The sequence below is a fragment of the Tauraco erythrolophus genome, chromosome 3 (assembly GCF_009769465.1).
Source record: "Tauraco erythrolophus isolate bTauEry1 chromosome 3, bTauEry1.pri, whole genome shotgun sequence".
Lineage (NCBI taxonomy): Eukaryota > Metazoa > Chordata > Aves > Musophagiformes > Musophagidae > Tauraco > Tauraco erythrolophus.
The window spans coordinates 65,945,577-66,017,665 of NC_141467.1; positions in this window are offsets into that span (position 1 = coordinate 65,945,577).

The window sequence follows — 72,089 nt, forward strand, 5'->3', positions numbered from 1 at the left end:
GTTACTGGGCACATTCACACATCAGTTGGCTGGAGTAGTAGCTATGTTGCCATAACAAAGCCAACAGTTAAAGATTGTCAAAATCTATAAGATTCCAACACGATTATCAAATATTATCATTAGCCAATAATGACAGCTGATACGGAGTAGACCCTGACACTCAAAAATATTGTGATTTCCAAATGCAATCCATAAGTAGTACGCACCGAGGATAAGTCACCAAACTGAGCAACTTGCCATGCCTTCCTGGTATCTGCCTACACGGATGACTGATTTTCAGACTTGTAGCAGTCTTGAAGGTCACCGTCTTACAGGGGTAGATTACGTCTCAAAATTTCTTGTCTTGTCTTAATTTCTTGGTTTTCATCTGTGTCATAAACAAGCATTTACAACCCAAAATACTACATACACATAATCTCCACAAAAATGTCCCTTGTTTCAAGAATATACAAGCTTAAATTTTAACAGCTCAATAAGGGGATACTTGCACTGCTTTAATACAGAAAGGAAAGCAATTTTGTATTTTTCGTGTCTTTGAAAGTTTTGATTGTCCAAGGCACTCACATATTTGATTCAATTTGTGATTCAAAACAATTGAATGCCAGACATTTGCCATTTAGCACCCAATGGGCAAAAAAGAATCTTAAAGAGGAGACTGCTGCAAACAAAAAGTCCAAGAACAATCAAAAAAATGACATGTATATTAGCTCATATTTATGGATCATGTCTAACTATGAAAGTTGAAGAAGATTTTGACCTAACCTTGCATTTATACTCAAAGAACAAACCACATGTGACAGAATCTGCTCATGTTATTTAATGCTTTAGGGGAAAACTCAGATACTGTGGCACTGGGTGTGGTAAAGAACCTGAACGGACTACAGCAGCTTTGAAAGACATTCGAATTGCTTCTATCAGAATCCCTAACCACAGATTTTTATGTAGTAGCAGCTCTAGCATATCCTAATCACCCTGTGAATGTGAGCATTACCAAAAAAAAAACTCCAAAAGACGATCAGGACACAGCGGAGATCTGTTTGCTTTACCACAGTAGAAATGCATATATCTTTCTTGCGTTCTCCTCCTGGGATTTTGACATGGTTTGTTATGAGGAGGTCAGATGCATGAAATTCTCAGTTAGGATTTTCTCTTGTCATTACGGCATTTTCTGAAATATGCAATACTTTTCTCATTATAAAATACTAGTACAGAGAATGGCAACTCCTTGCATAGTAACCCATACTCAGCTCATCAGGTTTATCCCTTTACATCCTACATTTTTAAAGAATAATGAAAGAATTCAGCATCACTTGTGGAGGAAAACGTGATGAAAAATCTGTCAGCAAATTTTTCTTTTTGCCCAGAAACTGAATGAACTCTCTTATTCCTTCTTACATTACAGAATACTGTTTCAAGGGCGATCACATTAGGCTGTTTCTTTCTCTCCTTAATTACTGTTCCGTATAGTTATAAATAGCAGACAGAAGGTGAGCGGAAAATGACAAAACAAGTTTATTCTAAAGTCTAACATAAAACACTACAGGCTAAATATGTACAGGGAATTACACAAACAAGTGTTGAACTATATACACATGTTATAACAGAAGGAAAGACATTTCATATATGCAAGGAAAATCTTCCCAAAATAACTTCGGCAAAAACGCCTACTTATCCTTATCTAAACTAATGATCTAAGAGACCTCAGCAGTAGCTTTCTCTGGAGACTAACATCTTCCTGAAGCTAGTCTTTTGGTGGCTTCCCAGGCTCTAGAGGGTTTCCAGCAAGCTTCTTTTCTAATCTATCCTCTCAGTCCTTTTAGCAGCCCTACAGTACTCAGGTATCGGTACCCAGCTAAGGCTGTCTTATCTCTAGACATGCAGGCACTATATATAAGTTTGCCAAGCTGCACTGGATTCTGCCTGAGAGCAACCAGTTGTACTAGCTGGTCTCTTCAGGCACCTTTCAGGCCCATGTTTCAGTTGTTCTGTTGTCCCTTGTAGAAGATTATCCAAACTCATTTCGACTCAGTGAGTCACAGCAATCAACCAACTTCTTAGGCTGGATTCCTGGTACAAAATAAACGTTACAAGACTTGGACTATCAGATACAATGATGCATTGAATCTGCCACCCTCAGTTTCCATAGAGATGCCATATGGATGTCTCCTCAGGTTCGCCAGTCCCCAGCTAGAGCGGCATTCACATCACAGAAAGAAAATTGTATTAAATCTGTGCCTTGTCTACACATACAAAGCAAAGTTGGTAGGATCATTTAATATTTGCTTTCTTTTGTTCAGGAGTGGAAGATCTTCACAGAGTTTTGACTATAGTCCAAAATACTTTTTAAAAAATCATAGAATCATAGAATCATAGAATCATAGAAAATAGTCATAAACTAACAGTACTAAGGTGCATCATTCAAAAAGCAAATGCAGAAAACCCATCAATTCATTATACTCAAACTACTAAGCTTGGGAAATATCATCTCTAAGGCACAAAGTAAAATTACAGAAGATTGCTTAAAGAGGAATCAGTTACTGATTCTATAGGCTTAGACAGCCTTTGCAATGACTTATGCGGACTCAGTTCCTACATTTGAATCCTATCTCCAGATGTGATTCTGCTAGATGGTTGGAATAGGACCCAGGTCTGGATTAGACACACCCAATATCTTACTTGATAAAGTTTTCAGAAAAAGGACTCCAAAAGAGTTTCAGAAAATGGAGCGGAGTATTTTGCAGTGAGCTATGTGGGAATATATTATTTTAAGGAAAGTTTATTTTTAAACTCCATCAGATTTGGAGCTAGAGCTAGTTTATGCCTTAAAGCATGAGAGTTTTAGTTCTCAAAACAAGTGCTTACATACTTAATATAACTATGACTGTTCACATCTATAAACATGAATCATCTAAAATCCTATATACTTACACTTACTTAGATCCTGCATTTTCATAATATCCTGAGCATAAACTAGCTGTGAGTGATGCAGAGAAGTCCCTTATGCCACATTCAAATGCATCACTTTTCAGATTTGTTAAATGTCTATTTGCTATTATGAAGGAAAAAAAATGTGATTGTCTGGTTCATCGTTTCTTAACCATTCATGACTTACAGATATCTACCATTTTTGCTTCCATTCACCTTCTCTGAACAATTCAAGGCTTCCCTTATCTTGTCAGATAGAAGTTTGACATACATCAAATCATTTTCCTCATTTATCCCAAGACCTTGTATTTGTCTCTTAGATCTTTTTCTAGCAAGTTTTATCCACTAACTTTGTGGTAAGGTGCATCAAGGGATATGCGGTTTCACAATGTTTATCCTTCTTGTCTCTTACAATTATTTACGTGTGCCACCATTTTCTTTTGCTATAGTAGTACATCAATATCACACATCAAAGAGAAATTTTCATTAATCTGTCACAATTTGAGTCTGGATGTGCATTTCTAATTCTTATTATTCTTTGCAGTATAGAAAGCTTCACATTTATCAACACCTAGTTCTATTAGTTTAAAATCAGAATTTTTCATAACTCTTCTCAGATTAATCTAGACTTGATTACTTAATCCAAATACCATCATGTCACTTACCAACCATGCCACTTACTCTCCAAATCTTGCCACAGGACTGCAAGTAGATCTGACCTAGGCATAGGATGAAGCCCAATGGAAAAAAAGCAATTAATGTAATAAAAGATGGCATATTAATGCCTGCCCTTGAACGTACCACAGCTTGCCAGACAGCTTTAATTCTGACATTCAAAATTCTACTTTGAAATGTTAATAAAATACTTCTAACCCAGGGGGATTTTTTTTGAACACTTCCAGGCAAATCCCCCCAAAATATATGAAGCAAACGCCATGATGTGCTTTCATACTGACTGCCAGACGGATCCGAAGAACAGTTGCAGTCTCCAGACCAGTGTACAGACCTCCATCTCACCAGCTAACAGTGGACATGAGAACAACAAAATCCTTTCTCAAGTGCACAAACACAGGGATGACACATTGACAGAGGACCCGACACTTTCCCTGCTAATGCCTCAGATTTTTCCTTGTAACACATGCATGATGACACTCAGGAACTTTGCTCCAAACTCAGTCAGGGAACTCTAATGGGAGCTGCCTCTTTCAATCTTCTTTTTTTTTTTTATATGTTGATTCACCATTTGGCAACCATTAGATGCAAATAAATATGCTCTAAAGGAGCTTTTACAATAAATGTGGAATTTATTTTCAGAACAATATACTATACACGATGAAAGCAATTATACTGTTTAATGTACATGTATTCTCCTTATTTTTATTTTATTATGAAACACCATGCTAAACCACCTTTCCTATTTACTAGATGCTGTCTTTACTTCTCATTTGTGCCAGACTGTTTTTGGGTGGATTTCAAAATTCAATTAACAATACAGAACGTTAACATTGCAGATTCATATTAGTTAAATAAAATTATTTCAAATCTACTGGAAAAAATATGAATACTATCTTGCATTCCAAAATGAAGAGATGTTTTTCAAAGGCTTGACAATCTGTAGTTAGAAAGTCCTTCAAGATAAGAAATGTAACCATTCTTAGGCTCTGAAGTCTATTTTTTAAATTCATATAAAAAAGGTGTAAAACATAACATTTCCTAAAATTACTTTTATTAAATTTTCAGCTCCCAAATAGTTTCTTTGTTTCCATTCAATTATTTAAGAACTTAAAAAAATCCTTAACTACACTGAAGTCAAATTAGTACAGTGTCCAAACAAGGGTACAGCTCTCCAATGTAGGCATTTTTTTCCACTTTCTTTTCAGACACCAAACTAATGACTTCTCCTGGTTTAGCAATCTGACTTACTTTAAAGAAGTACTGTTTAAGTTTCACTCATCATAAGTTATTTAAATAGATTACTGGAAGTTATGTCTAAACATATGCTGCCATAGTTTCAAGTTTAAGTTTTAGTATGTTTACATTTAAAAGGAGAGATGTATGCAAAAGACAGTCAAGTTGCAGTAAAACATATCTTAAATAAACGATTAATTATTCTGCGTCATTGTCAGTAGTTATGACATAGACTTGCAATCAATAGTGTGTGCAAAGTAAAGCATGGAGAGACCTGTACCAGGACACATTGTGTAGGATGACCTCAGTCACGTATCACCTTCGCTAATGAAAATCTAGACACTAAAAATACTCTAGCTAACATACTCAGCTTAAGAGGATATCTAGTTTACAGATCAGCTCCATTAGTTCAGTAAAAGATTAGTTATTTGTCCAGGTTTCACTTCAAGATCAAAGAGAATTATTTTAAAAAAAAGCCAGTTTGCCAGCTTTTTAAGAGGTCCTGGAAACTATTGTCCGAGAAATTGTTACTAATACTGCCAGCTCCTAAATTTAATGATTTTATATCTCTGTTTCAGGACAGAGTAGTTACTTTCTCCAAAACTTAAGCATAATATGGACTTCTTACTTAGAACTTTGCTTTGATGTACAAAAGCACTCAGAAAGCAAATACCAAGACTGAAAAGAAACTAGGACAGAAACACTGAAAAAATATCATTTGTTTTACCAGTAGGTGATTTGTCCTCATTTATTCTCTTCCAAGCCCACAATACTATGAAGAAACAGCAGAAATCAAATGTGTCCTAAGAAAGGCAATTTGAAGGACAAGTAGCAAGGTGTGGCTTATGTTGGAATGAAAAATTATTTTATTATTTGCAATGAAGGATAATCACATTATAAAAGTACAATAGATAAAGTTGTCAGAACTAAATAATCAGATTTAGAAAACAAAACCTTAACCTGCGGAAGTGTGTTCCCTGGTTGCTCGGTACCAGATATCCCACCGTACAGTACAGATGATTTAGCTCATAAAACCACAGCAGAAAGAGAGTTGCAAAATTCAGACACAAGAACTTTCTTTACTGCAATGGCAAGTACCACGTCTGTGTCATCCTTCGGGCCAAGCATGCTAAAAGCAAATCTCAATCATGGTCTCATAAGACTTCTCAGTAGCTGTTGAAATCAGAAATTTCAGCCATTAACAAAACGCCGTAACGGCATAGGGCAGAGTGTCCTTGGAGACACCAAGTGACATGAATGCAGGAAATCAAAATTTTACTTTTCCACTTCTTCCAAAATGTGGTTCCTCAGCAGCTGCACAGGTCATTTTGATATCATGCAGTTGAATTAATTTGGTGTCTACAATCACAGCAAGGGAAGTGCAAGTGAATCTGCAGCCCAAAACCTGCCTGCTGCAAAACAGGAGGGGAGAGGGTAGAGAGTCAATGCACTTTACTCTCCTTTAAGAATTGCAATGGTCTGAATTTGAAACAGAAACTTACCTCTCCCTACCAAACGGTCTATTAACATATCTGTTAGCAAATAATTGTCAATATTTGGCAAATAATTGTCCAACCATTAAGGCAGTGAATGCTCAGCTTGTACAATGGAATCCCTTTTCTGTTTGGGCACGTAGGAAAATCAAGGTGATTTGAACTATTTCATTCCCTCAGGTGAGATTGAAGGTAAGAAGTCCTCGCCTCATTATCACAGGACTTTTCTACCTGACCAAGAACCAGGTGATGGTAACCTTACCCATGAAAAACAAAGTGCATTTCTCTCCAAGGATGCTGCATGACATGGCCCAGAGGACCCATTCTAAACATTCCTGCAGGACCCCTTGGAGGCTGGGCCATCTAACACAGAGCACACCAGCGTGGGGATGGGATGCTCAAGACTGGATGTCTGCTCTGGCAGACCAAAACTGGCCAGCCCTGCCTAGATATTGCCTGGCTAATCCCTTTGGCAGGTGTTCAGGGGCTGGGTATAGAACCACATGGACATAACCGAGCTGTTCCCACTGGTGTACATGTTGTCAGCACAGGCACTTCTCTACCTTCTCAGGCTGGACATTCAAGTAGCTGAAACCAGACTGACATGTTTACTGAGGGAAAATAGATGTACCGTCATGTCCTGTGTGGTCTTTATCCAGAAAATGATGGTGCCACTTCAGAAGAAGTGTTGACATAGAGAGCATAAGAAAGGTTTGTGGTCACTGGAAAGGAAGACACTGAAGGGATACTGAGTAACGCTAAGCAGGAGAGGCAACAAAAGCTTAACTTTTGCTGTCCTGAAAGCTAATAAGCATCATTTCTAGTTCCCGATGGAATTGTTTTCTCATGCCTTGCATTCAACATATGGCCCAGAGAGACACTGTGCACCCGCGTTGCACATGGAGATAAGGAGAGCCCTGGGTGCTCAGCAACACTTAGCACCCAGCTCACTGCAGCTCACATGTTGAGGTCCTGCCAAGCTGAGAAAAATCTTGAGAGAAAGCTGTGATCCTAGAATAACAAAAGCAGCATCTTCTAGGACATTTCTATACCATGGAAAAAGGAATGGCACAGATATCTCTCACCCTGCAAAAGCCCAACAAGTAAGCCCATATGACATAGCAGAGGTAGGCAAATGTATCAGCCTGTGTCCAACAGAAATCTAGTTATGTTTGTGCAGCTCTGCCCCCAGACCATGAAGCCCTGCCTCCCAGCATGACCAGATGGCTGAGAGCAGTCCACAACCACCAAAGCCTTTACACACACTTCTTTTAATCATGCTGATGAGATAAGTTCTCCTCAGATTTTAAAGAGCTTCAAATTTGTCTATATTTCCTGTATCTGCCACTTATCTTTTCACAAGACTATTCCCCCATGCCCTCCAAGGGCTAAATCCATTAAAATATGCAGATGGATTGAACTGATTCTCTGATATTTTATTTTCAAGGAGACTGCAATCCCAGGTCACCCTGTAGCCATGGATATTCTAGGTTACTGGTGAGCACAGTTTTATGTGATAATGAAGATACCTCTGTTTGTCCAGAGACGCTCTCAAATAATGGAAATCAACACAGATCCTCATTCAATAAAATAGAAATTGTCACCATTTTGCTGTGCTTCCGCCAGAGCAACATATGGTAGCACAGCTGACAAATATAATCTTTTCCTTTTTTTTTTTTCCATTTCACATGCACATTTCATTTTGCAGAATAGTAAGACTTTACATAAATTGTCTGTTAACCCCTTGCAGTCACAGCATTCACTGCTTGGGCTGCCTTGAGCTCTTGAATACTTGAAAGCTGGAGTTAAAATGCAGTGGAATAGTCAGGGAACAGTTTAGGCCTTCAGCATACAGCCTACTTGCGCCTTTCACAAGGAAAATCTGCCAGTTTTTAACTTCTCCCCTGCCCAAACTTGCTTTTTAAGGTGAAACAGTCTACTCTAGCTATAGGAAAGCTTACTGATATAGTAAATTGGTACTTCATTAACTTGCTGCTTCTTTAGGTGTTTTCCAATGCCATAAGCCAGGTCACACACACCCAGGGACTTTACACTGATGTGATTCATTTACACTGGTTGTATCAGTTTAATTGTGTAATTATACATATACTTTATTTGTTAATCATTATATCTACATACAGATCAGCTTCTCCTCATTCTGGGCAGACAGTCCCCGGTGCAATAACCTTCTTGGTGCTTGGTGGCCTTTTCAGCAGCAGGATGCCTGCAAGGAGTCCTGCACCTGGAGAAATCTCATGAACTTTCCTGACTCTTCATCAGAGCTGATTCGTTTTACTCACACCGATTTTCAGTCCTTGTCCAGCCACCCAGGTGATAAACAATGAAAGCTCCGCTCATAATTCTCAGGGATACAAGTTAAGATTCACTTCAGTTTGAAAAAGGGCAGAGAGGTGTCTCTGCATTTTCACAGGGCTTTTTGGCACCCAGTAATAAGACTGAGGGCTGCAGAGGGCACACAGAAGAGGAATTCACACTGTCTCACTGGAAGTAGTAACTTGGTTGGGTGAATTAGCCAAAGCTAATTTACTCCCAACTCTGGATCACCCTCTGGAAGATTCTTTGTCTCTCTGCTCAACGTATAGGGAACCCAGAGAAACTAGTCCCTAATGTCTGTATTGTACAAGCAATCTAAAGCTGAGCAAAACGGATGTCGTCTAACAAGGATGACTCCGTTTAGGAACAGCAGTTGTGTACAGAGTACGACTTAAGAGGACTCTGAAATGGGCTGGCATGACCGCAAAGCAAAGAAGCTCACTGTAAGCTGAGGCTGCTTGTGATTATTTACAAAGAAAAAAGCTTCTCATTTGCTTGGTTTAAAACCAAATTGGTTCCGATTGCGATTGGCTTCCTTGGTATATCTTTGCATACATACCTAAGGTAATGTCTTGACACAGATAAGGCATAAATCATAGCTCTGACCACTTCTCAAACACATTTGCCTCCAATTTGTGAGCATAAAAGAAAAAACTGCTTTTCACAAATGTCATTTGCATCCTGACAGTTTGCAAAAGCATACTCCAACAAACAGTTGCTTTTAAAGACTGAGAGCACCTGCACAAGCTAAAAGGAAAGAGTGGAGGTTAAATCACAAACTTCTGACATGCATGTTAAGTATTCCACAATTAAGAGCTAACATCTCACACTTCAAGGCTGCTAATCTGAAGTGCAACAAAGAACTATGAAGGAAAGTCTACATGGGCTAAACCCAAGAGGCAAATATGACTTAACCACTTTTCTAGATTAAGACATTCTTTCTCCAAATGTTTCGTATTAGCCAACAGCATCACCAGCACATCAAACTAGATGGGGACCTTCGCGCTGACTAAGTGTGTATGTTCTTGAGAAGTGTTGATACTTTGGGATACCTGAAAACCTGAGTTCTCTGTTCATTACCTGGATTTTCAGATGAGTGGAAGTAAGTTTTGCCTAGAGTAGGAAGGCCTCTGTCACAGTAAAACATAGTCTCGCTAATGGCAATCAACATCAAAACATTAGACGCTGTCTGAAGAGGCTGATTTTTAAGGGAAATAAAATTGTTACTGAAGCCTTTGATTTTCACTTGAATGCGTGTTTTGGAACTTACCGTTTTGTTAGCTGACGCATCTTGAACATTTGCTTACTTTTTATGTTGTTCATTTCACAGACTGATACTTCCATATTATATCTAAACAAATTATCAGATTCCATCTCCATGAAAAAACGTATCATATTTTATTACATACTGTAAACAAAACCTTTAGGGAAAAGAGGCACATTATGTCTTTTACAAATCACTGCATTTTTCCGGATGTACGGTATGTTAGAAAACTGACACAAAAGATGTGAATTGAGTTAACGAGCCCTGCTGTATTTTCACCAAAATGGGCTGTTGGTTCATTTGAATAAGTTTGACCTTTTTTGTTTATTGCCTTTCTAAAAAAAAAAAAAAAAAAAACCCTAAACCAAACCAAACAAACAAAAAAAACCCACAAAAACCCAAACAACACAACCAAAAGCCAAAAAAACCCCACAAAAAAAACCACAAAAAAATCCATAGCCAATCATTATAATGACCACAAGTCTACTCAGGCACCTTGACAGCTGAATCACCATCTCACATCAAGAGATTTAGCCTTGGGCATCTGGCTGAGCTGACACACATTAGTTGGTCCTCTTTACACATTAAATGTCTTTACAGTTTTCATATTTCTTCTGTTTTTACACTCTCTAGCTCTGCTTTGTTGTAGAAGAAGTTAAGATACATACTGCACAATGAACACCATTTACACTTTGCAATTCTTTGTTGTCTTTAAGATAAAACTAGACATGAGGGGGATGTTTAGATTAAAAAAAAAAAACAACAACCCTGTATGTTCCATATATTAGGCAACAATAGAACAAAAATAACAAACTGATAAAAGCCTAGAATTATAAAGTTCACCAGAGAATTTCCTTTTTAGTCACACTACAGGAAGGAAAAATGAGTGAAAGACAAGAGGGAAAAGCTAGAAGGACGTTATGTCCCCTCGTACTTTGAATTCCCAGGCTTTTGTTGCCTGGTACTCTAGAAGAACATTTTTTTCTAATGAGATGGGAAAAATACCTTTGGGAGACAAAAAAATTCACACACGGGCCTGATTCAGCAACCTGACTCACTTCACATGGGAATAGTCCCAACCGGTTTCATCTTCTAATTATGAGTTCAGTGATAGCCACTTTAGCTGGTTTACTCATGCAAACAAACATTATTCCAAGTGAGCAGAGACTGTGGACTGGAAATGTCTCCCTCTGAGCTATGGCCAAATGGAAGAGAAAATGGAGGGAGGCTGAAATGTGAGCACTGAAAGGTATTTTTCAAGGCAAAGCTCAAGGGAATTTCTCAATATAGTCAGAAATTTATTTAGCAGTCTCTTTGCATTTTAAAATCTCTGGAAGGAAAATGTCATTTTGCTTAGATTCTAACTCCTTGCCAAGATTTGTGTATCAGGAATAAGAAAGAAGAAAACATAGCAGACAGAAATGAATGAAAACCCTAATACACCAACTTGATCAGGCCACATTTCCTGACTGTAACCATTCAGGTTCTTCTGACATTTGAAAAGCTTTTGGACTAAAACCCACACCAAATCTTCCCTTTTTCTTCAGCTCTACGGTTTTCCCATCCATAGTCATGTCTTTCCAGTCAAAGCTGGGGACTACAAGCTGCAAAATGCATTGTGTTTTTGATTAACTGAATTAATTAACAAATATAAATACCAGGCATAAGGCTGGTAAATCTGTTTACCTGTGTTTTTTAATTTAGACAGCAGGCAAACTCCATTCTTCTTCTTGAGAGTTAATATTTCCCATTCAACAAGTACGGCATGGTTGCATCTCGGACTCTCTTTAGTACTGAGTATGTATGAGTCAGGCAGTATATACTTTTACACCCACACATGGATATATCTGACAGGAGCAGGAGGCAGAAGGCCAATTTAGGTATTTTGGGCCTTTAGAGTGTCATGAACTTTCCAAGCCAGTCCTGAGGCTGTAGGATAATTGTCTCGGGTGTATCGCACCCGGGCAGTGGACTTTGTCTGAGGAACCACTGGCTTTTCTGCTGAGCAAAAGGAGGGTCCGAGGAGCAGAAATCCTACGCCTGTTTGTGACTTTTTAGCCTACAGTGGTATCTCAAGTTTTCCTTGAAATGAAGAGAAGGAAAATACACGATACTGATTTTTCCATTATCATTGGAGAAAACAGTTGCAGAACTGAAAACGAGAGAGAGGAGGCAAAGAAAAATGAAATTAGCCACATGAACCTTATTGCACCAACATGTCAGCCCAGGATAAGTGGATTTGGTCTCACATGTTCTCCTTGCAAAATGTTGCTGATTGTTTTAAGATTGCCATTCAAAAAGTCAGAAATTGCCTTGATTCCAGAGAACTCTCCATGTTGATCCCCACTTCCCACTGGAAAAAAAAAAAAATCAACAGGGATGAGGAAGACAAAATCTGTGAGGCTGCACCAGAGAACTATGAGAGCTTGAATAAAAAGTAGCAGCACGTCTATGTTAGGGCAGGAGAGACAGGAGTCCTCCATGTACTCTCTCATAATCCTCCTGAGTCATATAGGTTTAAAGCTGAAAAATTTCCCCCTGAAAAAAAAATAGGAAACTCAGTTTTAAGAAAGTTTTGGATCCATATATCTTCATTTTTCAAAGTATCTTCAAGTACCGTTTCTGGAGACTTCACAGACTCCTAACTCTGTGCATCAGGACACTAATCTCAGCAGACCATAACCCTAACTGTGACTCTGAATAAGAGGGTCCAGAAAGCTGTTCTGGGCCACACAATTCAAATGAGGATTTATTGCATCTCTCTGTACTACCATCTAATTAACATGTTCTTTGCACACCCAGTGTCTCCTACCAATCATCTCAAAGGACTTCACAGATCACTGTTCAACATAATCCATCAGTAGATGAACAAATCCTAAACAGAGCTCCTCAGAATTTTCTGACTTTTAGTATTTCGATCCCACTTTTTAAATTGATATTCCTATTTTCAGTGAAAGATGTGGATTATAGGAAAACAAACCTTCACAAATTCTCAGAATCAAAGTTCAGCCTGTTCTAGTTTTAACTGTTCCTCTTAGATAAACAGAAAATACTTACCTAATACAGCATTTCTCAAAACCAACAGTATATTTTGCTTGACAGCATGATCACAAAATTACAAGATATTCAGTCCAGAGCAGGGAGAAACTCTCTTATTTTCCTAGTAAATACTACTGCTATTTTCCAACTTGGTATGATTGCCAGAGAGAGCTTAGGCAAAATAAATATATATAGTGCAAAATAAGCTGTACAGACAGCAGGGGAGAATTTTTCAGACACCGCTGGAATCTTATTAAAATGTTTAAAGTGAGAAGGCTCGAATTATCAGCCAAATCCAACTGTAGGAAATATGTGAGACTTTATTAACAGCTGCGATTGAATGTTTGTAATAACTTTCATCCGTTTCATGTATATCCAGGTAGTTTCTTCCCCCCATTTATCACCTCTGCAACACTAAAAAGTCAAGTAACACCCATAGGTGAAAGCTCTGTGAGCACGGCCGCTGCCTCCTTTCTGCTTTAGCCTCAGCAGGAGAAGCTTCCCGGCCCGGCGCTGCAGGGACCACCACTGAGGGCAATCGAATTTCCATGCCTATTCAGCCCCGGGTCCAGCGCTGACACCGCCAGCCGCCAAATCCCGTTTGGCTCTGCGGAGCGCTCACCACTGCGGCACCGAGGGCTGCTACCGAGGGACGACGGGGCGGCTCTCCCATGGGTAGTGTGTCGAGGACTAAGTAGCTTAACCGAGATTGCAGATTAACCAACGCATTGCAGAAAAACTCTGCTAGACATCGTATGAACGATCATGGGCCGTTATTGACTTCAGCTCAGTTTAAGCCTAAAGGATACGTTTGAGGGACTATACATTTATTTATTGGTTTCTGTGAGGCACGCACTGCTTTCTGTGTCAGTTGTCCCTGTGCACACACACCCTCCCCCCCCGTTAGATTTTATTTTCTGTTTTCATTAACCTTCTGAAAGATTGTCCAGAAAACTAAAAGAGCTCTGTCATCAGGAGAGGTGAGTGATTCACATTCGACTGAGATGTTTAAAGTTTAGCCTGGCAAATACATACTGTAACTGCTAAGGAAAAACACTCAGTGCAGATGAAAAGGGACATCTTTCTTCCCCCTTATCATCATGCCTAAATATCCTCTTTTTGTAAAACAGTGGAGCTGTTAAGTTCTATGCTAAGGCACGTACACACTTTGGAAAGGTAATTTGAAAGCGAGTTGAGCCATGACAAATAGGGACAGCTGGCCTAATTGAATCATTTGATCTAAGACAGCTCAACTTGGTTATCCTCACTGCAGCCCACATTGATATTAGCGAGTGAATCATTAGCCATGAAATCATGTCGACTTTCCCGATGCAGCGTTCTTGACATGACAGGGAACGCAGTCTGCCTTTCATTACAGCACCAATGAGTTCTTCAGTCTGTCATGAAGGGAGGAAAAAAAAAAAAGAAAAAAAAAGTGTCTTGAAAACTTTTAGACTCGGCAACAGAAAGTAATTTGCTCCTACGTACGTCATAGAGCTGCTGAAGGAGGACAGAGCCTTTTGGCGGGTCTCAGGCTACCTGTCAGCCTCGGCAGAGAGCTGGCTGCCCCAGCCTCGCTCAGCCTCCTGCGGCAGGCACAGTCTGCTGGTGTGATGCCACCTCACTGGTTAATAACTATTTCCCTTTTTCCTAGGATTTATTTCCTTTTCTTCTGCTTGTGCGGACAAGTCAGTCTGCAGTGTCATATGCATCTGTATAGACTATTTCTAGGAGTAGCTTCTTACATCATATTTCTTTTGCATATTAATTAATAGCAGGCTAGAGCTGCATCTTTGGCATTTGGACCACAATTTTTGGCTGTTCTAAAATGCTAACTGGACTATTCCTAATCTGACTCGCTTTTCATCTATCCTAGCACAAAAATAATCACCAGAGCTACTTCTTAAATATCTTGGAGTTACTTAGGAAGAGCTATAACTCTTTAAAGTTCTTCCTTGATTTGCAAACTAGTGGGCTCATCCAGCTGTCATTGAATGGAATGGAAATTTTCTGTGGGAACAGAGCCAAAGCCAGATCTAGCTCTTTTAACAGGCATAGGTGGACAAAATTACCTGATGGTTTAGATCAGATTATCGGTGGCAGGACCAGACAAACATAATTTGGGCAAAACTAGAAGCCTGATGAAGTTTGGATACTGTCCAATTAAGGAAGAGAGACAGAAGTAGATAATTTTTTTTTTTTTTTTTTGCAAGTCAGAGAGACATGTCAGCACTGAATGGGGACAAGATTCAGACCTTGGAAAAGAGACCTACCATATCTTATCTTTCCAATAGTGGTCTAAATAGTGTCTTTGTAATCTATCAGGGAAAGCAGGAGGAAAAAGAAATAAGCACAAGGGCAGGAGTATTTATAAATCAAAACCAAGTGATCCTAAAGACAAAGCTAAACAAATTGCAAGCCTGACGAGATATCAGGGAGTCTGAAAATAGCCCAAAAATCTTATTTTCTTGGAGGAGGGGGGTGCTTAATAGAGGGATTTCTTCCCCTTAAAATATGAAAGATAGGTGCAAAGATTTAGTTTAAAATCTGTTACCCTGTAAGAAGTAGCTATCAGTTTGGGCAGGAGGGCTCTTTCCATCCCAAATGTGGAGTTACATTTTATGTCATGAAGGTTGGGAAGTGATCATTATTTACCAGAAGGGGAAAACCTTGCCAGCTTGCCTTCTGGAGAGATGGAAATATAACAGTAGCAAACGGGTAGGAGTTAATCAACATAGAAATTAGACGTACGGAAAGGGCACAGACAGACTTTTTTTCAAAGAAATAAAATAGTGAGAAATTTTCAAGTCATGACACCAGTGTTTTTCTCAATTTTTGCATTAAAAAAAAAAACTTTATAAGGAAGGCTACTTGGGTTCATGGCAGAATTTCTGCTCGGTACAAATCACTGTAGAGGACCCAATGCTTAGGAAATTCATCTGACTGAGTTAGTGTCCTAACTGCTTGGTTGTAATAGAGTAGTAATCCTTAATTGAGCTATTTTGTGTGAATAACTATATAAATCATAGAGAAGGCAGCTATTTGTCTATTCTGATGATTAGACTAATCGCCTGGGATGTGGGAAACCTGTGTTCAGCTCTCCCCTGTGCCTGATAAACCATGTTTACACTTCAAATACCACTAGTATACCCCTGTGGTGTTTCAGAGTGTGCGTGGGGGGCGGGCGCATCGGCCCAGGAAGCGTTCCCGGTGCTGGACCTGAATTCATAAGTCCTGCACAGGCGCTGCGCTGCAATTGGCAATCCTGGACTGCACTTGGCAGATCTCCAGCCAGCTCAGTCCGAGCAGGGATGCCAGAGCTCAGATATCTCCATGCCGTGCCATGCCATGCCCTGCCACATGTGTAAAAGCAAGTTCAGGCATATGGGAAAAGCACTTCTAAGAGGCGTGTGTCTTGAAAACCTCCAGAAACAGAGCTACTATGTTTCCCATACCTAAGCTGTCCCATGCTTTTCCGTTCCTCTCATTAGAAAGATTTATTCACTCCACAGCATGAATCTCAGCTGCGTAACAGCTTGAAGACTGTTGTTATATTTCCCCTCAGTCTTTCATATCAAGATGAAGACATCCCTTATTTTCCTAGCTACTTGGAAAAGATAAGGCTGAGGTAAGTTTGTAACTGAGTTATGTATTTTTAAAATAGTTTGTTGTTCCAAGGTACAAGAAAACCAACACATATAAGCTAAGTTTTTGGAAAGGGATTACTTCTTCACCCTTTGCAAGCCAGGGGTCCAGTGAGATATACTTAACAGTTTCTTGCCATTTCTCCTGCTTTCTACCAACTGATTAGCTGATGTGACATATTTGTTTAGGATGTTAGTTTATCTGCAAGATAGGCACAACGATTATATCTAGGTCAGCCCAAATGTGTGTCAATGAAACTTTCATAGCATCATTGTCTTGCATTCAGTATGTGTCAACATGCCACAGAAAAGCTGGTTCAGAAAGATTTTATTAGTTCTGAAGTCTTTCATTAGCAGTGTATACGTGCATGTCTGTAAACTATGTCAGATTCTCACATTTCCTAGGGAGAGTTAAACATATATATTTCAGAAATTTCTAGAACGCTCTCAAATGCCTTCTTTAAAACATCAGGAAAGTGACAGTCTCTCTCCTGAGCTATCCCAAAGCAACATATGCGTAAGCCTTTCACATTTGGAAAGTAGATTTCCTGCCTTTCTAAAGCATAGAGCAAGACCATATTTTCACTTTGGACTGTTCAGATGGTAGTAGACCTTAAATCCATCAAAAACACCCATGACTGTTTCCCACTCTGAGCTGTAATATAGTTTTTCAGTGTGTGCAGCCAACTGCAAGGAAAAACATTTCTCTGACAACCCTTTCAGACTGGCTGCTGAAGGAATTGGAATTTGGGTAATAAATGGTGAATGAGATGTCTAGCCTGCATGGATCATGTCACTATCATCGTTCACATTAAAGATTTTACAGGTGCATGAACACATATGTGCAGCTTCATAGTGCAGATGTATCTCCCATTGTTGCCAATTCCAAGCATTCAAGCCCCAGTCACAAGACTGGCTAAAGATTAATAAATTTTATGTATGTAAAATGTGGCCAGCAGGTCAAGGGAGGTGATTCTACCCCTCCACTCTGCTCTCATGAGACCCCACCTGGAATACTGCATTCAGCTCTGGAGTCCCCAACGTAAGAAGGACATGGACCTGTCGGAGCAAGCCCAGAGGAGGGCCACGAAGACGATCAAAGGGCCCTCTCCTATGAAGACAGGCTGAGAGAGTTGGGGTTGTTCAGCCCAGAGAAGAAAAGGCTCTGGGGAGATCTTATAGCAGCCTATGGGTGAAAGAAAGCTGGAGAGAGACTTTTTACAAGGGCATGTAGTGATAGGACAAGGGGCAATGGCTTTAAACTGAAACAGGGGAGATTTCAACTAGATATAAGGAAGAAATTTCTAATGTTGGGGTGGTGAGGCACTGGAACAGGTTGCCCAGAGGAGTTTCGGATGCCCCATCCCTGGAAGTGTTCAAGGCCAGTCTGGATGAGACTTTGAGCAACCTGATGTAGTGGAGGGTGTCCCTGCCCATGGCAGGGGGGTTGGAACTAGATGATCTTTAAGGTCCCTTCCTCCAACCCAAACCATTCTATGACTCTATAATTCTATGATTCTATATCTAAATATATATTTAACTATATTAAGGAAAGGTGCTGAACTTTCAGATGAATTAAATTGGTTAATTTCCATTGCCTTTTTGCAAATCTGGTCTTTGGAGAGCAACTCCATCGTTTCAGCTCAGCCAGCTAAGCTCCTGTTGATTTTTCACCGGTTCAGAATTGGAAAATATGCAATGGTAGAGTAAGATATTCCCTTCAAATATATGCTGCACAACTTTCCTGGTTTCATATTTCTAATGTTTGATAAGATTCAATATTTTTTTTGTTTTTTCCACAAAAAAATACTTGGAAAATATCGGGCATTGCACCTTTTTGCCCTCCTTTTCTACCAACTTTCTGACTGTTTAAAAAGCTAATTAAAGAATGTCCTCAACAAACATCATTTTCACAATGTTTTCTCAAAAAATACATGTGGCCTCACTTCCTTTATGCTAACAATCAGCCATAAAACTCTTTGAATTTTAGAGATCTTCTTTAAAAACCTCATGCCTTTTAAAATTACAGAGATAACATTGGCCCTGATTTCTTCATCCGTCCAATTTCCTCTAACCTAAAGATGCAAGGTTTATTTAGTACTTAAGAAAAGTGAATGGTCGCTGTCTTGGAAGAGTCTGATTTAGTAGCTTGTTTCAGCATGAACCACAGTAATGTAATGCTTTTATTCACTGATGAATTTGAGCAGTGCAGCGTTAATCACTCTCACTACCGTATGTCACCTGAATAATCAACAAACCCCAATGATACATGTTCCTAGATCCTGTAGAGTGCCATTTATCACCAACGCAGAGCCTGTTTATTCTTGACATGTCTTATTTGTGCAGAATAAGCAGGGAATTTACCACATAAATAATGTTAGGTGGTGTCATGGTTTAACCCCAGCCAGAAACCAAGCACCACGCAGCCGCTCACTCACTCTCCCCAGGTGAGATGGGGGAGAACTGGAAGAGTAAAAGTGAGAAAACTCATGGGTTGAGATAGAAACTGTTTAATAGGTAAAGCAAAGGCTGTGCATGCAAGCAAAGCAAAATAAGGAATTCATTCACTACTTCCCATGGGCAGGCAGGTGTTCAGCCATCTCCAGGAAAGCAGGGCTCCATCACGCGTAACAGTTACTCGGGAAGACAAACACCATCACTCCCAACGTCCACTCCTTCCTTCTTCTTCCTGCAGCTTTATATGCTGAGCATGACATCATATGGTGTGAAATATCCCTTTGGTCAGTGGGGTCAGCTGTCCCAGCTGTGTCCCCTCCCAACTTCTTGTGCACCCCCAGCCTACTCGCTGGCGGGGTGGGGTGAGAAGCAGAAAAGGCCCTGACTCTGTGTGAGCACTGCTCAACAGTAACGAAAACATCCCTGTGTTATCAGTGCTGTTTCCAGCACAAATCCAAAACAGAGCCCCATACCAGCTACTGTGAAGAAAATTAACTCTATCCCAGCCAAAACAAGCACAGGTGGATATCATTTAAACCAAAATACAAGGGAACTGTGTAGGGGTTTGAACCACATACATCTGAAAGAAGCAGAAAAGGTGGGAAAGTGGAACTTTAGCAGCAATCATAATACATTTATTTCTAACTTTCAACATTTTTTGCAATGTCATTTGCAAATCCTTACCAGAGTGTATAAAAGTGGTTCTATTCTTTGCACAACTTTGAGATGGTGGCAGGACAGTGAAAAAGGTGCCAAATGACATGATGGGGACTAAGGTGACAGTAATGCTGCTCCTTACCTCTCGCACCGCCTGTTGCGTGGGGCTAAGCATGCAGCCACACGAGCCCTGCGCTTGCCATATCTCCACCCTCCTCCAACACACATCACTGCAGATGCAGGATCTCAAACATTGAACTTAAGCTTGTTTCTTATCTCCTCCTGACATTAGGTTCCAGTATACAAACTGGTAGAGCAGTGAAAGATCTACCTTCAAGCTTCTGGCTGCTAAAGATTTAAGATTGCATTTCAAGAAGAAATAATCCAAGAGATAGTAGTATCTGTCTTAATATTGAAAAACAGCAAGAGAGGGTTATGAGGCCTTGGCAAAGTGGCACAAATCAAGTAAATTTAGCCAGTTTTACATGCAAGACTGAAATCAACCTGTCTGGCAACAGGGAATATTTAACTCTGCAAAGATGATCCATCAGGCACAAAATGGCAAAAGATGGACAAATACTGAATAACACATTTATATCACCAGAACACCTCTAAGTGGTCTGACTCAGGCACTGCCATGTATGAGACACAAATTAGATATTTGGTAATCTCTCAGGGTCAGTCTAACAGCTGTAAGTCTCATGCTTCTATGTGTCAAGTATTTTCTGAGGTGAAAGCTTGTTCAAAATCTCAACCTCACTCCATCTGAATCATGCTGCAAACCTAACCAGGTTACCTGCAGTTAGTGAAAAGGCAGAACTACTGGAACATGACCAGCCTATAAAGGACATCACAGCACTTGATAGTTTCACTGGAAAAGTCCTTCAAATGGTCTTGAAGAAGTCTTTCTACAAGCTCTGAAGCCCATCCTGGGACAAAGTAGTTTATCCTGCCACAGATAAACAACTTTATTTAGAAATTTGAGGGCTATTTAACAAGGTGAATTTCCCCAGTGAATCAGCACAAATTTATTAATCCAGGTGTTACTCTAATTGTGATTCATTGGGGATAGGAACCCTGTTCAATGGTCCTCAAACTTACACTTCCATTTAGTGCTGTGCTGCAAACACAGGACTGGGAGCTGCAAACTGGCTTAAAATCCTGTTTATTTTGTTATTAAAATCCTGACATTATTTGTACTTAAATGTGTTAGCAATTCTGGTTTCATTTTTCTAGTTATAAAGAGGTTAATCACAGTCAGGTTTTCCCCTCTGATTTCTTGCACCTGCAGAACTATACTTAGCATTTTCCAACCATGAAGTGTTACTTAAAAGGAGGCAAATTGACACCTGATCACAAAACAGGATTGGGATAGACCTCAGTCTGTTAGTGCAGACTTTACTATCATAGGCAAACATATAATTTAAATCTTTCACACATTAGTCCCGCTCTACTTGAAAAAAAACATTTTCTTTTTCTTCCTTTGTAGTGGAAGACTGTTTTAAAAAAAAAAGCACCCCTGCTCTAAATATCTTGCCTAAATTTCCAGCTACATCTTTCTCCCATTCTATTGATTCATTATAATTTTTATCTACACCTTTTTAAGAGTCTTTTTTTGCCCTATGCTTCTCTGCCACGCCAAAGGAGAGGGACCAAGTGGTCACTTCTTTCAAAACCTTCTGAAAATGCCACTCTACAGCAATGAACCTGTACAAACACAGCCCACAGACACTGTGTAGTGGGACTAGATACCACAGAACATGGGTGCTCAGTGTGACGTTGCTGCATATCTGTGCAGTGCCAACATGATTCAACGTCTTATTTTCCACATCCCTGAAATTGTGCATGTATAAGCAGCAATGATGTTCAAGGAAGTGGATGGATCTACCCATCCTGCATATGCATGCAGGGATTTAAACTGAATTAAAAACCATGGGGGCACACGATGTGCGTGACAATTCTGCTCCATTGGTATCACCTGTAAAATGCTGCATATAGCTACAGAGCCATGGAAATGCCAAGCTGTCACCCAGCGGGACACAAGCATTTACCTAATGGGTTGCAGGTATCTGTATACTGAATAAACAGATACAGTCACGATAATGGCCTTTCTGTTGCCCGCCACCCATTTACTTCCTAAGCACTGTGTATCTATGGGTTTAATTTTGTTTGCAGAAATCTTTAAACAGGGAAACATCTGTATCTGGAACGAGCATGAGGTAAAGAGAGACAGGTTTAATATCAGTGCATTAAGGATAAGGAACCGTCTCATCCTTTAATGTCACCTCTCACTCTACTCAAATCTGTTCAGTGTAGCTGTAACTTGCTGCTGGATGTTGAGACTACACTTTCAGATGCAGGGGTTTTGGCTTTCCAGGGCAATTTCACAAAAAGAGACTTCCAGTTCTCTGCGTTTCCAAGAAGGTAAACACTTTCAGATTATAGTTTTCTTTGTATTTGCTTTAAAGCTGCTAACCCACAGCATGAATATAGTGAACTCTATATTTTCATTGCTGGAAACTTCCCCAAAGATACCACCCCTCACCTTAACTCTGCAGTTTACTAGGAAAAAAAAAAAAAAAGATTGATATGAATTACCAGATTGAAACTGGCGGACTTTTAACAAATGTATTATAAATCACATTTAATGGAGTTCATGTTGGTACTACTGAAAAAAAAAATAAAAATTGTTTCTTTCCTTTAATGACACCTAAGATCTCAAAACTTTAGGATTCGGTTGAATACAATGGGCTTTCACATCTTTTCAGAGGACAAAGATGAATGTGTTATATTTTGCTGTGATGACTGGAAAGTGACTAGAAGTGACCAAAGCATCCAAGCTAGGATGAGAAACACAAAATGTTCATGAAAACTGTCCACAGTCTCCTGCAAACAAGTGCAGGAGTGAAACCGGACACCCACTACTAGCTCTTACCCACTAGAACTTATCCCAGCTGTAGGGTGCCTGCCCATCCATACTAGGCACGTATGGATGAAACAAGAAGAGAGAAGGTTGCTAAAAAATTGGGGAGGAAGCTGCACAGTGTGACCAGGAGTTCTGTGTTTAAGCAGGTGCTGGTACCCACTTCTCCAAAGTACCTCTCTGGTGGTTGCTGCTGTCTCTGCTCAGTTGGCTGCATCTCCTCTTCACCAGAAAACCAGTGGCCTCAGGCCCCAGCTGATAACTGCTTCCTCCGCTTCATCTCTCGTGCTTAGCCAAAAGCCAGGAGAGGTTGGAGGACCTTTCTTACCTCTTGGAAGAGTTTGAGTTTTTGGAAGGATTTGGTAGCCCTGGTCCAAATTTGCATAACAGGAAACACTGCACAGAAGTCTAGTCTGCAGTCTTAGCCTCACTGACTCCACTGGATAAAAAAGACAACAATAATAATAGTAGCTTGTGGTTTGATTCATGGTTCCCCAAAGCCTAGAAAGAGAAAGATGTTTTCAGAGCAGCATCCAAACTCTTATGTAGACTTCGAAAGCCAGAGGGCCTCAATGGAGGAAGAGAGAAGCAGAGAAAGGCTGTGACAATTGAAAGTAAAATGAGACATACGATTTGTTTATAATGTAAGGTTAGCTTTTTAATTAACTTGCTTTCGTGCAAATCCCTGAAATCGCCATTGCAGTTTTTTTTTTTAATTGCCAATTTCTGCAGTTCCTGTTTTTTTTGTACCTGATAAGGAAATGAATAGGACTTTGTTTGAGACTACTTTTTAGTTGTATCTTTTTACGAATTTCCAAAGGAGTTTCCTGAGACTGGAACAGCCCACAAAGGGAATCAGTCATACATTCATAGCATACTGCAAGTTTGTCTGTAAGTGGAAGTCTAATTGAAATTTCTTTATACAATATTGAGTAGTAAAGAAACTCATTCAGCTGCAAACATTTCCCTTCACAAAAAAAAAAAAATCTCACTCACTTGTGCCATTCTTTTAAAATATAAGTATTAGAAATCAAGAGAAAACTCCCTACTTTTCCTTGTCACGTTCCCTGTGATCTTCTGTGTAATATCTGACAGGAGACATTGTCTTTCATTTTGAACAGAAGCCAGAAGCTGTACCTGGACTGTAATCACACATTTCTGCAAAATTTTAGAGATCTTTCCCTTTTATATTCACATAGTTCATTCCTTTAGAAAGTTATGCTAGTTTAACACCACTTCAGGCCACTACTAAGGACAAATGCAAGATCAAGAGCCAAATGGAAAAACCTGTTTTCCCTTTGACTTAAAGAAAAAAAAAAAAAAGAGGAAATTGACTGTGTTTTGAACATTTTTCATGATAACTAAGGTGAAAAGTTTGATGTCACTGTAATTGCTATGTTACTAATGATTCACCATAACACACAATTTTTTTGTTATGCTACTTTAAGCTAAAAAACTATTCATTTCCTGATCAAACTTACTATCACTGCAGAACCTGAACATCAATAGCTCTGTTCAAATCTCAGCCGAAGCAGGTTTAACATCCTAAAACTTGAGAGCTTCATTAAATGTTAATTTAATGTGTGGGGTTTTTTTACCAGATTAATTTCAGATTAATTTGCATATAGGCATTTGTGCAGCTCAAGCAGTATCTTTTCTTTCTGTCAGTTCCATCATCTGATGGACGATGGAGAGAAGAAAATGTATAGAGAAGATGTACAGTGATAAAGTAAGTTGAGGAAGATTTAATTACAGACTATTATTACATATTTTGCCCTGGCAAGCATGAAAAGGTAGAAGAGTAACATAAATTTGCTAATGATTAGAGTGATAGAAGATACTGAAGATCTTAGATAAATAAAGTGGGCAGTTTGAAATCGCAGAGCAAGGTACATGACTATTATTAATGCTTCTGCACTCGCTGCTGAAGTTTAAAAATGGTTTGATAACGTAGTATGCTTTATGCACATTACATGAATTGAATATTTCTACTAGCACAGTTAAAAATACATAAGAAATTTCAGAAAGTGGGTTTATGGGTGTCTGAGGGAAATCACCACAGATGGGTATGGGAATTCTGAACTGTTGTGAAAATTGCTAACACTTGCAAAACACTAGATGAAAGAAAACAGATAAATATTCTTGCTGCTCCCAGTATAATCATTTATTTATTAGGGACGTCATTTATGTTTGGAACTTTTTCATATGTTTCCAATAGAGTATGTCTATAGGGAGAAGTTAGAATGAAGCAAGTTAAGGCTGAATATATAATATAGTAAGGTTCAGATCCAGAATCTTATTAATTATTTGTTTGAAAGCCCTGTAAATCTGACCTCCATACCATGGTTTGGATTTCCATTGTGTCGTGGTTTAACCCCAGTCAGCAACTAAGCACCATGCAACAGTTTACTCGCTCCTCTCCTGGCAGTGGGATGGGGAGAGAATCAGAGAAAAAAGGTAAGAAAACTGGTGGGCTGAAACAAGAACAGATTAATAATTGAAATGAGATAAAATTAAATTAAATACTAATAATAAAAAATTGCAAGGAAAACAACAAAAGAGGTAGAGAGGAAAAAATAAAACAAACCAAAAAAAAAGTGATGCAACCGCTTACCACCCACCAACCAACACGCAGCCCATCTCCCAGCAGTGCCCGTTGCCACCAGCCAACTTCCCATAGCTTATACAATGAGTATGACGTCTTACAGTATGGAATATCCCTTTGGCCAGTTTGGGTCAGCTGTCTTGGCTGTGTCTAATCCCAGTTTCTTGTGGAGAAGAAGTTGGAAGGGCTGGGACAGTGTGAGAATTTGAAAAAGTCCTTTGCTTAATGTAAGCATTGCTTGGCAACAACTTAAATATCAGTGTGTTATCAACGTTATTTTCAGCACAAATCCAAAACATAGCCTCATACTAGCTACTATGAAGAAAATTAACTCTGCCCCAGCCAACACCAGCACACATTGGTAGCAATAAAAACCCAAAAATTCAGTTATTGGGAGGTTATCTCTGCATCGTGTGCTTCCTTGCATGTTCATACAATGCAACCTGTTATATTTCTGCCAGATACTTAATAGCTGGTCTTCTAGAACACTTTAAGTACCGCATAGCCCCATAACAGGTAAATGGAGGTGTTACTGACATGCATCCCAGAAGAGAGCTTAACAGGTAGAGAACTAAAAAATTAGTGCTATGCTGTGCCTGTTGGAGATGGCAAGGAGAGCCACCACTCTCCCCTGAGCCTCCAGTACAGAGCATGGGTGTAATGGTGATCCCCCAAGCTTGGGTGTCACAACTCAGTTTTTTCTCCAGCATTTTCCAGACCAGGGTATGAAGGAGAGCTGCAGTGGCAGCCCAGAGAGCCATGCTATCACCTCCATGTCGAGATACTTCAGGTATAATCCCTAGGGAACGGGAAGGAGCTTTCTCAAGAGGAGAGAGTCAGTATGGCTTGCCTCTTAAGAAGAAGATCCAACCACATGTGATAGGGACAATGGCTTAAATCACTGACTGTCAAGAAAAACGTGGTTTTGATTGAGGCTACAAGAGAGAAGCATAAAGCAAAAACTATTAAATAGCCAGCGCAGGGCAGTAGCTACTACAAAACAATCTGCTAAAAACAGCAATTCATAATAAATCATTTTTATCATCATACCCTAAGAGCTATCTCACCATAGCTCACAAAATAAAACGTTGTCAATCTGAGTAATAATAAAACAAACACTGAAATCATACCACAATATTGACAAAATGTAAGATAATCAACAAACTATTAGAATGGGCCTGTTGACTCAAGCAAATGGAATGTAGTAGAACAGCTGTTCACTTTATCCTGCCCATAAAGGAAAACCTTGGTGACTCACTGAGAACTTTATGAATTACCAGCTTTTTTTTTCCCCTCCCTGGTACAAATAATAGAATTCTTCAGCCCTGCCTTATGTGTCCAGCTTGCACCTATCGCGACTCTTGCTTCCCATAGCAAGTGCTATTAAACACTCACTAACTTCATCAAGGAAATGAGAGAAAAAAAATCACTATTTTCAAAATTGTTAACAGCAAGTTAAGTGATTTAGCTTCAACCAATGGGCAGAAAAGAGCCTAAGAGCTTTTGGGAGTCTTTTCAGCTTCTGCATCAAAATGTAAAGAGGTCCAACGGGAGCAGAAATGAGATTTCGTTGACTGATGCCAGAAAATATTCTTAATTGGGCTTTCAGGAAGAATGCATGGTAATAAACATGACTTAGGGGAAACTAAGAGTCAATTCTAGATCATTGCAATGATCTCAATCATAATTTTTCCCTATTCAGGAACTAGAAATAATAGAGAAATTGTAGAGCAAAACAGATGCTTAAGGGCACTCCCTAGGGACTATAGACTTGCTAGATTTCTTTAGCATTGCATCACAGCATGTTGCAAAGACATTTATTTCCCCAAGGACCTGCACTTTCTAGAAAAAAAAAAAAAACACAACGTTCTTTCTGTCATTGGTTTTGCTACTGAAATGCCATTAAGTATGCTGTGTGTGAAAGCACTCAAATAATCTCTAAGACATTGCATAGCAAAACAGAATATATCTAAATTGCTCCATCATTGCAATTATAAAAAACTACTCAAGGTTGGAAAGTTGAACTAGAGAAACACATTTACATAACCATGACTGTATTCATTTTTGATGGCTGATACTGAGTAGCACATTGAAGATGTAGCCCAGAAAAAGGCAAAGATCTAGCCCTACCTTTTGAGACTGCTGCTCTGAGACGTAGCCGAGTGGATCTCATGGGGAGTTGTAAAGCTGAACCTAACATTTTAAAACTTAAGGGGTTTAGGAGAAGGTAAGAGACACAAAAAAAAAAAAAAAAAAAAAAAAAAAAAGAGTAAAATTTATAAAACACCAGTAACTGTAGAGGGAGAAAATTGTACTGGTACAGCAGGAACCAAAAACATCCTGAAAACCAAAACCAAACAAAAAAGATTTAAAAAATAACCAAAATTAAAAGCCAAATACTTTTGTAAATTTTTTTTAGTAACATACAGAACATTAGAAATGTGTTTGTTCAGCATGCGCAAACAATGCACCGACGTGCATACTAAGCTGCTGTACAAGTCGGGTGAGGCTCTTCATTGGGTGGAAGCAGCCAGCTGAGTTGTGAAGGACGTCATGTCATCTTCAGAGATACGCCTTTCTGGCCATGGCCAGGGTCAGCTGGCTGCCATGAACAGCTCAGACTCACTAGTCTGATCTAACAAAACCTATTTCCCTGGAAAACAGAGGCCATTTCCAACAGGTTATTTCCAAGGACTGGGGAGGCTGGTCAGGGCACCGCCACCACCGAAGCCGGACGGTCAATCGGCATGTTGCTGGCAGGACGGCTGGGAGCATCCGGCTGGCAGTTGCTAAGAGACAGCACATGCCAACGCAGCTTGAATGGGAGCCAGCCGAAACGGCAGGGCTGCGGGAGGGAATGGCTCACACCCGGAATACCAACTCCTGGCGTCTTTTTCCTCAGCTCCCGAAAGCTCCTCAGCGTTGTCGGAGTCAGCTTTGATTGGGGTGGCCTTTGCGTAAGCAGCGGCGGCTTTGCCAATTCTCCCCAGCCCCGTTTCGTAGCTTTTATTGATAATGGCAACATGTTAATTATAGGCGACTCACTCGTGGATTGCGAATCCAGCAGGAGGGAACACATTGCGGTACAAAATGTTCCCCTCATACCGACATGCACCCACCCACCTATTTTCCTCCCATTTGAATTACTTTCCACTTGTCTCTCAATATTGCTACTTCTCCTTTGTGTTTGCTGAGGAACCAGAGCTGGTCGGACGGCATAACGGGTCCTCCAGATGAAAGCATCGCGTTTGGCTCTTCATGAGCTCTCCGATGCATGAGCACTGGGAAATAAATGGTCAGGCATCTCCAAAACTCTTCATGAAACTCAAGAGCTCCTTGGAATTTAGTCTATAGTCTGGTCCTCAAATATAAACCAGAAACTTTTCATTTTAAAAGTTTCTTGCATGCCAACAATCACAAGTCCGCTTGTCCACTTTGTTCAGCAGACACATTCACGTATGCCACAATTAGTTACAGAATAAGCATTAACATAATTTTCTTACAAAGAACTCTCCAGTTGCTGCAGCTAGAGATTTTAGTCGAGTGTTTCTGAATTTTTAAACTCAGAGTCAGCACCTGTACAAGGGTCATGAAAAGCAGGATTTAAAAAGCAGGATAAAAGTAGGATTAAAAGTGTCACACAAAACTGATTTTTTTCAAACAATTGCTCTGTTTCCTGACCACTCTCTTTCTATGCAGAGGTTACCAGCAAGTGCTGGCTCTGCAACAGGAGTCACGCGCACTCCAGCCATGTCTTAGGAGCTAGGAAACAGGGAGGAAGAAAACATCTCCTGCTATCTTGGATTCAACAAAAGAATAATTTCAGAAGGAGTCACCTGCATTGGTCACTGAGGAAACTAAAGGTGTCAATAGTCAGAAGTCAAATGCGAGCTGGCCTCTGAATGCTGACCTAAAGTCACTAGCACTATACTGAATTTCTTGTTTCATCTTTTGTCAGGTCTCTTCTAAACAATATTGGAGTCACCCCAGAAGAATACAGGTGAGACACTTTGTAGGAATGCTCTTGTCCAGATACATCAGCCTGTCTCTCAAAAAACAGCAACAAAACCTCTACACATTCAACTTCTTCCCTGAATTTTTTTAATTAATAAAAAAGTGTGTAGCCCCTACTGCAATATACTTATTTGCAAGGCAAATTGTAACAGTGGAAAAGGAGATAAATAAAGTGAAAAAAATATTTTAGAATAGCTGTCTACTATTCAATACATATCAAAATAACTGATCAAAATAACACCTTTGGGATATTTCCCCATGATTATTTAATTTTCTGCAACTTCTGCTCTCTCCTAAGATGTTATGTGCCCTAGTGCAGCACACAAACCTTAACATACAGAGTCTTAAAATAGAAGTAATAGACGTTCCATTAACAAACCTCAGCTAATATATCTAGATAATCATGCATCATTCATATACGACTATCCAAAAAAAAGGCTTCCTGGAAGCTAATCTTTCACTCACACATCTAATAATTTTTCAGATTGTTTAAAAGCCTACAAGACACAAGTTGTAAGAACTTTAATAGGCATTTTTGCAGATTAAGAGATTTGCATTCCATTTTATAAATTCAAATCTTAAAAACATAAACTAAATGTCCAGGCCTGCAATCCCTTATCATAGCAGTCCCACTGAGATGCATGAAATGTTACAGTGGCAATGAGACGACAGAACGGACAGTTCATATCCTATGAAGTCTTGCCCTGAAGACATGTTACTCTCCAACTTTATACAGACATAATCCTTAATCCACCCTTGGTTCGGCAACTTCCCCCAGTGGGGAAGAGTTGGAGACGAAATGACAGTTCAATAAGGACACAGTGGCAGCCTTCTTTCTGAATTCACTGGTTTTTGTCAGTTTTTGTTAAAATATTAAAATTACTTAAATCTGGGGGTAGTTTTTCTGTGAAGCAGACAGGCTATTGACACTGTGTGACATTGGTGACTGGGGGAGATTTTGTATGTCACAAAATATTTGCGCTTTGACTGTTCTACCTATGGATAGATCTGTTTTTAAAAGCTTCAGTTTATACTGTCTTCCTGCAGGTCATTTCTTTGAGTTGATGAAGCAAATAATGGTTTTTATTTTGTTTTAACACAGCTTTTAAGCTGTGTTAAGGGGTTGTCAGAGAAAGGCTGATGAGGGGTTAAGAATTTCTTTTTGAAGTTGTACAGAATTACCAACTAATGAGTTGATTTCTTTGATGGGTCTTTTATAGTTGGCTGCAGCTGGACAAGAATCAACCACAAAGGGATCTTGATTTTGTTCATCGTTAATTCCAACTCAACAGATGAAGTCTGGCTATCATTGTCACCTTCACAGTTTGCCTTTGTATTATGTGAAGCTTGTGTACTCAATTAACAATCTGATTAGCAAGTTCTTGCGTTCTTCAAGTAGCTTTCTTCATTACTGCCAACGTATCAGGTCCTTCAAGCAGGATTATAAAGATGTAATGCTTTTTTGACAATGACATAACTTATAATGCTAGTATTTTAAGGTAGCGAAGCAGGCAGGCCAGCAGGGGAAGTTAGCAATAAACTTCAGAAAGATATTAAGAACCACAAAGATATTGAGAGAGTTATTTCATTAAAAGTTACAGAGGAATTAATCTTTTTTCCTCCTTTGTACAAAAGCTGGAAGTATGAGAAGGTTTTTAGTTTTGTCATTTTTGTTCAAATTATCAAATTCTTACAGAGTTAGAACAACAAAGATCTGGTTTAGCAAAAGGCCTAGGTGTTCTGGACCCTCATGCAAGTTTAAATCCCACTCTGGAAACTGACAGAAACTGAAACTGGAAACCGAAACTGATGGCTGCTTCACAATGAATAGATGGCACAACCTTCTTGGTCCCTCTTCTCCAGCTTGAAGCCTGGAACCACTGTTCTGGGAAGTCAAACCAAATTGAGAGCACGTGGAAATAGCTGAACTTGTCATGGTTTAGAGCTTTGCTTTAGATTTCCTTGACTTTTTAATGAGAGTAAATACTAGAATATTGAGCAGCATTTGGTTGGTGATTAAAAAATATATCAGACTTGTGTCTAAAGGAGGTACACTTGGGTTTAGTCAGATTTGATACACAAGAAAATATCCTGTTTCATTTTGTAACTGCATCTAGCCCCAGACAAAAGCAGAAAGAAATGCACAAAAGATGATTATGACTTTTTAAACTAAGTTATCCTACTATGAACACACGAAGGAACAAACAAAACCAAAAGCGTAGGGGTGAAATCCATTGAATTTACAACTTCATTTTCAATGATGTGTTAACATTTATCTTTTCTATACCATATCTAGCAGGTAGAAACTGAATCATTCAATTTTTTTTCCCTTGATTATCTGAAAGGGAAAATTTTGTATCCACTTAACTCTATAAATATTCAGAAGCTCCTGATTATTAGATCATTTCTATAAAATAACACAGAAGAAGTATGAAACTTTTCCCTATTCCCTTTGCAACATCATGTCACATTCTTATTACACATTATGAGAAATCCCTGCTACCCTAGTAAAGAAAAGAAAGTTTAAATTCACAAAATTTTAAATTCAGCATGCAGAAAGTAGTCTTTTCCTTCACACTGTCCTATGGAACAGGTCATTGAGATGTGACGCTAGACTGGACCCTGCATGCTTCAGAGGACGCGATATTCCCTGGGGAAACATGAAATGACAAGTCTTACTAGAAATACAAAGGTGAAAAGAAATCATAGTTTTTCAAGGAAACATGAGCGCTTTCATTACCGCTTCTAACGGTTTATGTAATGCTTTGCACTTGAATAGCACTCTCTACTCAGTGATCCCAAAATCCTTAGTAGTAGTGTATTTCACTCTGTGACAGCCCAACGAGACAGGCAAGTAACACCATCTCCTTTTATATAAATTGGTCAGTGAGTCTGAGAAAGTTAAGCACCTAATTCAAAGCCTATTAAGGCAAATGAAAAGACTCCCAGCAGGGTTTTGGTCAGTTGCTAACGAGATGTCTCAGGTCATACAAAAAATTTGTGACAGAGAGCAGAACTCAAGTGTCCTTTTTCCAATTCACGTGTCTTGGGTAGACATCATCCACCTTCCATATAAAAAAGATTTTTCAAAGGGCACGTTTTTGCCTATCATCCTTATAGCAGAGTGTCAAACCTGTAAGGTGATAATACATGGATTAAAGAAATCGCTACACAGCAGAACCTCCCAGGTGGGCACAGAGAGGTCTCACAATGAACAGCTATCCAAATCACAGTTCCAGGAAATTAAGGTCATATTTCAGATCAAAGTGACCCAAGTGTGTGCTGACTGTTTTTATAAGTACAGGAAATCTTTACCAACTGAAGCATGGAGAAATAAGAGGAGGAATAACAGGACGAATAATAACCTGATGGGAGGGGCTAAAGAAAATGTAGGCAGACACTTCTCAGAGATATCCAGTGACAGGACAAGAGGCAAACTGAAATGTAATGAATTCTGTTTAAACACAAGATAAAACTTTTTGCAGTAAGAGTGGTCAAACACTGGCACAGGTTGCCCAGAGAAGCTCTGCAGTCTCCATTCTTGGAGATATTCAAAACCCAACTGGACACAGTCTTGGACAGCCACACTTGTGCAGGGCAGGGAGTTGGACTGAATGGCTTCCAGAACCAACCTTATGCTGTAACAACAGCAGTAATAACAATTTGAGATTTCATACCCAGGGGGTCTATGCCTCTCTTCCATCAGCATATAGCTTGACAAAAGTGGTCTCTATCCATGAACAAGGATATGCAACATAATACCACAAAAATATCAATGCTGTATTTTATTTATAGAGAGACTTACGAAGCATATATGTATAAAGAATAAATTCCTCAGAAAAGAAATAATTCTCTGGACAGTATAGATATTCATCTATTAGATATATTCTTAAGCTAAGGAGAAATAAATTTACTGAAAATGTAAGTAATTGATATACTTACGTCTATTTAAAGCTAACTAAAATCATACTACAGAAGCCAGCTTTTTGGAAGCCATGCCCCCACCCCTCACAAGCATTTTAGTCACCACGATCCCATACTGAGTGCAAAAGGTAGAGTTAAGCAACACATTTCCCTGAAATGGCAATGAAGTGCAGCCAAAATAGAGATAATTATTTTAATTAATGGTAATGATTTTAACGGTTGAACATTTTAACTAATTAATTATGATTGATTGCTTGTTACTAATCAGGAGTGTGATTCAAAGTTCTAATTGAAAACCTGAGAGCAACGGGCACTAAAATATGATATACTTCTGCTGAGAGAACAGGCATTTATTTTTGATATGAAACACTTCAAACTAAAATTCATTTGGATATTTAAGATGGCCAGAAAATAACATACATCTCCTTCATAGGAGGCTTTTCACCCACAGACACAACAATCTGAAAATACCCAGATAACTGACTTGGGCAAAAATGGGGTGCTCTTTCTGGTCTTGTTCAAAATCTGCTTAACCCTCCTGTGCTACATTCCCTGTCAACACAGTATCAGGCTGTCATACTTTGGTACACAAGGGCGAAACTCACTGCACAATATTTATTCAGGATATGAACTCACTGAAGTAGCTTTATAGATCTGAAGCAGTTCTAAGGATCTCAGCAAGGCATTTATTGAATTAAATAGCCCCTTGATCTTTTCCCATGAATACGCTCTCTCACCAACACACCACTACTCATGGCATCCACGAGGCTGGGTTGAGGACCGCACTGGTAGACTAGCATCTTTCTCACCAGAAAAATCTCCCATTGCATCCGTACACCAGCGGCAGCCCTGGAGCTGCAAGTGACTCTGAGAGGGAACCCTCATTCCCTGCAGCTATAGGGCTGCACCCCGGGGACTGGGAGCTACAGCTCACCCACCCACCAGCAGCCAGGACTCTGGGGCAGCTGTAGGATATACCAGCCACAGCTGTCTGCTCCGTCACTGCTCACCAGAAGGCTGGGCTGCTCTCAGAGCAGCTGCTGGGCCACTGCAAACGGCAGCAGGGTGTATCGAGGAAAACCAGCCCCGGCGCCAGCCTTCCCTGAGATGCCAGGGGTGGCTCAGCAGCTGCGGCACGGCTGAGCCATCTGTCCCGCAGGCTGGGGACCACCGCAAGGACGGCTGCAGGAGGATGGACAGCCCTCCATCTAAATCCCTAGACTGCAAGAAGAGGAAATCATGCCACACAGGGGACAGTTTGGCATTGTCCTTTCATCGGGGGAAAGGAAGGTTGCCTCTGAAAGGGGCAGCCTTGCTTATACATTTATCCTCATGCCATTTTCTCTTCTCTCAGCCTTACATCAGATTTAGACATCCTATGGCAGCAGGGCAAGTCAGTTCAGCAAGCTGATCTGGCCAGTAGTGTATCTTTTGGGGAAAAGAGGGACAAAAGCCCGTATCATCAGCAGCCCATAGTCAATAGCTTAGGTAGAACAGCCAAATACCAGCACAGAGAGCAATTCCCAGGAGGCAACAGCCCCATGACCAAGCCACAGCAGGAAACACTGCTGAATGGGAAGGTCTGAAGTAGTCCCCTTTCCAGGAAAGAGGCATCGAATGCTGGACTGAAAGCAGATCCTCTCTCAAAAATATATAGCCAGAAATCTTCCCCTGATCCTGTTGCCTCCTCGCAATGTAAATCTTAATAAATAGGAAAAAAAAAAAAAGAAATAAAGCTGGCTTAGGACGAAGGAGGCAAAGTAAGAGTTGTAGTGCCACCAAAATCTTCATAGAAGAACCATGAAGCTGTTTCACAGTTTTGATAGGGGACTTGTTCCCTCATTAGCTGATTTTAAAAAAGGAGAATCCCTGAAGTACCATTTGGCAACTACTATAAATAAATGTTGCAGACATAATATTGCTTTCTTCTTCCAAAAAAGCATTAATTTGCACAATAAATGTATGGGTTAGAAAAAGGTAGAGCTGGATTAAGAAAATGTGACATTGTAAACCATTCCTGAAACTGCTGGTACCAGTGAGCTACTGGTAGGCAGTGCACTGTCTGAACTCATGGTGGTTGTGGCAAGGTGAGATCCAGCCCCAAAGCCAACAGGCAATGCCATGGGACTGCACGGTGACTGTTCATGAGTGTGCAAACAACTGGAGGAAGCACCATGCAGGGAATGGAAATGTGAGGACTCTGGCTGTCTTCATCATGTAGCTCAGTCCCCAGTTTTGGGGTTCTGATACCTTTTCGTCTGGCTGAGGGCTCTGAGGATGCCTGCCTCTCAGTTCAGACAAACCACTGTAGTGATTTACCCTGATTAGTTTTAAGATTGTTTTATAAAGCTGAACATTGTTCCAATCTAAACTCATATTTTCATCATAGATATTTAGTGTGCGTTGAGAGGATCAAGGTAGAGCAATTTGCCCACATTTCTAGACGTTTAAATTCCTTAGGCATCTCCATGCAGAGCCTGAGAACTGTTGGGCACTTAAATCTAATCCCATACACACCACTGAAAAACATACACGTCACCAAGTACCTCATCATGATCCAGGCTTAAGCAGTCATCTCACCTGAACTCTGCCTAAATCTTCTCAAAGCCCTAATGTGGTCAGATCTATGCTTAATTATAATTGTAATTACCCCTGAGTTCAGTGGCTCAACTGCTCACGCGTGCAGCGGGTGCCCTGTGCCCAGGGTGCTGTGCTGCCTGTGGGACACCACGATCCCACCCCAGAACCAGCCAGGAGTGGCAGCTCAGGAACTGATTCATGAGTGGATCAGACATCCCCCATTTAGCCATGGCAATGCCTACTGAAGGAATACAGGCAGGGACAAATTAATCCACCTTCATTTCTCATCTTAAACGTATCGGTGCACCTAATTCTGCCCTTAAAGTGAAGAGAATGGATTCCATCCCTGGGCACTACGCATTTACCTTCTGTGTTAAACCATGAAATTAATCTTGGAACAAAAGAAAAAGAAAAAGGAAAGGTAGACAGCTTTGCTGATCTGAAGAAGGCTAGAAGGGAGTCAGTCGCAAAGCTAAAACTTCCACCTACCTCTCTTCACATCACAGGTGGAGAATTTAGCAACTCAATCACATGAATAGCTTTAAAGATTTTAGCACACTTTTTCCTCAATTATTTGCACCTTTGTATAGATATAAATTCCCTTTCATAGCACTCCTATGGCTTCGCTTCATTGGTAGAGCAGAGTAGCAAACACTGACACGCTTCTGGAAGAGACAACACATGACAGACTCTTTCCTGACATTAACCCACTTTACCTCCAAGCAGCAAGTTAGAGGAGCCACAGCTTCAGGGATTGTGTCTTCTAGCCTAAAACGAGAGACAAACTGGGAGTGCAGGGTGGAAAGGACTGTGCCCTTAAGTTTACTGTTTGTATGCTGAGCTATTAGCTGGGGAAAAAAAAATATTCATATTTGCTGATTGCATAAATAAGCCCCAAAGCTGCAGCCCTGTGCGTTCTGCTCCTTTGAAGGACTGCCGTATCATATTAGCAGTCATCAGAGGAAACCATGCCTAGAAATTTCTCTGAAAAGCTCCAGCACTTCAAGAAGGATCAGAAAGGAATGTCACCAGGCAATACTCCCTCTTGCCCCTTTAGCATAATGGCTCAGGAGAGGGAGATTACAACAGGTTTTCATCATGAATATCTTCTGTTTGAGCAAGGAGCAATTTCCTGACAGCTTTGATTCCAAATTTCAACATTATGTCACTTGCTGAAGTATCAGACACATCATTAACCAGCTCTAGCAGGTTTTGTTATGATATGATGAGTCAATATCTGCCTAGAAAATTTAACCCATTTTTCTCTCTCACATATTTTGAACGAGCTGTATCCTGGAAATGCCTGCCTTCAGAACAACGTTTTATCTGAATTATAAAATATCCTGTGATGCCTTAATATTTACACCGCACTTCCACATGCTAGTGCCTTATTCTCTGGCATTGTCACAAAGTAGCTGCACACAAGATTCAAAGTGTTTTCTAGATTTAGCTTTAATTGTGTTCCCTCTTTCAGGTGGCTAAACATTATCCCTCCACCCTTCAATTTCAGAAGAAGGGAGCAAGCTGTGAGATCTCACTGACTTCTGCTGGGTAGCCGTGGGGTCAGGCCCCCAAAATAGTCACCCACCAGGATGCACAGCCAGCTCAGGCACCCCTGCCGGGCGGCTGCTCCCGGACCATCCTTTCTTTCTCATTGCACAGTTTCTATGCACTATCTCAAATTAAGGAGGGTCATGGGTTTTACAGAAAGTGCCATTTCACAGTGGACTTGAGGGATGATTCAGATAATCTAGAAACTGATATGCATTACTATGTACAGTGCTTTGCAAGACTAGGCTCTAAGAGAGGTGTGGCTCATAAACTCAGATGTTTTAAGTATGAAAAGGACTATGTAGAAACCAAGGACTACTCAAGCCAAAAAAATGTAGCATTAATTCTCCCTAACCTTTATATCCTGGGGAAGGGCTGCACAGATGTCTAAGACATGGTGGAGTCAAGGGGCAAATAAGACACTTCCCAAGTGTCCCAAAATCTGCCTTCTTTAAAAACAGCAGAGAGGCAGGTCAGACACCACCCTCAACTTAGTTTAGCTGAGGGAAAGTGACTAAATTATATCCAAGATTTGGAAGTTATGTTGCAATGTTTAAGAAGAGGAATGCAAGCTCATTACAAAAAAAGCTGCGTCTGAACTGCAGCAGCATGCCTGGAAAAGGTAGAAGACTGACAAGAGAAACACATATATGAGAAATCAGGAGCTGCTGTTGTGCTGTGCACACCTTAAAAGCAAAACTAGAAAATAGTTTCCCATGCACATCTGACTGTAACACACAGCCTCACCTGGACACAGAAGCTTAAGTCCTCTTCAGCTGCCCACAGTCTTCAAAATTCAGCTTCATCCAGGCTTTTCTATGAACCTCTGCTTGATCCGGGAGCAGGGAGGCTGTCCAAAGCCAGGCACGACCTAGTATTAGCTAAAATATATTTTCCGCACTGTATATTTCTGTTCATTTAGGTCATCTTTTCTTTTTCTTTAAAGCTACTACATGAAATGTTTTCATCAAAATATGTTTGTCTGTTTAAATGCTTTGGAATATACTTAAAGCAATACATTTGGGTTTGTGAAGCTGTCAGTCCAATTTTATTTTCAGCAGGTTATGACTATTTGGAGCACTGCTTCCCCCTTTCAGAGAGTATTTGAGGAAGAAAGGCTTGTGAGGATCTTCCGAGAATCTCACTTACACACTCTTCTAGACCACCATAGCGAGGGTATATGCTGAGTTAATGTCATGAATTATGCTGAGAGAACAGGGTCAGCTCTGAACCATTAGTCTTGAGCTTCAGTGCTAAATATTTTTGCGTAAGAAGATACATATTGTTAAATGAAACTGCCTGAAATCTGAATTAGATGTGAATTTAGCTTCAGGCTCTCCCTGCTATTGCTTGTACTGTTTCTGAACAACTCAGTTACTCATAAAACGCACATAAAACTAATATTTCTTAGCTGGTAGGCTGAAATGTCAGTACGACAAGCCAGGACTTGGGCAAGTATTTTTCAAGGTTTCACACATGTTTTCCTGGCTCCCAGTAAAGCTGCTTTTCACTAGCACAGTATCCTCTGTATTTATGAACTTGTTTGCCCTTTCTTCAGAAATACCAATCAGAAAAATAGTCAGAGGCAGTAAAGTCACAAAGCTAGTTGAAAGTCAAAACATCAGCTTTACCAATGTCAGCTGCTCTCCTGAAAGATGTTCTGAGTTTCTCACCACTTAGAGGAAAAGTGAGTAGGAAATTAGAGGTACAATGAAGGCTCTAGTTTGAAATTCATTCCTGCCAGGTTACACCTACATCTGCTATGCCTGTTAATCATTGATTAATATCTCTAGAAATAGTTACCTAAATTAATATTAGAAATATAACTGCATAGACTTTTTTTAAAGTTGTCATTCAATCTACTAAGATGTTACAGAAGAATAAAAAATAGATTAAGTCAACCTGATGCCCTTTGTCTCTTGCAAAGCTGCTTTGAAATGTGCTTGTTCAACAAGGCAGTAGCTCAAACAGTTTTCTGTTGAAAACTGCCTTGGAAATGAGAGTCAGACTGCAAAAGCCTGGAAAGAAAGGTGGAATCAAGACAGAGAGAAATCTTCTCTGCATTCACTTGAGCATCAAACAGGCACTGATTCCTCAGACCAAAACATGAAGCATGGTTATTTCAGTGAATGACTGTCTACTGAAACAGAAAACAACAACTGCTTGTTGGTAGCCTCAACAGAAACACTGAGTATTCAGCAAGATAAAGCTGCCTTTCAGCCTTACTGGTGACTTGTCGGGGGGGAAACTGAGGTAGGAGTCAAGTTTTGCTGTCAGCACCTGCCCCAGGAGAGAAAGCCTTTCCCAGCCTGCTGATCTGACTCCTTCCAACACATCACTGAATATTTCCATCCCTTTTGCAGCTCCCTGCCCCTCCAGGAGCGGAAACTGTCCCAGGTGGTACCCAAATTGTCACCCATTTGCTGAAACTGAATCCCAAAGGTGTAGTGGTATGAGTCCATGGCTGTCAATAGAAAGCCATTGCCATTTTGTGAAGCCTAAATTGTGAACTTATTCCAACTGCACGGGTTTTTGTTTTGTTTTCATCACAGAATGAAACAATACTGAGAGCTTTCTTAATTTCTGTATAATTTGGAAAATCATCTAGATCAGCCAAATCTGTGATAACTGTATTATTAACTCGGTAGGATGCCACTGGTTTAGATCATCTCTTCTGAAATATTCCAGTAAGAAAGGAAAGAAAGCAATGCAAAGAAGGTGAGTTGGAAGGAGAGAGAACTTACTGTGAAGAATGCAGAAGTCTCTTTCACTGTTTAATAGATAAGAATGAATGCTGCTGTTTAACTAGATCCAGCCGCTGAAATATCTAATTAAAACTGATGTGCTTATTTAGTTTCCAATTCATCACAGGTGGGCCCACATTAATGTGAAAATGAAAGTAAATTACTAGCATTTGGCAATCTCACTGAATGTCATTCACATTATTAGCTCAAATCTCAGAATGCATTTTAAAATATGGTTCATAGGTAATAATGTGCCTGAGAACAAGTGAAACCTTGAATATCTGTCTTTTAGTATTTTCCCGCATGCATGAATTCCAACTTTACTGGGGGAGCTGCCGATGAATACATGTGATGTTCTGTACATTAAGTGCCTTTAGGCAGAATGTTCTGGGGAAGTTTCACCCACTTTCCTACCACTAATATCAGTTGGGAATGATTGTTTATATTGGCCCCACTCCTACCTGCCCCCCTCCAGACAGAAGCTCAAAATAACTTCGAGATATTTAATTGTAACCAGATTTCAAGCTCACACTCAGATTGTGGAGACCCTGTGTGATTCAATCGTAATGTATTCAGCTTTATAAAGGCACAATAGAAAGGGGCAAATAGATGTAAAAATCAAGTGCCTTCCACAAGTATTTGAATTTTTTGTAAACATTATGTTTATAAATTTTGTCTGTTATGCATATTTTGAGCCAATCGGAATAAGAAAACTAAAATTCATTTAATTGAGTTTGACTATGCAAATCTTGAAAAATACATAAGGATGCATTTAAGCCACAGGTTTTTCAGAACTGAATGTTTACCTGTAGCTCAATAGGAGACTAGATTTTGTTGTCCAGAAATACACGTTCCTTCAAATCCAGTTTGCAGGATTCTACTAAACTGAAACAATTTTCCATCTCAATTTTTGTTTGGGTCAAAGTAACTAACATCTCATAAAATGAAGTACTTGGGGGCTTACCACAGGTGCTCAATGTGATTGATCTGTGAAACATAGTGATGGCAGCCTTTGGATCAAATTTCTCAGGCTCAGAAAATTATTTTCATTTACGTTTAATCACAGCATTGTCTTGAGTATTATTGGTAACTTAGAACTGCAACACATGGTTACTATAGTGAAAAGGCAATTTTTGTTCTGACTTCAAAATAATTTTTCTTCTGTTGTTTTCAAAACCAATGCTTTTAATTTTAAGAAATAATTGTCAAAATATTTTTACTGGATTTAAAAAATATTTTTAAATTCTTTTCCTGTTTTAGTATTTTTTCCCACTACCCTTTGCCACTAAGAAAGAGAAAGAGAAAACAGAGTGAGAAATGAACAAATTTTTAAAATCTTTTGTAACTGAAAAAAAAGCCCAGGAAAAATAGCTGATTTTTTTTTTTTTAGTTCATATTCTGTTTCTTAAAACACATTTTGCCTCAAGAAAGGTCTTGAAATTAGAAAGAAAAGACAGACTTTTTCCCACAGAAATTACTTTAGGGAATTTGTTAAAATCTGGAGTGGCCTATGTGTTTTTATATATACACATACATCAAAATGTAGACGAATATCTTTACATTTCTTTACACATGAACTTCAGCCTGTGTTTTTCCAGACAAAACAGCTTTTTCCTTGGCCAAACAACTACGTCAAGGCACTGCAGCCCCGTGCAAGTGCCATTTTAAACTCAGTCTCCCATTACCAACCACAACAAAACCTTCCGAAGAGCTCTATTGAAAAGCCAAGCAGGCTACAAAATCTCATCTTTTTTATAGAGAGTAAGAGAAGAAAGGGTGGAAAATGAGCCAGAGCAACCGAAAGGAGAGAAAGGAGAGAGGAGGAAAAGGGCTAAGGATAAAAATATTGTGCCAAAGAGAAATCGAGTTGGGCAGAAATTTATTTTAATGAAAGAAAGAAAGAAAAAAATATACAAACAAGAGTGTTAAATCACCTAAATAGTCTGGGGGGAAAAAAATCACAGCAACCTATGCAGCATGAAAAGCAGGAAATACATAAGGCAAGAGGATTCCTTTTCCAGGGAATGTGCTGGGCCATCTTCCCGTGTTTAGACAACCTAGAACTGATCACAAGGTCAGGGGTTGCCGGCCGAGCCTTTCAGAGCGTGAGTGTAAGAGAATCCTCCAGCCTCAGTGGGAAGCGCGGTAGGAGCGCTGCCAGCCCTCTGGAACCCCCAGAAGCATGGATGGGACACCAGTCAGGTATTACATTCGCTGTCTCCACCCCACCTCAGAGTGTCCTTTTGAAGACTCATTTGCAGTACATGTAGGGAGAGGAGGTGTAAGGCTGAGAAATTGGTAGGAAATAATAGGAAAGAAGTGCTGTAGTTTGATGAGAGTAATAACCTTTCTAACTGGTGTCCTATCACATTAGGTTCCCCATGAAATTATTTAAAACAGCAGGGAATCAAACATCCCCACATTATTAACCTCTAGCTCGTGCTTATTGAAGAAAATCAGGCAGATATTTTATGGGTCCTGCGCAGCCGGTGAACCTGCCGTCCCAGACTATGTGACACAGCGCGGTGGGACCAGGGGACCAGGGCTTCCAGCTGATGAAGGACAGTCCTCCCTCTGTGCCCCAGCTCCGGCAAGATGGGCAGCGTCCCCAGGTTGCTGATGACCACCGCCGCTCTCCGCTCCCTCTCTCCTTCCGCCCGACTGTGCGGGGCTCAAGGCTTCCCCATCCAAGCTGGGAAGGCAAATACTCAAAAGTGAGAGCGGATGCTGCACGATCATCGCAGCTGTTGATGAAGTATTTGAATATAACTTTTTATATGAAAGCTAATCTAGGTTTGCTAAACATCACGGAGAACATCTTTTTAAAGCCAAATGAAGACCTTTTTATGAAAAAAGCAAAAGCTTCAATACAGAAATTGGCCAAGCTGGGAAACCAAAATGTTGCATCATTTTTCTTACATGACTTGCACATTTTCTAATGTGTAGGAGAATACCATACAGAAGAAAACCAAGCAGCCACATTCAAAAGCAGTTATTAGATAAGTCCATGAATTTATGTCATCTAAAGACAGAGGTGAATCATCTGAATGATTGGCTCTTCCTACCTATTCACAAATTGTGTTGGGAAATAATTTAGCACATTTTTTTTAAATTATGATCATCCCTCAGAGAAGTATGTTCTTTGGCTGGGGATCCACTGCTGATATTTGGGGTTAAATGTTCTATTTTGCTTAATTTCTTCGTGTTTTTTCTGTTGTCAATAAACATCTTCTTTATTCCCAGAAAAACTCCTGTGACTGCGTAATTTCAAATGCTTGTGCTTATTGAGTAAACCTGTACTTTTATAAAATAGTGAGGAATTTAGGACAACAGAAAGTCATTTAAATGCTATTTTGAAATATTTAAACCTTTGGAGGGCAGGTTTGGATTTTTAAGGGTTTATTTTTGACGTTTGTGAAGATATACATCCATAAATTATTGGTAACACTGAATTCCAGCACTGGAAATGCAGCAAAGGACCTTGGCGGCACCACAACGAACAGCTGCTTGTGAAGAGCCTGCCTTCCCAAAGACCCAGAGGAAGGTAGGGAGCGCTGAAGTGTTGGCTGAATATTCAAAAACATTGAAAAGAATAAACCTCACAAAAAAAAACCTAAATGTGAGGAACACATTTCTCTTTCCAACGGCCCTTGGGCAACACTGCAGGAAGGAACTGGCTCTATATTTTAAACCTCTGCTATGTGCTCATACACACATGCTTTTTTAAAAAACAAAAAAGCCTTATTACTATTTCAGTGTCTCTGAATAACATTGTTGTCTCATAGAAAAGAAGTCTTTCCTGCGTACAGCACCAAGTAATCACCTAGCTGTGCGATGGGAGGTATTTGCCATCTTCTGAAGTATCACTTAGCCCTGGTGGGATCATGACTGGCAAAACAATAGGGCGATCTGGTATGATCAACAGGATGGTTTGATGGAGCTAGGGGGAGATGAGCGGGCATCTTCCAATAGCAAATGCAGTTCAGCATTTGAAGGGTAAGGGCAGGAGAGTTTTATGGTGTCGTAGGGTCATTTCTGAGGGATACATTATTGATAGTCTACATTACCTTCATGCAAAGAAGTGCCTGTCAAGAAAAAGGACCACCGCTACGTCTGGGACTGTGCACACATGCAGTAATAAAGACAGATTCCTCCACTGAGAGTTTACCATCCAGGTTTATGACTAGACAACAAACAGATGTAATACACAAACACACAGGAAGAGAGGAAAGGAGATAACAGTAAAATAAACATACATTTTTCATAATAGGCAATAATCTCATGGCTTAATTTAATCAATGGTCTAACTAAGCGCAGTACCTTGCTTTTCTCCTGTACTCACGAGTTTTAAGGCCTCATTAACATAGGATGTGTATGGAATACTTTATGGGGACGTATTCCATTTTAAGTTGTGGCCCCAACAAAAAGTAGATATTTATCAAGCATCACTACAAAAGGTAGGTAAGGTGTTCTGCAATGATTTGCATTTCCTGTAGTAAGAACAGTGAATGATGGCCAAATTTTGGACTCTGTTATGTGGGAAATGCAAACCAAAGCTTTTAAAGGTGTTCACAGTGTTGTATTATTGGCTTCTCACTTACCACTGTGTTACATTTGGAAAGGGCTCTGGGATCCGCTAGCAAAAGAAGAGGTTTCAGCACCTCAAGCTATTAGGTGTTGCTGTAATAAAACCATTTCCATGGAGAAGAAGAAAGCATTATGTCAGTTTAGATAGTGAAGGTAAGCTCTGGTCCTGAGGACAGAATTTGAGCTGGAGAAGAGGGGAAGAGGGTTCAGAGTGTCACTGGTTTCCCTAGAAAGACAGCATCTTGTGTGACTTGGCAATAGGGTATTGAGATGAATATATGTGCAAGGTGAGAGGTAACAGCCTTTTACCTTTGTCTGCTGTCACTATTCCTATATTCTTCTTCCACATAAAGATGACCTCCTGTGTGATGTAGTCTCAGGAATATCTGCACAGGCTTGACCAAGAAACTGACTATTGCTATATATGACTGCACACATTTAATTTCACTTCAGAAAATCACATAACACAGGAGGCAATTTTTAGTAGCTATCCTGATAGGCTCACAAGGCCCTCAAATATCAGAGGAGGAACAATCATCCTCCTACCTGTATTGAGACCAAAATATACGCTGGTGCTGCCAGAATTGATTTGAGTGTAATTGAAATTCATCTTGCAGGTTCAAGTTTTAAAGAAATTGGAGCAAACTCAAATCTGGTGCCAGCTGAACAAAGCGGCAGAGTTAAAGGAGAAACTAATTTGGCCCAATTACTTCAATGTGAATTTACTGGTCTTGAAAGACACTGTATTAATGAAAACCCTTTATTTATCCAAAGGGGTACAACATGAGTGACAGTGGCATTCCTCACCAGCACAATTTAGTCTATTTCTGGGGAGAGGCTCCAGGGAAAGCATTTGCATCCCATTTATCATGTCCACTGGCATCTCCGGGCTTCCTGGACTTGTCGGCAGAGCTATCATCATTCCTAACTGCATTTCTCTCACAGTGGGACTAGAGTCATAGAAATTAAATGAGATCGACTGTTTCATAAGGGCTGCTAGATGATCAAGACTTTCACTTGTAAGAGATGGCAAAATCTCAGAGCTGAACTGAATCCTAAGCACACTGAAGGAACGTTTCTCCACAGGCTCGCACCTTCAGTTGCATGCATGACTCTGCCTGCTTCATCTTGCCATTAGTGAGAGCTACAAAGTAGCAGCAAGTTTCTGAAGAGCAGTCTAAAGTTCTAGAAGCTTCACAGCTTGAACCAGGTCTCCTCTTTAATGAGACTATACTGGCTGGTCCTTTAACAACACTAGCAATGAAATCTTAATAGGTACCACTTTTCAGCAGAAATTTCATTTCTGATTACATTCTATCAGTGTTCAGTGCAACTTTTGGTAGAAACCCATTGATTTAATTAGATTAGATTTTTTTAAGAGATATCTCCTTAAGGGAATATGCAAGGCTAATTACCACATACTTTGTCACAGACAAGTCTATACACTTAGCACTGCTTGTGCTTGGTGCTTACACCCATGATACAGTGCAACAGAAAAATGTGCATGCGTTTGGCTTAGTGTTAATGCCACCAAGATAAGACAGAAAAAACAAAAGCTGGAAGCAGTTAAGTCTGGCCTGACATTTGGGTATGAAGTTCGACAAACTTTTTCGCACTTGTGACAGAGGGGGAAAACTCCCTCCTGCCAAGTAAGTCTTCCAGCCACTCTGCTTTTTACAATGGAGATCGATTCTCCTTCACTCAAGGCTCAGAACTTTTGTTTCCACGGATAGTTCCGGTTTCTCCGAACCGTTTTACTCAGCATTCAGCTCTAGCAGTCATGAGACTCCTCCAGTGAACAGCTGAACAGTACAAATAATTTTTCTTTATATTTTCAAATTTCCAGAAGGGTCAAGAATAAAGAAACACTTGCAGAAGTGTTAGTCTTACACTAACTTTTGTGATGTTTAGTCATATCTGTCCAGAGGATAAAGTCCGTTATGTAAATTTGAAACTTTCCTACAAATTGTAAACATGAAATAAAATACAATTCTTCATGCTTATTATGAAAATGAAGTACTCAATCCGAGATTATTACAATTTTGGCAGATAAATCCAGATCCTAGAATTTCTAAAGAATCCTATATATCCTCGGTCTGTACTCTCTCTCCAGTTACACTCCACCGCCTTCACAGAGCACATCTTCCCAAGTATCTAAACTGTTATGTTGGCCCTATTCAGCACCCATGATCTGCTCTCACTGGTGAATTGCAATTATTATTACACAACTGTACAACTGTAATAGTACTCACTGGTTAGTGCAATACGTTTAAGAGCACGCTGTTTAGCGGTAGAACTTTGACTTAAATTTTTAATCAAACTTTGAATTTTATGCCCTCCTTTTCAGACAGAAGGATGTTATGTATTTTGATTATGTACCAGGTGGGGCAGACGTAGCAGAATGGCACGCACAAAATGTTTGTCTTTCTTACTTCAGCCACACTTTTCCTCCCTCTTTTAGCATTAATCATTGACCACCGTAGAGTTAAGCCCAGCATAAGGTATTTTCAATTAACACAAACAAAAATGCATCATCAATAGCATCATCATTAAGAATCTGCAATTACTGCCTATTTACAGCACTCATTCTAGCTTTGGGGTGGCGTGCATCCCGACGCTGATGACGGTGATGATTACAATAGCAAAGGTCAGGCTTGCAGCCCCTCCGAAGCCAGTCATCCAGACGATTACCATCATTGACAGTTTTTGCCAGAAGCACGCTTATTGAAAGCAATGTGAATGCCACAAGGACTGTGTATAAAAATAGAGGAAAATTGTCTGCAGTCTTCCCTCATCTCCTGGTTGCCAATTGTAATTAGATCTTCAGGCTGCTTTGTAATCAGCCATCAATTCCTCAGTATAAAGACCTCTGCAGCAGAATATGCACTCTATGTCTTTATCAGCAGAGTCCTCCAGTCATTCAAATGGCTTACATTATAAGTATCTTTTCCGTATAACTTAAGACATCCAACTTAGGACACCCAGAATAAAGGGAAATGAGTATACTAGAGCTTCTTCTAGCAGAAGCTGGAAAAGAATATTGATTGCAATTACTGTGCAGCATTTCCCAATGCAACCCTGTACTAGCAGAGGTACTGAGATGTTGTCGAAAAGAATCTTCATGTATACATATAAAGCTTCACCTCCTTTTACATTTTTCAGTAAATAGTTTCTTCTCCCCTCATACAACATACTTAATCTTCTGAGTAAAACTACTTTAATATTCTTAATATCTGTGTTTTGAGGTATCTAGGCTCAATTTTGATCCACTGATATAAGCAAAAATATACAAATGATCTCTAAGATCATATTCACCTACATGTTATGTGATGTTCCTGTGTTATTTTCTCTGAAACAATAAAGATTTTTCATATCTATTTGGCTGTTTAAATAATTTGAATTACAGTTGTATTAATTTATAAATAAGCATGTTCAGAATTCATTTTCACTGTGTTTACTTGGTTAGACACACATAGAAGAGTATTCACCTCATTGAGATAAAATCTATCCTCTTTGTATCCATTACCCTTAAAGTAATCTACATGGACAAAGACTCATTTGCACCAGTTTCCTGGTTTTCTTCATAAAGACTATTGAATAAATAATTTTTTTAAGTATTGAAAATGCGCTCAGATAGTCTTTAAAATGTATTTAATATGGCAGAAATCTCAACTATATGTCTTTTACTAAAGAGTTCCAGAAATTACAGTAAGCCATTATTTTCTCGTCTCTGAAAATGCTAATCCATACTTCTCTTTGAAGGAACTTCATGTGAATCGTGCAAGAACAAGCACCACTGCAATTCATAAAGCTATAATCTACAAGCCCAAGCTTTCAAGATCACTTTTCAAGGGTCTACAACTAAAGAGGATTTTCATCAGCAGAGGACTTCAGGGTGCAGAGGAAAATTGACTGTGTCAGTCAGACCTAGTTATTGGAGCTGGCAAGTCCCATCTCCATCTTCTCCCATACCCATCTATGTAGATGAAGTCAGAGAATCTCCATAGTAAGGACAGTCCTGGTCAATCTAGACATAGGAGCCCACTGCGATTTTGAAAGCTGTTTCTTCCCTAAATAGGAATAATAATGATTCCAAGGAATTATTTCTGGGATGGAAGCTCCTACAAAAAAAAAAAGCATTGCCAAGAAAAGACCAGTGCTATATTCCCTTCATTTCACCCTGTCTCTCTAGATAAAGAAGATATCTCAAGTGAAGGGATGGGGGCAAAAGTTAAAAATAAGACATTTAAATAATGTTTCATGAACCTTGGAAAATGTCATGCTGAGGTCCTCAGGTGGAAATGCAGTTTCTGTGCATTCCAATCTTCTTTCAATATGCCCATCTGACTCTCCAGATTCATTAACTGAGCAGCGACATTTTCTAGCAGGTTTCCTACAGTGATTGAAGTTTGCAACACATCTATTTCTGCATATAGCAATTCCAACACTTCTCAAAATGATCCCTTAAAGTCCAGACTTGTGGCAGATTGTCTTTCCAGCAGGACAGCACAAGATGGGCTCTGGTATGCATCTTGAGATGTAGCGGTAATGCACATTGAAATAAATTAACTATTTATACAGAGCATTTCATCTCAGAATTGTATGAGCCATCTACCTCACAAACCATGCATAAAAGTATCAGCCTCCAGAGTCAGTCAAGGGAGTTTATGCAGGTCAGGATCTTAGGTACTGAGAACACACCGCGCTCAGGAAACCTGATGAACTTCTGCTTATAACAACGATTTATTCAGGTGACTAAACATTCTGTAAATAAGTTTCCAGGATCAGGGATTAATGATTCAATGTAGGCAATGAAATGCAATTTTATACATCAATGCAGAATGGTCCTTAGGCAAGACTGGAATATTCTGCTTTTGTTTGTTAACAACCAACAGTTTTAAACAACATGTATTTCAACATTCACAGAGTTAATTAGAAAAAGAAAAGTTTTTAAAGTTCTCAAAGTTCTATCTCATTATATTCCCTCTATCAGTCTTACTGCCTGCTGTGACAAAGTTATGAAAAATAGCTAGCTAGCAATTTTATAGAATCGCGTCAAGTGAAAAGATTTTAATGAGTTTGTTATGTTGTGACATCTACAAGCCACATTTGGTGGATAATGGACATCATTTTATTTTAGTTTTCCCTCCACCTTCTCTCACGCTTACCAGCTAACCTTAGGTTGTAATCAGAATTGTTTCTTGTGTGACTCCAGCCAGCTGAACCCAAGTGGCCTTCAGACAACTGAAAGTCAGGGCAATAAAGTGCACAGTTCCTTTTCAATTCTTGTATTTCTGATATAAGAAAACCAGAGCAAAACAGGCTATGACACAGACTTAGTGCTGAGCAGCACAAAAGCGACGTCAGAAGTTGTGCTCTCAGAGAACATCCTGTAAAGTGAACGATCAGCTCCACTTCTTCCTGGTCCCTTTTTGTTGGGATTAAGATCATGAATTAAGGCTATCCTTGGCACTGCAGTTCGGTGCCAACTTTACCAAGTTTTTTCATGGGAAATGACATTATAGCAGCAGCTTCTGTATCTCTGGTAAGCTCCACATATTGTACAGACAGCTCCAAAGTTGCCTTTAGATCTGTCATATGGTGCAAACAGCTGCCAATGAGCCATGTGAACTGCTTTGACCTCCTGTATGCCATTTTCCTCTGGCTTCCCTTTGACTTTGAGCATGCAGCCTCTTTTACACAGCTCACAGGATTACCACGCCAAAGTTCTTTTCCCGTTTGAAGGGATCAGTGATTTTTCTTGAAGAATACAAATCAATAGTTTCTCATCTTGACATAAGATTATTTTAAACAAACTCTCTTTTCACCCCTGAGACTAGCATAAGGCAACCAGAAGAGGCTCCATTAGAGCTGCACTGGGGATTTTAAGATTCTGCTTCACTTGTCCCCATTTCACAATGTCAAAACATGTGAAAACAAAGGATTTCATTTCACTTACAAAAGACATTTCAGTAAGTGTATAACTTCAGAAGGAGTTTAATTACATGGTGTATTCACAGGTGGCAAGGTGCTCGCGTTTGTACGTACAAAAACTACCTGAACAAGCTTTCAGAAGGCTTTTTCTCCAATGTAGGAAAATTAGGGCTACTATCTCTCACATTTATTTAAGGTCAAGGACTCCACTCAGATGAGCATGCAGGACCCTGCATTCACTGAACTGGCTGCAGAATAAAAGCAGAAAGTGTCCCTTGAACTGTGCATTCCCTGTCTCCTCCTGGACAGCACAGTGTCAGGGGTTTTTTATATGTATTTTTTAGATTCATGTTATCTACTAGATATTTGACTGATTTAGCTAGAGAATAAAGTCACCTTTATTTAACGTGCCTCAAAACCAAGTAGTCTGCTAAGCAGAAATTTCATCAGATGCCTCTGCCCTTCGAAATCCTCTTGTGGAGAAAGAGGCAACATGTAACCATGGGAATATAGCAGAGAGCTATTCCGGGGAGAGTTATCAAGCATGGCCCCAGGTACAGCCAGAACCAGGAGCAATGGGTCTCCCCGTAGGCACTTGGCATCAGTACAGGGCAAACACCACATGTCCCAGCACTGCCCCACCTTCTGCCGTGGGGGAAAATGCCCCGAGAGGTTTCACTGCCTGAGCATTGGAGTGATGTATCCTAAGATCAAGGCATTACTGATCAGGATATGATGGCAGATGCAGCTCTGGAACCTGGATTTCGCTCCAGTAATCTGCATGGCTTGCTGAAATCCTGCAAGTCTTACGCAGGGCTGAGCGGTGTAAGGCTGAAGGTAAAATTTGTTTTCTTGTGTTTAGACTTAACGAAGTTACATTTCATTTCACATTCCTTATTTGTACAGCAAAGAAGCAGATTGATATTTCAAAACCTTTTCCAAATGTTTATTTTAAGCAGTGATATAGGAACTCTGTATTTTTACATATGGTTAATGATGCTGTTTGCAAGTTATCAGTTTAACTTTTAATCAGAGATTTTAAAAGGTTTATGTATCTTCGAAAGTTTCACACATATTTAACTGAAGCTTGTTGAGCAGCAAAGTTTTAATCGAACAGGTGTCCACGGATGAAGGCACACCTCCCTGAGATACCTTGGGGCTACTCCTGGGCAGCAAGCCGTCGAGTGGCTGAGAAATACAAGTAGCTGAGAGTAGGTGTGCTGGCAACACACCTTCTTCAGTGCAAAATCTGTAAAGGAAAAGAAAAGAGGAAGAAAGGACAGACTTTGCTGATCATAAAGGTTGCAAAGATAATTCTACAGATACAGTACACATCACAGGAACTACATAAAGACTGTATATCTCTAATACTATATTTGTATTTTATGTTGTATTATAGAAATCTTTGTACACACAAGTTCCCTGATTCTTTGTTTTGCTATTGCTACCTTCTAACGATTGCATTTTAGTATACTACCTCACTTGAGATGACTATTTATTCCTCTGCTACTAGAAAAAACTGAGAAGGATGCAAACATTGCAGGGAAATAATAAAAGTGTGAAGCTCCAAGAACCACCATTTCTGATTCCTGTTGTTAATTCTCTCTATTTTGGGGCACATGTACGATGTATATGTAGAACATAGTCTTAGATACTTCATTAATATTAATTAACATATCATAGATTTACATGCATACACATTACAGAGCTACAGACATGGGAACAGGTACTAAATATTCACAGACAGATACAAAGATTTAATCACAAAAGCAGCTTTGAAGCCTTAGAATCAAAATATACATACACACACGCACGCACCCATTCATACACATTCTTAAGTGCAAATTGATAATAATACTTTATATCATATAATTCCAAGTGATGTTCACAGTGATTATTTTCTAAGTGACAGTTAAAAATAAGCATATGTCTGTTGTATGTAAAAGACAGAATTCAGATTCCTTAACCACTTAAAATATAAATACACCAAAACTAAAGATGAGCAACAGATTTCATTTAACACAGAAAGATTTTAAGAAAACTTAACTTCACAAAAATAAAATATATAAAAGTATATGTAATTATTTAAAAGCTTCTCAATGTATACAAAATTCTAAGCTATTAATAAATATATCTGATAAATAATGATGATAGTCTCCATATTTCTTTGTTTAATTCTCAGTTTTCTTGCAAGACCTTCTTGAAGTTTGGTTGTAATGGATCATTACGTCCATAATGTGCTCAATGTTGGAGTGAATTTTGAACAGTTTTTAGGCTGCATACTGTTTTCTTCCAGATAATTTACTGGATTAAAATTAGCAGTGTGAAAAGCTGTAGAGAAATCTAAATGCCTGCCAAATCAAAGAAATAATCACATTTTTATGAATATTTAATATCATAGTCATGGCAAATAAGGCAAGTAATTAGTACTTACCATAAATTTGCAAAGTATTATTTTATGTAAATGTTACATTCTACTAGTTTGATATGAATTATTCATTGTATTACCAGACGCTGACACAAACCAGCAAACACTAAAATCTATGTGTTATTAGTTTACTTACCTTTAATGATATTGTTTAGAGAGTATTTTTGTGAGATTACTATTTTTTCCCAAATGGGATGAAAACAAGAAGAAAGTCATTTAAAGTCACCTACTGCACATTCCAATATTGGAGAAACTCAAGATGCAAATATACAAAATGCAAGTTCTTTCATGTGTACAGATGAAGAGCTCTCAGCTATGCCTCCGATTGCAAAGACCGCACAGGGAATTACTATTAATGAAGTATGGTAAAAGCTGTTTATAAAAATAATGGATGTGGGAGAAAAACTAACAACATCTTTAAAGACAACCCCTGTAACTCCTCAGAGTCAAGAAGCAGAGTCCTTAGGTCAGGAAATGAAATTATTAAAAGAGAATCTAGACTTGACTATAACATGCAGCATTCAAATAGCACTTCAGGACAAAAAGAGCACTGTAGCTTATCTACAGATGTTGGGTTGTCACCTGTCTTTCAAGGCTTGACTATTAACATCTCTTGATTCTTACAAAAATCTGTTCCTTTTCTTGATTCGTGATTGGCATCTGCTGATCCCTGAAAACCCTAAACCTCATCATACTTCCAGTGCTACAGTATATTAAATCACCAAAGCCACTTTCAACTCTTGCCTCACCTTAAACGTAACCTCATTCTCCTTTTGGTATTAGTAAGATCTTTCACTTTATTGTAACCAATATTCCTTCTTCGGAGCCACTAGTACAGATAGTGGCTCAACACTAATTTCTAGAACGCACCGCTTTGCAATTACCTTATGATGTTAAAAATAACCACTTACCTTCCTCATTTATCTTTCACCTACCAAACTATTTTTATTGAATCTTTCATGAGCAGCATCTGACTTTTCGATCGTACAAAATGAATCTTCTCCATACAGTAAATCTTCAAGTCTTAATAAATTACATCCACTGCTTTATACTTGTCAGCTCGCTTTGTAACAAATTCAACAAAATTAAAATCTGTGCCTTAGGTAAACCCATTTAAATTTTATACAGACAATTTTGATCTATTCTAATATTCATCTATCCTAGTACAAACCAATTTTATTGCTCAGGAGACTTTCAGACTAGCTGGTTTTGCAGCCAAATTCCCACAAAAACTTAAGTTCTGATATTTCATATACAAGAAAAAACATTGGTCCTTTAGATCATAGTTTAACTTGGAGCCACCACAAATTACACTTGGGATCTACCAAGGGATATTATAACTTTCAATGTCTACCACAGTCTTCAGCTGTCTGGTCATGTCTTAGGGTTCACAGAACACAAACAAAAAGCCAATGTTCTGTTTCTAGGTTTTTTTTAATATGATCAGAGTAGAAAAGAATTTTCATGTCCTATCAGAACTCTGAATGGTGAAAATGTGAACTATCTAATTACAGTAAGAAGAGATATTACCATCTTTGGACAGAGATCAGAGCAGCTGGAGGAGCTTTACTCGTGGTAAGTAAATCAGACCCATATTACAGGCTAGTAGAGGTAGTTCTCTCTGAGTCACTGGATCTGGAAGGGAGGGATGCCATCCAGAGGGACCTCGACAGGCTGGAGAGGTGGGCCCGTACCAACCTCATGAAGTTTAACCAGGCCAAGTGCAAGGTCCTACATCTGGGTCATGGCAATCCCAGGCACAAATACAGACTGGGCGGAGAATGGATCGAGAGCAGCCCTGAGGAGAAGGACTTGGGAGTACTGGTGGACGAGAAGCTCAATATGAGCCGGCAATGTGCTCTTGCGGCCCAGAAGGCCAACCGCGTCCTGGGCTGCATCAAGAGGAGCGTGGCCAGCAGGTCGAAGGAGGTGATTCTCCCCCTCTACTCTGCCCTCGTGAGACCTCACTTGGAGTATTGCGTCCAGTTCTGGAGTCCCCAACATAAGAAGGACATGGACCAGTTGGAGAGGGTCCAGAGGAGGGCCACGAAGATGATAAGAGGGCTGGAGCACCTTTCCTATGAGGACAGGCTGAAAGAGTTGGGGCTGTTCAGCCTGGAGAAGAGGAGGCTCCGGGGTGACCTTATAGCGGTCTTCCAGTACCTCAAGGGGGCCTACAAGAAAGATGGGGAGAGGCTGTTCAGGAGGGCCTGTTGTGATAGGACAAGGGGTAATGGTTTTAAAATAGAGGGAGGTAGATTCAGGTTGGATATTAGGAAAAAATTTTTTACCATGAGAGTTGTAGAACACTGGAACAGGTTGCCCAGAGAGGTGGTGGATGCTCCATCCCTGGAGACGTTCAAGGCCAGGTTGGACGAGGCCCTGAGCAACCTGATCTAGTTGGAGATATCCCTGTTCCTTGCAGGGGGGTTGGACTAGATGGCCTTTGAAGGTCCCTTCCAGCCCTAACGATTCTATGATTCTATGATTCTATGATCTCTGAATCAGGAATTTGCAAGCAAATGAAGTAACGTTGGTCTACATTTAATTTATTTGATTTAAATACAGCTTTCTTCATGCAACTCTAACTGTGCGTTACCCACGCTCTTCACTGATTGTTTCCACAATATTGTACCTGGAGTTCTGTACAGCAAAGGTAAGATTTAGCCTTGCATGTTGTTATTATAATGTAGTTATGATTTTGAATCATTTTATGCTAAGGCATGCAGCCACCAGAAATTCTCTGCAGCTTCTACTGCATTCTACAAAATAAAAAACATCTCACTTCCAGAGAAATGAAATATAAGGATTTCAGCTAGGGGAGAAGGACGTGGTTTAAAGTGAATATCAGATGTGGTTTCATAAAATGAAATATTTCTAAGTACAGGGAAAAAGGTGAAACAGCAGCTTTGGGAATGGTGCTGTTAGAATAGCACCTCACTGTGAATTCATGTTTGCATGCTGTACTTGGGAAAGTGCATCAAGGAACTGGCAGTGAAGGATCAAGTATCAGAAGCAGTTTTACAAACCACAGCTCAGTATCCCCTATTTTAAATAAAAACTTGCCAGCTGGTAAGTGAGAGAGAAGGAAAATTTTTGTCCTTGTGGGTGGTTTGGACCATGCACCAACAAACCTTCAGTCTTTATGCTAACAAAACTCTCATCAGTATTTGGGAGTTGCAGGCTTTTCCTTAAAATTGCCCTTGTGTAACCTAGCTTCAAATTTATTTCCACTTCCAAGTAAGCTAGTTAGCAAGGTCTGTAGAAAAGCAGAACAAAACAAATGTAATGCTCAAAAATCATGCTGAAGAAATCCCTCAGTCCCTCATTCCTTCACCTTTTGGTATGGGCTCTCCTTCTCTCCTGTACCCGACTCTGGCCTCCTCTTCTCTGATCGTAATGATAAGCAACATGTGCAAAACATCCAATTAAAAGCAAAATACTATTTTCACATTTAAAATTATGGTAGAGAAGATACGAGAACACAGCACAATGGACAGCCAAAATGTGGTTCACATAAATGTTTGGTTTTAGCTTTAATATTTTAAATAAACATTTCCTTCCACTTAGACTCATCCTAATCTGCAATCTCCACCTGGTGTTTTTCAAACCAGATGGAAATGTAAATTATTTAAAATCATGAAATTCCATTAGCAGTTGGGCTTAAGTGCTTAAAAAAAAAAAAAAAAGAAAGAGGAAGGAAGAGAACTTTCCAGGATTCCAGAAGGCGACTGCACCACCCCTTGTGTATGGCTGTGACCACAGAGCAGGGTCCAGGAGCGCTCCGCTCCGTGTGTGCTCTGGCTGAGCTCTGAGCACCGGTGAAGAAGCACTAGATCAAGCAGTGGCTGAGATTTGCACTGCAGCAACGCCTGCAGCTCACTCATTCCCACAGCAGAAAGAGTGTGACCCCCGGAGAGCCTGCAAAGCAGAAGTCCATTTCACCTCCCAAACTGCTTCAAGCAATACTACCTACTTTGCTTCTGTTCAATGTGGAGATTTTCCCATAACTCTTTTTTTTTTTCCCCGAAAGTGCAACTGATGCCCATGATGATGTCTGTTCCTTCCTGTTCATAGCATAAAAGCCTGGGACCGAATCCATATGAAGAAGATTCCTGCATGAACAAATGCAGCAGAAAACTGTAAAGGACCATGAGGAAGAAAATATGAACTAACTCCATCTTTCTATATGCAGGGATTTTGCCATGAAAATTAATAACAGAAATGACATTTTGGGGCACTGCACTCTTTTATCTCTTCTCTTTATTGAGGCCTTATATGAACAGTGATAACCAAGCAGCACGTGCTGATGTTGTATGAGGCTACTCGCAGCTCTCAGGTGCATCACAAGACAGCAGCCTAAAGCCACTAGCATCAGCAGGCTGAGATACAAGATGCTCCCAGCTCCCTTTCTTTAAGTGGACTGTGTTCTGCCAACTCCCATCACTCTTTGCCGAGCCCTCTACTGCCCCAAGCAGCAAGAAATCAAGCTGAGACAGCTTCACCACCAGCTGGAGGACTCTCTTCCTGCATCTTCAGTATAATTTTTTGTGAGCTGGGAGCTCTCTGACTGACTACTGTTTGCTTGGATGTATCTAGTATTTGGCCACACTTTACCATAAACCACTCCCTAAAGCTCATTGGAATACTTAAAAGTACAAGAACTTTAATCTCAATAGTGGCATGGATATAATCTATTGTACTCAATGGCCGTCTGTATAGATGTATGATTTACAAAATCCACACCCGACATATCCACTCTGCCTCCATTATTGATCCTCAGTCATTAACAAGCAAATTGTACTCACCCAATTATTAACCTTCCTGCTTCAGCTAGATGGTAACTGCACCTCCGCCTTTAATCACAGTTTCACTGATTTAGGTTTCATGGACCAAATCCATCAAAGGAGACTTAGGGACTGTAACACTCTCCTATCTGTCCTGTTATGAATCCAGAACCCTAAGAGATGGTTATGTCCCCCTTGCGAAGCATGAGAAGAGTTTGGTACTTCTGAAGGGAATTCACAAGTATCAGCACACTGAGTGGATGCTAACGCCTCTCTTTCACCCTAGGATAATTGGAGCACTGACCTAGTGCAAGTGTCCCCCTGAGCTGGCACAGATCCCTCCAATGCTTGAGCAGAGATCTGAATCCAGGTCTAGTCCAACAGAAAATGACCATATAAGGAATTTTGTATATCTTATGCCATACAACCAGAGGATCCAGCAGATAGGTAAGGCCACTGGAGATGTGGGTGGCAAGTGAGCAAGGAGCTGGAGTCTCAACTTTGGTTTTAGGTTTTGTGCTAGAAGGTGGCGCCAATCTCTATGAGCGTGACCTTCTGTTTGCACGTTGCCTAGTCCAGTATGAGTCCTACCTGCCGCAAGTCTGTACACTCGGTGAAACTCGGTGAAACTGCTAAGTCAGAGAAACTGCAATTAACACTGATCACATTTACCAGGGAAACAGCACCTAAGTCACATTTAAATGCTTAATTTTTGCACTATGCCTAATGATCTCTTTGGATTTTTTCTTGTTTTCTTCCTTCACATCAACATTTCCGCAAATCTTTTCATGTCTTTGATGTATGGGCCAATGTAATAGAAAAACTTCTCTAGGAAATCTTGTACCTTCCTCTGATCTCTAAAATATTGGAACATTGACTGAGAAAAAAACACCTGTGAACCACTAATGTGGCCCTCTACAGAGCACTATTTACCTACAATTCCTGGTATTTCATACCATTGGAAAAGCAAACTCTGTTCATAGGGAAAAGCCTTATCCAATGTTGTAGCACTAAAAGCACCCAGAAGTGGCAACGTGAGCAACAATCCTAATTTCAGTATCTTCAAGCGAATTTCAGTGTTCTGAGCAGCTGCCTCATAGAAGGGAGAAGGCCGGTTGCCTCACACAGTTCTGCTCTGCTCCTTTCTCTCATTACATCATTTAAATGCCAGACATGTTCTTGTCATGGCTTTTTCTCTCTCTGATTCCAAAGAAAGAAACTGCAGCTTCTGATCAGGATGGAGAAGCGAAGAGAAAAAAACATTCCTGCAGCAAGGAGAATCCCGTCAAGTAAATATTTTAAAATAAACAGTATTTTAGGGTATACCTATACTGCATTTGTTGCAGATTGGGCAGAGAGAACTGTGTTCGTTATATGGATCCTGGGGAGGTGATTGGTCCTGTGGCACAGAAATCAGTGGGACTAAATGCCCTAGTGTTGCTGAGTCATTCAGGAAGGCTTTACAGCCTGCACGGAGCTCTCCCTTTTATGCCACTGGGAGCATCCAGGCGAGCCAGTTTAAGTCTAGCGAGGACATATCTGCGTGTACTGCAGTCAGCTCAGCTGCAGAGTAACTGCAGTGTAGTGTCCCCTCCCATGCAAAACAAGCGGCTCTACGTTGTTAATTTTTTGTAAGATTGCATACCCCACAGGTAGTCCAAAATCATCCTGCCTCATGGAAAGAAGTCAAAAGCCATCTCGCACTGCAGTGAATGGCATTCAGCGTGATACAGGTCTCAGTTGGGACCAAGTCTTCCTCTCAGGAGCATCTGAGACTTTCCCTCTTCCCTTAACAAAACCCAGAGAAGCCATCAAAAATATTCTGAAATTTCCATAGCTTTATATCTAGATAAAGCTTCTTTTGAGCTCTCTGTGCAGAACAGCTTGCAGCATCTGGGGGTGCACCCCTTTTGGGGGTAGTAACCTCTGGAAGCGCAGCCACTTTTGGCCAGAGCCCACAGGGATACCAAGCTCTGCTGTGGTTCCTTGAAACATCATCCTGCAGCACCAGTACTAAGAGAGACTTTCCCAAGGGTAAAAGGAAAAAGGAGGTCCAACTGGGGTCATATCACAGAATCATAGAATCATAGAATCATAGAATCAGAGAATCATAGAATCATAGAATGGTTAGGGTTGGAAGGGATCATCTAGTTCCAACCCCCCTGCCATGGGCAGAGAAATCCTCCACTATACCAGGTTGCCCAAAGCCTCATCCAACCTGGCCTTAAACACTTCCAGGAATGGGGCATCCACAACTTCTCTGGGCAACCTGTTCCAGTGCCTCACCACCCTCTGAGTGAAAAATTTCTTCCTTATAGCTAATATAAATCTCCCCTCTTTCAGTTTGAATCCATTGCCCCGTGCCCCTTGTCCTATATATATCTTCTATCCGTGTCGTCTTGGACTCAGAGCTGCAGAAAAGGAAAGCTTGTCTCCACTGCTTTAGGAAGATCAGACAAGACAGGGATTCCCTGTCATGCAGTTTGAATCAGAGGGCAGTTCAGGTTGAACAGGTCATCGTTCTTAAAGCAGGCTCAGCTATGAGATCAGACGATGTTACTCAAATCTTTATCTTGACAGATACTGTAAACATCGAAACGAGGAGGTAGCACACCCTCTCTGTGCACCCTCTTCCACTGCTTCACTGTTCTCATGGTGAAACAGTTTTTCCTTTGAAATAACTTTCCTTGTTTCAGTTTCTGTCCATTGCCTCTTGTCCTTCCACCACACACTAGGCTGCAAAAGTCTACTTCCATCTTCTTGATCACCTCCTCATTGGTCCTGGCACACTTTTGTTAGGTCCCCCTGAAGCCATCTCCTCTCAAGGATGAAAAGTTCCGTTCCCTCAGCCCTCCTTCACAGGACAAGTGCTCCAACCCCTGACCATCTCAATGGCCCTGTGCTGAATTTGCTCCACTTTATTGATGTCTTACCTGTACTGGGGAGTCCAAAACTGGATGCATCAACAAAGCCACAAGAAAGGCCAGAAGGAGCCAAAGCAGAGTGACATTCCAAGAACTTTCTACAGTTTTGACTTGGCATTTCCCCACTCTGTTTTGCAGGTCTTGATATGAAAAAATAAGCAATTGTACTCTAAAGATGCAATAAGTTATCCCTTTCTGGCTATCACAGGGACCAATAGCATAACACACATACCATAACACAAATGCAAAACGAAGCATAATGATTGAGCCCTCACCAGCGTAGCCCAGTTGTGGCCAGTTAGGAACCTGCACACAGCAGGTCCCACCAGGTAGCTGCTGGGTAAAACTCATTAACCTCCAAGCTGTTAAGTTTTGTTTATCTGACCAACGAATGCAAATTAATTTCAATTTTGTCTCCCTGTCTTCTTTTACCCTTTTCTGCATTGCTTTCAGTTCTCTATTCCTCTCGGTTGGTCAAACCTTTCCTTCACCTTTCCTCTCCCATCTTCCATCCTGAAACTCTGGAGTTTCTGTGGTAACTCCTGTGGTAATTGTCAACATCCCTTTACCCCAACACCCAGTTTAAATCTAATCCATTTCAGTGGTAGTCTTGGTGGATCTGGGACCACTAGCCACTTTAATTTTGACCAATAGCTAAATTTAGGGGGCTCCATTTTTGATGGCCATCTCTGTAGGAAACACAATTATTAATAAAGATGAAAAGAAATATCACAAATTAAGTGTATGTACTCCTAAGATAGGTTATATTTGTAAGATCTGTTCAATACAAGGACACTAAGTATGAACTCATCTTGAGATTAAAGGACCTGAATTTAGGCGTTGGCGGTTTATGCGGTGGGCTTTTGGTAGCCGGGGAGGGGCTGCAGAGATAGCCCCTGTAAGAAGCTGCGATAAGCTTCCCTGACTCGAAAACTGGTCAGACTAGTTCCTGGCCAGTTTGGACCCTCCATCCCCTCAGGCCAGGGCCAAGCCAATCAGTGCCTCTGTGAGTATCATATTTAAGAAGGGGATGAAGGAACTCTAACCAGGCAGGACCTGCAGTGAAGAGAAGAGGGAGGCAGGGGGCTGGCTCCCCTCCCTAGCCTCCTGAGTGAGCAGTTGCCCAGGCTGGGACATCGCCATCTGACTGGAGATGGCCGTGGCGATGCGGCTTGGAGAGCTCTGAAGCACCCCGCTCCTGGGCACCAGTTGGGTGGAGCTCATCCTGCTGGGACTGACAAGGTTCGTTGGGCCAGGCACGGCTGCAGCAGAGAGACGACTGAGACCTGAGAGAAACAGCCACACAGACACCAAGGTCAGTGAAGATGGAGCGGGAGGAGGTGTGCCAGAGTTGAGATTCCCCTGCAGCCCATGGTGAGACAGCAGTGGTCCCTGTGCTGCCCGTGGAGATTAACAGTGGAGCAGAGATCCACCCACAGCCTGTGGAGAACCCCACGCTGGAGCAGTGCCTATGTCTGTGCCTAAGGGGGTTCTTAGAGGATTGTCTGTGTGGGAAGGACTCCCCACGCTGCTGGAGACTGACTGTGAAGCAGAGATGCACCTGCAGTCTGTGGAGGACTCCATGCCGGAGCGGGTGGCTGTGCCCTAAGAAGCTGTGATTCTGTGGGGAAAGCCCGTGCTGGAGCAATCTGATGGATAAGGATTGCATCCTGTGGAAAGGACTCATATTGGAGAAGTTTGTGGACTGTTTTCCCAGGAGGAGGGGCCCCATGAAGCAGGGGAAAATAGTGTCAGGAGTCCTCCCCCTGAGGAAGAAGGATTGGTAGAAACATGTGACGAATTGACCTGCAATCCTCCCATTCCCCATTCCCCTGCACCGCTGGAGAAAGGAGGTAGAGCCAGGAAGAAGGGAAGGTTGGGGGGAAGGTGTTTTTAAGATCTAGTTTTACTTCTCATTATCCTCTCTGAACTAACTAATAACAAGTTAAATTGATTCATTCCCAAGCTGAGTCTGTTTTGCCCAGAGTCATGGTTGGTGGGTGATCCCTCCCTGTTCTTATCTTGACCCTCAGGCCTGTGGTTAATTTTTCCCCTCTCCACCCCACCATGGAAGACCCTGCAGAGGCCCCCAGCAGGCCACGTTTCCCCTGTGCTCCCGAGGGTAAACCAGTGACTGCAGATCCCACCTGGGGGGTCAGCCCCAACCTGGAGCAGCAAGCAGGGGATCCCTTCCAACAGCAGGTACCAAGGAGAAGTTGGCCAAGGAATGGAGGCAGAAGAAGGTTCCTGGGTGAAAGGCTCTGGCTGACACAGTTGGCTGGGGCACTATACCAAGGGGCAAAGGTTGGATCCCCTCCAGTGGTCACCGTGTCACCTTTTTTTGTTTTCTTCTTTGTTTGGATCCAGGACAATTCAGGTCCAGATGAGACCGGATTCAGAGCCAGTGGACTGCAGCAGTTTACAGTTAAACAGGAGCCGTTCAAAGTTAATAAACAAATTTCTGCAAAAGGGAAGGGACTCATGCATTAAAGCTGCATTAAGAGAGGAAAGAGAAAACAAATAATTTTCCCTGTCTGCCACAAGCTTCACTTTAACTAACTGAAGCCTGTTTCAAAAGAAATGCTGTGGGTCCCCAGTGCAGAGGTGGAAAGGGTGGGAAGGTTATGTGGGGAGAAGAAGAAATCACTTTATTTTTATCACGATGCAGTAAGATATAAATACAATCAAAAGGGGTTAATCTAATCCTTTTGTGAAGCACTGAGTCAGAGAACAAGACAAAAACAAATCTGTGATCTGGAACTTCCTGAGCACCCACTCAGGGTGGATTAATGAGGAGTACACGGCTGTGAAATTACGTGCCCTCTGAGTCAGGAAAATGGTCCTAGTGGTGCATGACCTTGAAATGAGGGGAAGCAAACTTCACCTGATCCACAATTATAAAGACCTAAAAGGAGGGGGACTAAGGAGGAGGGAGAACACATTAAGATCCGGGAAAACGTTTCTGAATATGAAACCAACAAAATACTAAACAAACCCAAGGCTTGAAAGACAAATTAAATGTAGCATAAAAAAATCCAGAGGCTTTAAAGGATACTGGCATTAGTGTCTGAGCATTATAAGGAAAGCTTGTCCTCTTTATTTACATGAAGTGGATATTGTGTTGCTGTTGTTATGGACTTAGCGATGTTTGTCTGCCTTCAATTTTCTCTTTGCAATGAAAAATTGTTGCGAGATGATTTCTAGTCTTAGCTGCTTTACATGACAGTATTATCAAGGATTCATCAAGAGGCCATCTGTCGAATTTATGAAAAAAAATGCAAAACCAAAACAGATGAAAAGGAAAGAGCAAGACAGAGACTGGTCCAGGGGACGATAGATGTGGCAGCATGTGCCTCAGTGTGAAAATTACAGCATTTAAATACTGTAGAATAAATTACTGTGCCGAAAAATTAGTGATGCTCTCCCACTTCAGATTCTCCCCTTATGATGAGAACATAATGAAATAGATCACAGACCAAATCATTTTTTCCTGTGGCTATTATTATATTCTAATGAAAAATTAAAATGGGGTGAAGACATAAAACCTGTAAGGGAATCAAATAAGCTAAGCTACTGAGTCATTGCTTAGGTACCCCCAAAATGTACAGCTGATGTGAAAACAACAAATCTGTATCTTTTTGCGTAAAAAAAGATATGTAATCAACTGATCTCCCTCTGTTTTTTGTAACTTCTTGCATCTTTATAGCTGGTATGTGTAGACTCACATACATGCCTGTGACACAGGAAAGATAATGGAAGGGCAGAAAAAATTATCTGTCCTCACTACAAGCTGGTTGAATTGCATATCAAAGTAGAGTCAAATATAAACATCTATTCTCAACCAATATATATTTTATATAAAACTCACTGAGTATCTACTGTTTTCTAACTAGTTTGACACCTATGTTTACATACTGTGTATGAGAAATAAATTTGAATCAGACTTGCTTATTGAAATCAAACGCTTTGGATTTAATGGGAATCTAAGAGATGAAATCCAGTTTGTACTGTATTTTAAAATGAAAATACTACAAAGTCCAGGCCTTTCCTAGCCTCTTCTTTCATCTGGCCTCCATCAGGAATGCACTTGAACTTCGGTGCAAATTTGTGATAAGCTAACAGGGAAAAAATAGTCTCATCGACTGTTGTACAAATCTGAAGATTTTCAACAGCCTTTCCTCAAAAGCACTTTGCCTTCTTCCTTTACTGATTATATTTAAGGCTATGGAAAGCCAGCCACCAGACTATTCCTATGAAAGTGCAAAAAATCAAACTATGACATGCCATGTAATTTGAAACATAACTGTATTACATAAAGAAAAATTTTAGTTCCTGATTCTTAACAGGGAGAAACACTAAGAGAAAGAAAGGCTGATATTGCTTTTATACCACAATCATAAAGACATTCGCAATAGTTAACTCTGACTATCTCCACCGAGAGCTCCCACAAAATTAAGTGGCCTACCAGTGATGACCTATCCAATGATGACTTTCTGCATCAGAGAGAAAGAGCAGGTGAAACTGCCCCTGAGCTTCATTAAAGACCTTCCTAAACTATTCTGATTTACATGGCAGATAACCAAACTCCGTGCTAATTTCAACCAGTTCCAATTTTAAAACTAACAAATAAAGAAAGGCTACATCTGGCAGTCCATCGAACAGTCCTCAAGTACACGGTCCTTCAGTTTAGATGATGAGCGCGCTTGGTGCATGGAGAAGGCAACATCACAAAAACTTCAGCTGACTTGAAAAAAAAACTAAATAACCATTAATTTCAACTTAATTGAATTGGGATGATCATCTTGATGCATCAGTAATTAAATGACAGCAAACATCATAAAAGCAAACTGTGCATATATCTTAATGGCACAGAGCAAAGCAAAACTACTTACAAGGTCTAAGCTCTATGTCCTTCCAAAACTACAAAAGGGTTTATGGCTAAAGACCATTATATCATTCACTGTAGTCTAGAGAGACTGCTTTGGGGAGAGTCTATAGGTTTAGTCCTGAAAATATATTCTTACTTATTCAACTTTACTCATGAGACTAAGCCCAGAAATTTCTGTTGTACTTGACCCAACTGTAAGGGCAAGCATATACAAATCCCTCTGAAAGATGGGTCATAAAATTTACATTCTGGAAACTTCTTTTAATACAATTATGCAAATATGCCTATAACAATATTATGCTTTAAGGATCAATTCTTTAATTATGTAAGTATCAATATTCACTCGACAACTGTGAGGTAATTACCAGCAAAAGAAGAGGGAGTTATGCTTGGGGGGGCTAAAGTAAAAGTCTTCTGTAAAGTATTTTCTTTTGAATCTACTCTACTATCTGAATGTTAAATGAAGACAGGAGAATGAATCCCAGACAAAAATGTACAAATATGTTGTACAAGTCCACAGGACTGGGTTTCTGATTTGAAGTAAGATTGGTAGGTGACTATCAGACCTGGTGCGACAACTCCCTTGGTGCCATTGCATCAATGCAGTGAATCCATAACTTCTAAGTGATCAGTAATCTTGCTTGGGAAAGTTAACAGAGATTAAACCCACAGTGATCAAGGATACTTTATTAACATCTATGATATGACCAAGTATTTAGATGCCAACCATACCATAGTAACTGCAAAACAAAAATACTTGTTGACAGCGATTTTTGATCCTCACTTCCCTGCACCTCTAGGAACAGTTCAGAAGCAAAACATGGCATCAACAAACCATCACTGTCCTTTGTCATTGGTTTTTAAGAATGCAGCTGCCTTGTTCAGTGAGCTGGCCATTTCTTTTTATCTGCATTTTCCCAAATGCCAGAGAAAAATTAAAAGCCTCAATCTGAATCTATGCAAGGACCGAAATAGCACAAGACTCTCTGAGTTTCAAGAAAGTGGGATTTTTCACACAGGTACAGAGCTCTGCACCAAACAGCTGTACAGCCTGATTCCTCCTATCAAAGGGTCATTGAAGTGCTTTACCTATGCCAAACCATTATGGCTGTACCATTTAACAAAAAGCAACAGTCACAAACAATCATAATCAGCAACAACAAAAATCGTCATACAAGCAGGAGGTCCGGTTTCATCAGGAGCACTGAATTCTTTGTAACCCCAATTAATTTTCTGGGTCCAGAGGCAGTTGTTTCTCTGGCAGCAGATTTACCGCAGGAGTTGGCTCTGTTTGAGCCTGTGGCCCCATCTTTGAGAAATCGAGAGCCCTCATGCCACTCTCTACCTGTCCCAAATTGCTGGGGCCCTGAGAGGAGAATTATGCCAGGGCAGGGCTGTGTGGGAGAACACGAAAACACATTCCATTAAATTAGTTACTCAAGTGTGTAACATCACCGTGCAGGGGAGTCAATTACCCTGATAGCCCGGCTCTGCCCCACTCCCTATAACCATATGACTGAAGATCCATTGTATAATAATAACCTGCAATAAGGTGTCAAGAAAGGACATTAGGGGTCTCTGAAGCAATGAACATTAACTGGGTGCAATATTTTCCTAGGTCCATTTTATTGGGATAATCCTTGAACTATTCAAATACATGAACTCCCATATGAAACAGATATCTCTCCATCTGCACAGGCTTGGGTACTGATGAACAGGCTGGAAATATATGGGAAGCTGCCTTATTTTAAATAACTGTTCCATAAAATAAATAGTAAGCACACAGCTCAGCATTTCAAGAGCCATAAAATAAATCGTCATCAAAAAAGCTTATTTTATGAACCCATAAATCTCCTGGAAATAAACGTTTTCTTCATCTTCCTGTGTTTTAATAAAAAATTCCTTTTTTTACTCACTCAATTACAATATCACTATCAGTTCAAATTACAGGTCAAAGATACGGGGCTTAATGTATGTACAGCCAGTTCTCTTCTCCTAATAACCTGTCATTCCCAGGATTTGAATGTCAGAACACAGCCTGCTGCGGTAATGCTACCCGGCAGCACAGTGATGAAAACTTTGGACAAATCATGAAGAACATTCCAGATCCAAATCATCAGAAGGTTACTGGGGAGAGCCTTTCATCCCGCTCTGACCCCTTGATCTGACAAGTGACACCTACAAAATGAACAGCTCTCCAGCTTAAATTGTTTAACTGTAGCCTGATCAGTTTTATTATCTTGCTAATCCGGATATCAGCCGTTTCATCAGAATGGAAGATATGCATATCATGAATTATTTTGACACCAAGACCTTTTAATTTTTGCCAGCAATATTTCACTACACCAATCAGGGCCCGCAGTCAGTGATGCCGCTCGCCTCCTGGGATGTCAGAGGACAGTGCACTCCTGACAGCATCAAATCATCTGGGAGCTGTAACGAGCTATTGCTGCAATTATTATTATCTCCTGTAGTCATGCATTTCATTACAGTGCAGGCAGACAGAGGTTTCAGTTTCAGGCCAGTTTTATTTAGGAATCTCTGCCGTTTTATGGGCTGTAGGGCTCTGTAGTGTAATTTCTTTTCTCCTCAGTAGACAAGGATAGGTGAATTTCTAATAAAAACAAAACACTAGCTAGGTACTGTAGAAAGAGGGAGCACAATACAGTACATTAACCAGCAGCGAAACAGCTTAAATGGCCCACTTGTAGTTTATGAAAGCAGTGGTTAATCAGCAATATGGTTTGCTGCAGAGAGAAATAAAGAGCAGTTTATCTTTAAATACATATATATTATCCTTTTTCCAAACTACCCACTGCTAAACTTTTTTGTAGGCGAACATTAAATCCTGAAGAGACAAGTCTATGGCTTTTACTGAATTCTTTCAGGCACTTCATGAAAATAAACTAAAATAGTTAAGAAAAGATGAAGAAAAACACATAGTTTGTTTGTGTAAGCAGCTTAGGGGCCATTATTGCAAAGCATGAGTGTGCAAACAAGCATTTTGGAGAGACAGGGGAGAGGATCACTCTCAACTAAAAATTGATTAAAATTATAAATGTTCAAAGATGGATATTCACAGGTAGAATACACCACAGGCCCTTCCTAGAGAAAGCACCAAACATCACCATTTTACCTCTTTCCTACATCCAAGGTTAAACAGTGTCCAAAAAAATGTTGCCCTGCCAGCCATGTGTTGAATGTCCTTTGGAGGGTATTACCAGCTTTCACAAGCCTTATAAAAGAAAAGACAATAACAAAACACACATCATTAAAGCTGTACATTGATGCAAAGGCAATGTTTTGCAAAATACTCAACACTTCCTCTCCCTGTTCTCCATCTCTCCTTGACATTCACTTTCACTATGAGCAGTGTCCATGTGCTTACATGTACATCATACCACATTTTCATTCTTAGTCTTCTTTTGCTACACTCAGATGATTTCAAGGCCTTTTCCACTCTCTTTCTCTTCAGGATTTTCTTTGTCCCTTGATTTCCTTTCTCTTTTTCAAATCTGCCGTCCTTTTTCTCAACATTTAAGCTACAAATTACTTAATTTCATAGTAGAAAAAGAAGCACTAGCAAAAACAGGGATAGAATCTGGCAGTTGCCATTCTCCCGTGTTTTTAGTAATGCTATATAATATAATGAGCAAAAAACAAATAGGAAAGTTTCTACTAAGTGTGGGGAGAAAAGACAAGCATCTAACTAACTGTATACACATAATAACATACGGGAAAGTCAACCACACATCCAGAGAGTCTAAAATTAAAGTACTACTGAAATAACACCAAGTTGCTGCTATATAAAAAAGAAAGCATTTGAGGAGACTAATTTTAATGTAAACAATGAAAGAACCACTTCACATCACCTCTCCCCATGAAAACTACATGACGTCTTCTTCTGCACTGAGGTATTTAATTATGCACTTTCTGCAGTCAGCAATCCCCTCCACATGTATAGCTTTTTGACAGCAAGACAGACAAAGTTCTGAATATTAAACTCAAAGTAACATATTCTGCCTCATCACTTGTGTAAAGACAGCTGATATTGCCTGAGAGTTTGGCACCAGAGGCCAAGCACCATATTTTCAACCACCCACACACAAACCCTTTCAATACAATCACTAGCAACTTGACTGTGAAATTTCCAGACATTGATGGCTAGCAAAGACTAATAGCAATGCTCCTGTGATGGACTGCCATCATGAAAAAGCAGTTTTTCAGCTTTTTGATCCCATCTGTGTGATGCGAAGAGAGCAGGGAAGACTTTGCCTCAGCAAAGATAGGATAGTGTGTCCAAAAAGGAGCAGAGCAGCACACCAGGGTCTGTAGTGTTGTGTTTATTTACAGATGCCATTCGGTTTTACATAACTCCCTTGTTAGTTAAGGGTTGCTGATCCTGCAGACTCTTACACATGTGAGCAGTTCCATCAAAGTCACTGGGACATGCATGAATAGAGATTCCTCTTTTAAGTTAAGGCCTAGCAGGATCAAGGCTGGTCCTCACGGCTGTTGAAATCTTTGACTGTGATTGACTTGAAGAAGAAGCTAAATCCACTCAGCATTAAACAAACTGGGAGATGCTTTCTCATGTCTCATGAACCGTTTCAGTCTCTTTGGCTAGTGAGTCCGTCATTCAAAGCTCCAAGGGACTCACTCTGCTGATCAGTGCTCATGGTACGCAGCTATGGAGTAAGAGAGCTGGATCACATCCCCAGGATGGTTAATGCTGATTAACACCAAATAGCATCAGCTTAAGGCACTGACATGGACACTGCAGATGATTGCCTCATTGCCTGAGGATCATGGTTTCCCCTGCTCTGAAAGGGCTGGCACACAGATGGCTTGGAGCTAAAGTCTCAACGTTGTGAGTCAAGATCAGTAACCACTGGCTAGGAGCTTAAAATGGCAGGTTATACTCCCTCCCCTTCTCTCTTCAATTACAATTTCCACTGTTCACTTCAGAAAACAGCTTATTAAAGTCACTGCACTTTGCAGATCCTTCAACATGAGCTTTACATTGACTGTGGCTATCACAAGGGACAGGTGAAGACATTTAGCATAAATCCAAAACAAGACAGCTCAACCAGATGGATCTAAAACCACTCCAAAACCAAGCTGGAATTTTCTGGACATTCACAGATCTTCTGAGCTCTCACGGAAAGTGTCACTCATGGGAGGAAAACCCCTGCCAGGTTTCTCATGGCTACCTGCTCCACAAGCCCTCTGTGGCAAAGATGACAGGAGGCCGAGTGACACCATTCTGGAGTTGTTCTGCTGAGGATTGCAAGACATGCCTGGTGTACATGCTGGGTCTTGCTGTAGGTTGAATGTAAGCTCCGTGTTTTGCTCCATCATATCTAAGGGCTGGTGAGCAGCTGGCCCGAGACTGGGAGCGTGCTGGTGGTGCCAGAAGGCTCCTGTTTGAGGATAGGTGGGAAGGCACAAAATTTACTTCAAATTGTTGTAAGATCTTAACATAAAAGAAACAAAATAAGGGAGAAAAATTACTAATTAATTAGAAAAGTTTAAAAGTGAACCCAGGCACCTGAGCTTCCCCACTCTTCTACAACCCTACTCTACCCTACAACCTACTACTGCCCTCAGTGCCACCTATTTCATTTATTTTTTAACCATTTTTATTCTCTTTGGGCCAAATGCTTGTTTTCCTAAGTGACTGCGACATCCCTTTTGAAACTCAGCTGAAAACTACTAACACCTCCTTATTATGAATTTATCTAGATCAACTTGAGAAAAATCTTTTTAGCTCTTGAAAAGTTATAATTCTTGCATGTGTTTCAGTAAGGAATTAAAAATACAATACAGTAAGAAAAGAAACACTAAACTTGCCAATCTTCAGTTCAGTGAGCTCTTCAAATGCATTCATTACAAGCACATAAGGTTACAGTTTTCATATGTTGCCTTCTTTAAGATACTTTTGAATTCTACATTATTGGGATTAAAAAATTAAGACAATATGCAATGATAACATCAATGCAATAATATGCAATTATAACGTCAAAACCATCTGTACTTCTAGTGTCTTTTGGTGTGTAAGTCGTGGATTTTTGTTTCACAGAACACAAGAGTACCTGACTACAAGCAAATCACACAACAGATTATAATCAGTTAATTATACCCCTGTAACATTTCCACACAACCGGCCCCAGAATTTTCAGAATCATCTTGGGCCAAATTTAGCAATATTCACCAAAGTGGAACAATGTTGTTAACAGATCTGACTCAGCTCAAATTCCTTATATTTTCCAGGGACTTTAGCATGTATTAGCATGTTTTTTAAATCCTATAGTGGTTCTTATTTCTTATTTCTTGCTTACTACATGTTACATTGCCTTAGTAACACCTTAGCTTGTTTTATTTACCTGTAGAGAGTTTGAGCCAAGTCCTTTGTATTATAGCCTAAGGAAAGTTCTAGTTTACAACATCAGAACTATAGTTATTTTTAATGGCAATAC